General features: G+C 47.4%; 1 protein-coding gene, 1 long non-coding RNA gene and 1 pseudogene across 2 annotated transcripts; 1 reads left to right on the forward strand and 2 right to left on the reverse strand.

Moving 5' to 3' along the window:
• Positions 1–2,587, forward strand: part of LOC118472000 (ATP synthase subunit beta, chloroplastic-like) — a 2,946-nt pseudogene extending 359 nt beyond the window's left edge.
• Positions 2,271–4,340, reverse strand: LOC103626227 (homeobox-leucine zipper protein HOX23). The gene is made up of 2 exons (NM_001352895.1): positions 3,576–4,340; positions 2,271–3,186 (listed from the first exon to the last, which is right to left on the reverse strand). The coding sequence occupies exons 1-2, from the start codon at positions 4,194–4,196 to the stop codon at positions 2,761–2,763; spliced, it is 1,047 nt and encodes a 348-aa protein (NP_001339824.1). The 5' UTR covers positions 4,197–4,340; the 3' UTR covers positions 2,271–2,760.
• A 32,830-nt stretch (positions 4,341–37,170) lies between these two features.
• Positions 37,171–37,556, reverse strand: LOC103626228 (uncharacterized). The gene is made up of 3 exons (XR_552780.3): positions 37,487–37,556; positions 37,365–37,404; positions 37,171–37,288 (listed from the first exon to the last, which is right to left on the reverse strand). It is a non-coding gene; the product is annotated as an uncharacterized lncRNA (long non-coding RNA).
• Positions 37,557–72,089: the final 34,533 nt, after the last annotated feature.

Raw genomic sequence — 72,089 nt, forward strand, 5'->3', positions numbered from 1 at the left:
CTCTCGGACGAATTTTTAACGTTCTTGGGGAGCCTATTGACAATTTGGGTCCTGTGGATACTAGTGCAACATTTCCTGTTCATAGATCTGCGCCTGCCTTTATTGAGTTAGATACGAAATTATCTATCTTTGAAACAAGTATTAAGGTGGTCGATCTTTTAGCTCCCTATCAACGTGGAGGGAAAATCGGACTGTTTGGGGGGGGGGGGGGGGCAGGAGGAGGTAAAACAATACTCATCATGGAATTAATCAATAACATTGCTAAAGCTCATGGAGGCATATCCGTATTTGGCGTAGTAGGGGAACGAACTCGTGAAGGAAATGATCTTTATATGGAAATGAAGGAATCCAGAGTAATTAATGAAAAAAATATTGAGGAATCAAAGGTAGCTCTAGTCTATGGCCAAATGAATGAACCGCCGGGAGCTCGTATGAGAGTTGGTTTAACTGCCCTAACTATGGCAGAGGTAGAATATTTCCGAGATGTTAATAAGCAAGACACACTTTATTCATCGATAATATCTTTCATTTTGTTCAAGCAGGATCTGAAGTATCCGCTTTATTAGGCAGAATGCCCTCCGCAGTGGGTTATCAACCTACCCTTAGTACAGAAATGAGTTCTTTGCAAGAAAGAATTACTTCTACCAAAAAGGGATCTATAACTTCGATCCAAAGAGTTTATGTACCTGTAGACGATTTGACCGACCCTGCTCCTGCCACAACATTTGCACATTTGGACGCTACTACCGTACTTTTCAGAGGATTAGCTTCCAAGGTTATTTATCCCGCAGTAGATCCTTTAGATTCAACCTCAACTACATTATAGCCTCGGATTGTTGGCAACGAACATTATGAAACTGCGTAAAGAGTTAAGAAAACTTTACAACGTTACAAAGAACTTCAGGACATTATCGTAATTCTTGGATTAGATGAATTATCGGAGGAGGATCGTTTAACTGTAGCAAGAGCACGAAAAATCGAGTTGTTCCTATTTCTTTTGTTATTACACAACATAGCTAGATGACACTAACCGCCGTCCAGCCGTGACATGCATGAAAAAAAAAAGTTCAGTTCAGTCAGTATGATCGACTGCAGCGGCCAGACAAGAGAACAACTGTTCCAGGCATGGCAATGCATGTGTTCCTGCTGGGCATCAGCATTCGCCTCTACCACTGCTTAGCAAGCCAACAACAATGCACGGACAACGTTTCGCAAACAGACTAGTAAATCCAGCAAAACTCGATTAATTGCTCCATTTTTCTTCTCTGTATGTGTGTGTCTGCTGACTGACTATTCTACCCGCCCGGAGAACCAATTAAAATACTCTTCTGTCTCAAAATATAGTTCTTTCTAATTATTTTTTTCCTATCATGTAAACTATATTTATAGGCTACTTAATGAATGTAGGTTTAGTCTAAAACGAAATACATTTTGGGACGGAGGAAGTATATGGTATATCTAGTTTCAGTCAACTGCCTTGTTTCATGTCAAGATATTATTTAAGAAGCGATTATATTTATATTAATAATAATGATCTCTGCATGTGTAAAACTCGATTAACAATATATCCAGTAAAACTCGATTAATTGCTCCATTTTTCTTCTCTGCATGTGTGTCTGCTGACTGACTATTCTACCCGCCCGGAGAACCAATTAAAATACTCCCCGTCTGACTTTTTTCCATACACATTCCAATAAATAATAGTAAATATAGACACAATATAAACTATATTCATAAGCTAATTAATGAATGTAGGTTTAGTCTAAAACGAATTGTATTTTAGGATGGAGGAATTATATGCATGGTATACCTAGTTTCAGTCAACTGCCTTGTTTCATGTCAAGATATTATTTAAGAAGCGATTATATTTATTTAATAATAATGATCTGAAATGGCCATGCTGCACAGCTTGCACGACAGTCTGATCTGTCTGTCTGTCTGTCCAAGCTGTCTGTTTCGTAGACTTGAAGCTGAGACCCACATGCCAAACACCAACCGCACACCACAGTACTACGGCTACCCCATGCACGAAGCCCCCATCCACATCACCGATCCATCCCCCATATTGCAAAAAAGAAAAAGAAAACGAACAACTTGATATGTTTTAATGTTCATTTCGTTCATAGTAGATCGATCCATACGAGTAAAAGAAAAGCAGAAAAATAAGAGGTAGAATTTGCAAGGTTCAAGTGCGGACGAAATAACCTGGCACTCACATGGTACCATAACCATATTATATAGTATAATCCTATACACAACAATATCACCACTGCCTCACAAATGTAATCACCTATATATAATATACTTCATTCGTTCTTTTTTATTTGTCGTGTTTTAGTTCAAAACTGAACTAGAACGACAAATATTCGAGAACGAAGATAGTTAAACAGATGTCCAAGAAGAAGGCAAGAAGGATGGAGATAATAGAAAAAGACAGAGAGAGACTTACTGCTCAACTCCTCAATCTACCTTGACTGACATATCCATCATCTCCGTACGTCCTGATTGGATCGTCTCACCACCTCACATATCCCAGCTGCTTCTTTGATCAACAACGCATCGGCAACGTACGTCGTCGGCGGCGATCTCGCGATCTGGCGCATAGCTTGATGCGATGCCAAGAGGAAATGACCGGCCGGAGAGGCATGTCGGTCGGTCGACGTGCTGTTGGATCCATGGAACAAAATCTGCGTCGCCCGATGCGAGGTCATAGCAGGCAGCGTAGTGCACCGTACGAGACGAATTGAAGGATTAATTTGTTCACTGGAAGGCGTGGTGGCCGTCGGCCCACGGCCAGAACGGAGGCTGCTCGTCGGCGGCGGCACCGCACAGCAGGCTTCCAAAGGTGCCGCCTCCGCCTCCGCCACCGCCCGCAGTAGCGGCGGCGCCGTGGCCGGGCTCCATCTTGGGCGCCGGGGACGGGTGGCCGCCGCTGTGCAGGAGCTGGAGCTGGTCGACGTCGTCGGCGCGGGCGCAGGCGTAGAACGGGATGCCGCGGTAGCTGTCCATGGCGGCGGGGCTCTCGTCGGCGGCCCGAGGCGGCCTGGAGATGTCGAGGTTGATCTCGGAGCTGTTCTCGTCGCTGCTGCGGTTGCTGCAGGACGCCTCCGTCTCCTTGACGTTGAGGTTGATGAGCTCCGACGCCGCCTCCTGCCTCCCTCCTCCGCCTCCCTTGAGCGCCATGATCTGCACGCGATGGACAGGATCGACGGGACCGGTGATTATTGGTAGATCGAGTGGTTAATCATGCTGCATGGCACCGGCACCGGCACGGCGGCACCACCACCACATCACAGACGATGAGACGAGAGAAAAGGAGAGAGGCCATGCATGCATGGGTGGCCGACAGCAGGCGCAGGCCGGCACCCATCCCGACATGCGCACTTTATGCAGAGTCGACGCCCATGGATGGATCCTATTCCTATCTACGATCCTCTAGCTTGCTATGCTATGGTATAACTTGAATTCTCCGATCCAGATGCATGGATTTTAGTTGTGGCCTGGGTCGTAGTCGTAGATCCTGATGCGCATGGCGATGGCATTGTTACTCGTTACTGCTACATCATAGTACACACCTCTGTCTGGAGCTTCTTGTTGTGGGAGAGGAGGGCGTCGTTCTCGGCGCGGGCGGCGTCCAGCTGGCGGCGCAGCGCGTCGTAGTCCTTCTCCAGCTGCTTGGTCTTCCACCGGGCGCGGCGGTTCTGGAACCAGATGGCCACCTGGCGGGGCTGCAGCCCCAGCGCGCGGGCCAGCTGCGCCTTGCGCTCCGGCTCCAGCTTGTTGGCCACCTCGAAGCTGCGCTCCAGCGTGCGCACCTGCTCCACGCTCAGCCGCCGCTTCCGCTCGCCGCACGCCGCCGCGGCGGACCCCTCCTCGTCGTCCGACGCGCCGCCGCCGCAGTCCTGCTGGTGCTGCTTGGGCTCCGCGTGCAGGTGGCCGCTGCCGTCGTCACACATGCCGTCAGGGTACATGCGCTTAATGCCGGTGGCCAGCATTGGAGGCGGCGGCGCGGTCATGGCGCCGCCGAAGTCGTGGAGGAAGGGGCTGACGAGCGCCGGGGGAGGGGGAGCCAGGAGGTGGTCGTGGCCCTCATGGTGCTGGTGCTGGTGGTGCGCCTGCTGCTCCTGCTGCATTTGGAGGAGGAAGTTGGCGGCGAAGAAGGAGGGGGCCATGCCATTGGTTGCCATTGGCTTCATCGCAGGAGCGAGAGGAACATGGGGAGGGAGTATATCGATCTTCCTTCCCACACCACAGATTGACACGGGGAAAGAGAGAGAGAGGGGATGGAGCTGCTAGAGGTTGGTTGGGACTTGGGAGCTAGCGAGAGTCTTGTGTGTGTGTGACAGAGAGGCAGAGCTGGAAGAAACTGAAAGAGTCCGGGAGCTGCTAATATAATGCAAATTAGCAACATTATATATATTTATTGAACAGATATTTTTGTGGAGTGGAAGAAAAGAACACTAGACACAGGGAGATGGAAAGGGAATTGGAGAGTGAAGGCCGTTCAAATTACAACCGGCTAATGTTACCGGAATCTGCTAAAGGAACCTTTGTACCAACCACGTACTACCACTGTTGTTGCATATATACTGTACCACGAACATTTCCAGCACTCAACGCTAGCTGCGCGCGTACAGAGAATTGAAACTGCCTACTGTGTGTGTCTATATATATATATATATATATATATATATATATATATATATATATATATATATATAATTGAGTTACTTCACAACGACAACACTACTTTGCATGGCAGCATTATTTATACATAAAGTCAAAAACAAGACTCAAACCATAAAAACCGGTTGTTTGACTATTGCAGATATAATTTATAGAGACAAAAATATTATAGAAGCAGCAGAAACTGATACAAATTAAAGTCAGACGAACAAACAAAACATACACATGCAAAGGCTGGCTTGTCGCAGTTTTCATGTCATGGTAATCCTTGCACTACCAAAATCCGGCTCTTTGTTGATTGCTCGACACTTTACCAAGTACCACTCAGCAAAGCATTCTTTGTCGAGTATCACTCTCGGCGAAATAAGACTCTCGGCAACGACATCGTTTACCGAGAGTGAGACACTCGACATAGATAGACTCTCGGCAAAGCCCCCTTTGCCGAGTGTCAAACTCTCGGCGAAACACGATGCTCGGCAAAGGGTCGTCAGCAGCCGTCTATAGCTGACGACCGTTAACTTTGCCGAGCGCCAGACTTTGGCACTCAGCAAAATAACTTCTTTGCCGAGTGTCTTCTTTGACACTCGACAAAAGTATAATTTTATTATTATTTTTCTTTTTCTCACTAAACTTTTTGTGGTGTGTTCCTACACTATGTAGACCTACATGTTCGATTTTGGCACAATTATAAAAGTGTTTGCTATAACTATTAGATTTTGTTCTTTTAATTGAATTTTCTCGGATAATTCAGATTTGAACTGCAAGTCGCTCGAAAGATGAAAAACCGTGAATGCAAAAATGATATTCATGTTACTTAGCACAAGTTACGACCTATTTCTGGAGCAGACCAGAAATTTCGAGCCCCATGCACACGAAACAAAACCGTTAACTTATCATCCAATTGTTTTAAAATACTGGTAAAGGGGTCCACTTGTGCTCCCCGTTGCCGAGAGCTAGTCCAGCTGGCACTCGGCAAAGGAACTGGCAAAGGCTTTGTCGGGGACCATAATTAGGGGTACCCTCAAGACGCCTAATTCTCAGCTGGTAACCCCCATCAGCATAAAGCTGCAGAGGCCTGATGGGTGCGATTAAGTCAGGGATCAGTCCATACGAGTGACTCGATCACGCTTCACCCGAGCCTAGCCTCGGACTCGGGCAGCCGACCTCGAGGGACTTCCGTCTCGCCCGAGGCCCCCCTTTTAACGGCGGACACATCTCCGGCTCGCCCGAGGCCTTGGCTTTGCTAAGAAGCAACCCTGACTAAATCGCCGCACCGACTGACCGAGTTGCAGGGGCATTTAACGCAAAGGTGGCCTGACACCTCTATCCTGACACGCGCCCCCCGGCAGAGCCGAAGTGACCGCCGTCACTCCACTGCTCCACTGACCGGTCTGACAGAAGGACAGCGCCGCCTGCGCCACTCCGACTGCAGTGCCACTCGACAGAGTGAGTCTGACAGGCAGTCAGGCCTCGCCAGGGGCGCCATAGGAAACTCCGCTCCGCCCGACCCTAGGGCTCGGACTCGGGCTAAGACCCGGAAGACGGCGAACTCCGCTCCGCCCGACCCCAGGGCTCGGACTCGGGCTAAGACCCGGAAGACGGCGAACTCCGCTCCGCCCGACCCCAGGGCTCGGACTCGGGCTAAGACCCGGAAGACGGCGAACTCCGCTCCGCCCGACCCCAGGGCTCGGACTCGGGCTAAGACCCGGAAGACGGCGAACTCCGCTCCGCCCGACCCCAGGGCTCGGACTCGGGCTCGACCCCGGAAGACGGCGAACTCCGCTCCGCCCGAACCCAGGGCTCGGACTCGGGCTAGGACCCGGAAGACGGCGAACTCTGCTCCGCCCGAACCCAGGGCTCGGACTCGGGCTAAGACCCGGAAGATGGCGAACTCCGCTCCGCCCGACCCCAGGGCTCGGACTCGGGCTCGGCCCCGGAAGATGACGAACTCCGCCTCGCCCGACCCCAGGGCTCGGACTCCGCCCTGGCCTCTGCCGAACGACTTCCGCCTCGCCCGACCCAGGGGCTCGGACTCGGCCTCGGCAACGGAAGACAGATTCGACCCCAGCTTCGGAGGAGCCCCCACGTCGCCCGGCCTCGGGCGCGGGCCCGCCACGTCAACAGGGAGCGCCATCACCACTCTACCCCGAGCCGACTCGGGCCACAGAGAACAAGACCGGTGTCCCATCTGACCAGCTCCGCCAGATAGGCAATGATGGCGCCTCCCAAGCTCTATGACGGCGGCGGCTCTCAGCTCTCTTACGGAAGCAGGTGGACGTCAGCAAGGACTCGACCGCTCCGACAGCTGTCCTTCCGCCAAGCTCCGTTGCTCCTCCGACAGCCACAACATCACGCCAGCAGGGTGCCAAGATCTCTCCGGCTGCCACATTGGCATGTACTTAGGGCGCTAGCTCTCCCTCCGCTAGACACGTAGCACTCTGCTACACCCCCCATTGTACACCTGGATCCTCTCCTTACGACTATAAAAGGAAGGACCAGGGCCTTCTTAGAGAAGGTTGGCCGCGCGGGACCGAGGACGGGACAGGCGCTCTCTTGGGGCCGCTCGCTTCCCTCACCCGCGTGGACGCTTGTAACCCCCCTACTGCAAGCGCACCCGACCTGGGCGCGGGACGAACACGAAGGCCGCGGGACTTCCACCTCTCTCACGCCCGTCTCCGGCCACCTCGCCTCTCCCCCCTTCGCGCTCGCCCACGCGCTCGACCCATCTGGGCTGGGGCACGCAGCACACTCACTCGTCGGCTTAGGGACCCCCCGGTCTCGAAACGCCGACAGTTGGCACGCCAGGTAGGGGCCTGCTGCGTGCTGACGAACAGCTTCCCGTCAAGCTCCAGATGGGCAGTCTCCAGCAACCTCTCCGGCCCGGGACGGTGCTCCGTTTCGGGAGTCTTGAGTTCATGTCCTTCGACGGCAGCTACGACATGATACTCCTTCCACCGCCGCGCGACAACGACAATGGCGGCCGACATCCCGCCCGCCGGCGGCGGAGTCGACGACATCTTCCCCGCGTGGTGGAAGAACAACATTCGAGCTCGCTCCGTCCTCTCCCCCGCCAACGGAGGAGGAGGCGGGGCAACCAAGGCCAAGCGGGAGGCCGCGCTTCGTCGGCCGTCGAGCGAATCGACGCCCCCGACGCCCCGACGGAAGGCACGCCGGGCGTCGACCTCGCGTTCGAGACGAAGGCAAGCGCCGTCCCCCCGCGACACGTTGATCCCGAGCAAGAAGACGACGCTAGCGCGCTCGCGGAAAGCTTGCAGGACGTCGCCCTCGTACCTAGGACGACGGTGCAACCAGTCCCCGATGTGACTACGTCGCTCCTCGTCGACCAAAAGGTACTGACTAACTCCCATCTTACGTCATTTCGACTCGGCCTCAACCCGCCTAGCAACCTTGCTTTGACGGGCGCTCTCATTGAGGCGAGTGCAACCCCACTGGGGTTTCGTATGCGGTCGCCTTGGGACCGGTTGACGGACGTCTCAACCTACGGGCCCTCTGGGTCCGAGGAAGATGACGATCCCAGCATCTGTTGGGATTTCTCCGGACTTGGCAACCCCAGTGCCATGCGGGACTTCATGACCGCATGTAACTACTGCCTCTCCGACTGTTCCGACGGAAGCCACAGCCTTGACGACGAGGGCTGCGGCCCAAGCCGCGAATGTTTCCACATCGAGCTAGGGGATCCCTCCGAAGGCAACCATCTCGGCATGCCGGAGGACGGTGATCTTCCTAGGCCGGCGCCTCGCGCCGACATCCCGCGGGAGCTAGCTGTGGTCCCCGTTCCGGCGGGGGGTCACGACCCACAACTTGAGCAAGTCCGCGAGGCGCAGGCCAGGCTCGACGAGGGAACAGGAGCGCTTGAGCCGATCCGTCGGGACGTCGGACGGGTATGGGCGGGCCAACCCCGGCCGGAGAAATACGTCACCTGCCCCAAGGTCTCCAGCACCGCGTCACCAACGATGTCAGGGTCAGGCCGCCGCCCGCATCCAGCGGGGTTGGTTAGAACCTGGCAGCCGCAGCGATGCTCCTCCGCGCGATGCCGGAGCCATCAACTATTGAGGGTCGGCGGATCCAGGGAGAGCTCAAGAATCTCCTGGAAGGCGCTGCGGCCCGACGGGCTGAGAGCACTGCCTCCCGAAGGCAGGGATACCCCTCAGAACCTCATGCCGCGACTTCCCGATTCATGCGGGAAGCCTCGGTCTACACCGGGCGCACGCGCAACACCGCGCCTGCGGCCCCGGGCCACCTCGGCAACGAGCACCATCGACGTGACCGTCGGGCCCACCTCGACGAAAGGGTGCGCCGAGGCTACCACCCCAGGCGTGGGGGGCGCTACGACAGCGGGGAGGATCGGAGTCCCTCGCCCGAACCACCCGGTCCGCAGGCCTTCAGTCGGGCCATCCGACGGGCGCCGTTCCCGACCCGGTTCCGACCCCCGACTACTATCACGAAGTACTCGGGGGAAACGAGACCGGAACTGTGGCTCGCGGACTACCGCCTGGCCTGCCAACTGGGTGGAACGGACGACGACAATCTCATCATCCGTAACCTCCCCCTGTTCCTCTCCGACACTGCTCGCGCCTGGTTGGAGCACCTGCCTCCGGGGCAGATCCCCAACTGGGACGACTTGGTCCAAGCCTTCGCCGGCAATTTCCAGGGCACATACGTGCGCCCCGGGAATTCCTGGGACCTTCGGAGCTGCCGGCAACAGCCGGGAGAGCCGCTCCGGGACTACATCCGGCGATTCTCGAAGCAGCGCACCGAGCTGCCCAACATCACCGACTCGGATGTCATCGGCGCGTTCCTTGCCGGCACCACCTGCCGCGACCTGGTGAGTAAGTTGGGTCGCAAGACCCCCACCAGGGCGAGCGAGCTGATGGACATCGCCACCAAGTTCGCCTCTGTCCAGGAGGCGGTCGAGGCTATCTTCCGAAAGGACAAGCAGCCCCAGGGCCGCCCATCGGAAGAGGCTCCCGAGGCGTCTACTCCGCGCGGCGCCAAGAAGAAGGGCAAGAAGAAGTCGCAATCGAAACGCGACGCCGCTGACGCGGACCTTGTCGCCGCCGCCGAGTACAAGAACCCTCGGAAGCCCCCCGGAGGTGCAAACCTCTTCGACAAGATGCTCAAGGAGCCGTGCCCCTACCATCAGGGGCCCGTCAAGCACACTCTCGAGGAGTGCGTCATGCTTCGGCGCCACTTCCACAGGGTCGGGCCACCCGCGGAGGGTGGCAGGGCCCACGACGACGATAAAAAAGAAGATCACCAAGCAGGAGAGTACCCCGAGGTCCGCGACTGCTTCATGATCTACGGTGGGCATGCGGCGAATGCCTCGGCTCGGCATCGCAAGCAAGAGCGCCGGGAGGTCTGCTCGGTGAAGGTGGCGGCGCCGGTCTACCTAGACTGGTCCGACAAGCCCATCACCTTCGACCAGGCTGACCACCCCGACCACGTGCCGAGCCCAGGGAAATACCCGCTCGTCGTCGACCCCGTCATCGGCGACGTCAGGCTCACCAAGGTCCTGATGGATGGGGGCAGCTGCCTCAACATCATCTACGCCGAGACCCTCAAGCTCCTGCGCGTCGGTCTGTCCTCCGTCCGAGCAGGCGCTGCGCCCTTCCACGGGATCATCCCTGGGAAGCGCGTCCAGCCCCTCGGACGACTCGACCTCCCCGTCTGCTTTGGAACGCCCTCCAACTTCCGAAGGGAGACCTTGACGTTCGAGGTGGTCGGGTTCCGAGGAACCTACCACGCGGTACTGGGAAGGCCATGCTACGCGAAGTTCATGGCCGTCCCCAACTACACCTACCTGAAGCTCAAGATGCCGGGCCCCAACGGGGTCATCACCGTCGGCCCCACGTACAAACACGCGTTCGAATGCGACGTGGAGTGCGTGGAGTACGCCGAGGCCCTCGCCGAGTCCGAGGCCCTCATCGCCGACCTGGAGAACCTCTCCAAAGAGGTGCCAGATGTGAAGCGTCATGCCGGCAACTTCGAGCCAGCGGAGACGGTTAAGGCCGTCCCACTCGACCCCGTGGCGACACCTCCAAGCAGATCCGGATCGGTTCCGGGCTCGACCCCAAATAGGAAGCAGTGCTCGTCAACTTTCTCCGCGCAAACGCCGACGTCTTTGCGTGGAGTCCCTCGGACATGCCCGGCATACCGAGGGATGTCGCCGAGCACTCGCTGGATATTCGGGCCGGAGCCCGACCCGTCAGGCAGCCTCTGCGCCGATTCGACGAGGAGAAGCGCAGAGTGATAGGCGAGGAGATCCACAAGCTAATGGCAGCAGGGTTCATCAAAGAGGTATTCCATCCCGAATGGCTTTCCAACCCTGTGCTTGTGAGGAAGAAAGGGGGGAGATGGCGGATGTGCGTAGACTACACTGGTCTCAACAAAGCATGTCCGAAGGTTCCCTACCCTCTGCCTCGCATCGATCAAATCGTGGATTCCACTGCTGGGTGCGAAACCCTGTCCTTCCTCGATGCCTACTCAGGGTATCACCAAATCCGGATGAAAGAGTCCGACCAGCTCGCGACTTCTTTCATCACGCCGTTCGGCATGTACTGCTATGTCACCATGCTGTTCGGTTTGAGGAATGCGGGCGCGACGTACCAGCGGTGCATGAACCATGTGTTCGGCGAACACATCGGTCGCACAGTCGAGGCCTACGTCGATGACATCGTAGTCAAGACAAGGAAGGCTTCCGACCACCTCTCCGACCTTGAAGTGACATTCCGATGTCTCAAGGCGAAAGGAGTCAAGCTCAATCCCGAGAAGTGTGTCTTCGGGGTGCCCCGAGGCATGCTCCTGGGGTTCATCGTCTCCGAACGAGGCATCGAAGCCAACCCGGAGAAGATCGCAGCCATCACCAGCATGGGACCCATCAAGGACTTAAAAGGCGTACAGAGGGTCATGGGATGTCTTGCGGCCCTGAGCCGCTTCATCTCACGCCTCGGTGAAAGAGGTCTGCCTCTGTACCGCCTCTTAAGGAAGGCCGAGTGTTTCGCTTGGACCCCTGAGGCCGAGGAAGCCCTCGGGAACCTGAAGGCGCTCCTTACAAAGGCGCCTGTCTTGGTGCCCCCAGCTGATGGAGAAGCCCTCTTGGTCTACGTCGCCGCTACCACTCAGGTGGTTAGCGCCGCGATTGTAGTCGAGAGGCAAGAAGAAGGGCATGCATTGCCCGTTCAGAGGCCAGTCTACTTCGTCAGCGAAGTACTATCCGAGACCAAGATCCGCTACCCACAAGTTCAGAAGCTGCTGTATGCTGTGATCCTGACAAGGCGGAAGTTACGACACTACTTCGAGTCTCATCCGGTAACTGTGGTGTCATCCTTCCCCCTGGGGGAGATCATCCAGTGCCGAGAGGCCTCGGGCAGGATCGCAAAGTGGGCGGTGGAAATCATGGGCGAAACAATCTCGTTCGCCCCTTGGAAGGCCATCAAGTCCCAGGTGTTGGCGGACTTCGTGACCGAATGGGTCGACACCCAGCTGCCGACAGCTCCGATCCAACCGGAGCTCTGGACCATGTTTTTCGACGGGTCGCTGATGAAGAAGGGAGCCGGCGCGGGCCTGCTCTTCATCTCGCCCCTCGGGAAGCACCTACGCTACGTGCTACGCCTCCATTTCCCGGCATCCAACAATGTGGCCGAGTACGAAGCTCTGGTCAACGGGTTGCTGATCGCCATCGAGCTAGGGGTCAGACGCCTCGACGCCCGCGGTGACTCGCAGCTCGTCATCGACCAAGTCATGAAGAACTCCCACTGCCGCGACCAGAAGATGGAGGCCTACTGCGATGAGGTTCGGCGCCTGGAAGACAAGTTCTTCGGGCTCGAGCTCAACCACATCGCTCGGCGCTACAACGAGACTGCAGACGAGCTGGCTAAAATAGCCTCGGGGCGAACGACGGTCCCCCCGGACGTCTTCTCCCGGGATCTGCATCAACCCTCCGTCAAGATCAACGACGCTCCCGAGCCCGAGGCACCCTCGGCACAGCCCGAGGCACCCTTGGCTCAGCCCGAGGTACCCTCGGCCCCCGAAGGCGAGGCGCTGCACGTCAAGGAAGAGCAGAGCGGGGCCACGCCTGATCGAAATTGGCAGGCCCCGTACCTGCGATATCTCCGCCAGGAAGAGCTACCCCTCGACCAAGCCGAGGCTCGGCGGGTAGCTCGACGCGCCAAGTCGTTCGTCTTGCTGGGCGATGAGGAGGAGCTCTACCACCGCAGCCCCTCGGGCGTCCTCCAGCGATGCATCTCCATCGCCGAAGGTCAGGAACTCCTGCAAGAAATACACTCGGGGGCTTGCGGCCATCATGCAGCACCCCGAGCCCTTGTCGGGAATGCTTTCCGGCAAGGCTTCTACTGGCCAACGGCGATGGCGGACGCCACTAGAATTGTTCGCACCTGCGAAGGGTGCCAATTCTATGCGAAGCAGACCCACCTGCCCGCTCAGGCTCTACAGACGATACCCATCACCTGGCCCTTTGTTGTATGGGGTCTGGACCTCGTCTGTCCCTTGCAGAAGGCGCCCGGGGGCTACACGCACCTGCTGGTCGCCATCGACAAATTCTCCAAGTGGATCGAGGTCCGACCCCTGAACAACATCAGGTCTGAGCAGGCGGTGGCGTTCTTCACCAACATCATCCATCGCTTCGGGGTCCCAAACTCCATCATCACCGACAACGGTACCCAGTTCACCGGCAAAAAATTCTTGGATTTTTGCGAAGACCACCACATCCGGGTGGATTGGGCTGCCGTGGCTCATCCCATGACGAATGGGCAAGTAGAGCGTGCCAACGGCATGATTCTACAGGGGCTCAAGCCCCGGATCTACAACGGCCTCAACAAGTTCGGCAAGCGATGGATGAAGGAACTCCCCTCGGTGGTCTGGAGCCTGAGGACAACGCCAAGCTGAGCCACGGATTTCACGCCGTTCTTCCTGGTCTATGGGGCCGAGGCCATCTTGCCCACTGACCTGGAGTACGGCTCCCCGAGGGCGAGGGCCTACAACGAACAAAGCAACCAAGCTAGCCGAGAAGACTCACTGGACCAGCTGGAAGAGGCTCGGGACAAGGCCTTACTACACTCGGCGCGGTACCAGCAGTCCCTGCGACGCTACCACGCCCGAGGGGTCCGGTCCCGAGACCTCCAGGTGGGCGATCTGGTACTTCGACTGCGGCAAGACGCCCGAGGGAGGCACAAGCTCACGCCCCCCTAGGAGGGGCCATTCGTCATCGCCAAAGTCCTGAAGCCCGGAACATACAAGCTGGCCAACAATCAAGGCGAGGTCTACGGCAACGCTTGGAACATCAAACAGCTACGTCGCTTCTACCCTTAAGATGTTTTCAAGTTGTTCATATACCTCGCACCCACGCAAAAGTTTAGTCATCAAGGAAGGGTCGGCCTCGCCTCGGCAAAGCCCAACCCTCCCTCGGGGGCTAAAAGGGGGGAGACCCCCTCTGCGTCGAATTTTTCCTCGAAAAAAGATCTCTTTTTAGCAGAATTTCTTTCGTGCTTTTTGACTACTTCGAAAAGCGGATCCTGGAAACGACGAAGTACACGTAAGCAGCCAAGGCTGACCGAGCCGAGGGACTCCTACGCCTCCAGGATACGGATACCTCACTCATCACCTTCTGCGATAAGTAACTCGCGTTCGGATAAAGTGACTCCGTGGACCGGACAAGTCTTTACGTTCGGAAGCTCTTCTACCGAAGCGGTCCTTCAAGCTTTCTCGACTAAATCGGAGACAGGGCCTCATGGACGGGTGAAAGTACGCGTAAGCGGCAAGGCCGACCGAGCCAAGGGACTCCTACGCCTCCGGGATACGGATACCTCACTCATCACCTTCCGCGAGAAGCAACTCTCGCCCGCACAAACATCCCTGTTATCGACGAAAAAGTCCAGATGCTCGGAATAAGAGGAAAAGAGACGCAGCTTTACAAGCGCGGCGAGGGTGTGTTTTCTGGCCTCAGCGGCCGCAGAAGGCGCACGCTACAAGACAAATCTGATCCTGCAGGCTCGGGTCTTCACGCTGAAGGGGGCCATAGCACCCTCGGCATCGACGACGTCTTCAGCAAGGTCCGACCCAGCCTCGGACGGCGACGCGATCCGAGGACTTCTCCGGGAATCCGGCCCGAGCAGGCGGCTCAGCCGGTTACCCCTGGGGCCTCGACCGACCATCTTCCAAGGGCGCCAGCCCGACCCGAGTCCTCGGCTGATCGACTCCGGCGTCGGCTCCGCTGACGGACGACCCGGCTAGGCTCTGGCCAACCAGGTTCCCATTTTCGAGCCAACTCCGCCTCTGTTCGTACTGATATCGCTACCCCCGGCCTCGACTCATCGAAGAGCGGCCGAGGGGTCTCTTTAACTAAGCTGGAGGAGCCTCAGACAACAAGGCCGATCGAGCCGAGGGATTCCTACGCCTCCGGGATACGGATACCTCACTCGTCACCTTGACACGGGGCGACTCATGCTTGGTGAAGCGATTCAGATAATCAACAGGCGAGACTTAGTGCTCGAAAATAAGGAAAAAACACGGCTCCGTGCCGAAATTACATACATGTTCAGGCCTCGACAGCCGCAATGAACAAAAACACTGGCAATCGAAATGCCATTACAAACGGAACTCCGGTTCCCCCTCCGCAGGTACGAACAACCCCACTCCGAGGGGGAAGGCCTGCGGAGCAACGGAAGGCCGACGAACGGCGCGCCGTCACCTGCTCCAGCAGCGGCGACGACGACGACTTCTGCTCCGGGGGGCCGAACAGCGGCAACGCTGACCTCAGGGTGGATGCCGCTGCCAGGAGGCCCCCGCCCGCGTCAAAACTCGTGAGGCAAGGACGGGCAGAAGGTCGTAGAGTTGGAGGTCAGCCCGTGGCCGGCCCCGGCTATCGCGCCGGCGGAAGAACCTCTTCCAGCTGCCGTGGCGGACGCCGGCGCCGCGAGCGGCTCCGAAGCCACTCGCGTCTGAAGACCGGGCGCGCTGCAGCTGCCAGCGCCACGGGCAACACCTGCTCCTCCCCCCATCACTGAGTGAAGGAGCGGGCCGTCGCCCGCGCAGGGGCCGACCCCAACTCGGCACTCTCCCCTCCCCATCCTTGGTGATGAAAATCCTTGAGGCTGAGGGAGGGGCAGAGGCCGCAGCCCGACTCGCTTTCCCCCACCATCAAGCCGGAGGTCGCCATCTCAGGCGACCGCCGGTGGAGGGGTGCGGCCGGGCTGCATGATGAAAATCCTTGAAGCCGAACGATGGCTGAAAGGTACCAACTCCCACGGAGTTGCGTTCCTCCAATGAGGAGGCGGGAAGACGGCGGATACCCCCCATCCGGGGGCTTGGAAGATGGAAAGACACGACGCATGAGGGAGGAAGAAGACATGGTTGCCTTCCGAAAGGGGTCGCCCTCCTTTTAAAGGCAACTCTCCCTACGTGCGCCCCCAAACGCCACGGGCTGAGTCTTCTCCAACACGCTCCAAGGCCCTCCCCTGCGACTCGGGGGCTGGGTCCCGCATGTCATGCAAACCGGCTCAGAGCAGAAGAAGCCAAACCACCGAGCGTGGTGCGCACAACCGCCCAGCGGTTACAAGCGACCCCCACTTTTGCCCAGACCAACGGGCGAAAGGGACGGGCAGCCATGCAAGCGGCATGCAACCGCGCTAGGTGGACGCGCTTCTCCGACTTCTGACACGCCAGCCTGGAGGCCCAGGCCCACGCGTCACGCAACCAGCGCGCCAGTTGCTGCATGCAAGCAACCGCGCCACCACTTGTGCCACCGTCGCGCCTCTTCGGTTGCGGAGCCTATGCCGCGACTCGAGGCGACCCAGCGCACGACCCAGCGGCGCCAGCCTGGCGCGACGGTCAATGCGGCCGAAAGTGGGCCGGCAGTAATGACGGTGGCAGGCGGACGGGAGCAGCAGTCACGTCGTCAGCCAGGCTCACGTCCCATCCAGGGACAGCAAGAGAGCCTCCTCCCACGGCGTGAAGACGGTGCGCCCGTGATCCGTTCCTCGAACGGCTCGCGCACGCGCAACGGCCGCCCCGCCAACCACTCGCCCCGTCGCATTAACTCCGCGGCGGGACAGGCGGCGCTTCTGGCAGGAGAAGCGGACGACGCTTCGCCTTCGCCGTAATAACCGCGCCAAAAAAGGTACGCCACGTCGTTCGATTTCGTATCCTTTTCCCTTTTTTCCTCTTTCTCTATCTCTTGCAATAGGGACCGGGAAAGGGGGATACCCCGAAAAGGATCCTTCCCTGTGAAGGAACCGGGCTCCGAGCCCCCCCTACTGATCAGAGGTTCGAAGGCTGGCCCTCCGAAGGGTTCAACAGTCGCCTCAGATCGCGTGGGCCCGACACCCACTACTGGTCAGGGGTTCGAAGGCCGGCCCCCCGAAGGGCTCCATGGCCGCCTCAGGCTACTCGGGCTCCGCGCCCATTACTGATCAGAGGTTCGAAGGCTGGCCCCCGAAGGGTTCACAGTCGCCTCAGACGCCGAGCGAGGGATGACCAGGGGTACGTTCGATACATAACCAAGGCTCGGGCTGCGCTCCCGAGGTACCCTAGGACATTTCCGGGACCAGCGGGAGCGATCTTGTAACGGAATCCCATCGGAGGGAGGCATCGAGCCCTCGGACCCCGTCGCCAGGGGACCGGGTCCGGCAGATCACCCGCAGGTACTTTTGGGCGTGCCTCTGGGCCCCTAGCCGACCCCCAACGAACGGGGCACGGACGTCCACTCGGATTACCCGCTTGCAGCTCACCAGAGACACCATGTTCGGTGCCCATCGAGGGTAACATGGCGCACTCCCCCCCTCCTCCTTGCGGAAAGGCGACGTAGGGGCGTATGCAAAAAGTCGAGTCTGTCCCTGATCGTCCTCTCGCCCTGTGCGGAGGCTCGGGGGCTGCTCTCGCAGACCCGGCTCCGGCCGAACCATTGACAGCGTCAACATACCAGCCCGAGAACTTGGGTCCCGACCGTGCACCCGGGCTACGGCCAGTTCGCATGAGGGAACGACCAGACCAGCCGAAGCGTTACGCAAGGCATTAAGACCTCGAAGGAGTGAAACCACTCCTCCGAGGCCTCGGGGGCTACACCCGGCGGGTGCGCTCGCGCGCACCCACCGGAATAAAATGCAACCGAGGAAGGCTGGTCCCCTTGCAAAAAAGTGCGACGAAAGCCTCCAAGCGAGTGCTAACACTCCCTTCGAGGCTCGGGGGCTACTGTCGGGGACCATAATTAGGGGTACCCTCAAGACGCCTAATTCTCAGCTGGTAACCCCCATCAGCATAAAGCTGCAGAGGCCTGATGGGTGCGATTAAGTCAGGGATCAGTCCATACGAGTGACTCGATTACGCTTCACCCGAGCCTAGCCTCGGACTCGGGCAGCCGACCTCGAGGGACTTCCGTCTCGCCCGAGGCCCCCCTTTTAACGGCGGACACATCTCCGGCTCGCCCGAGGCCTTGGCTTTGCTAAGAAGCAACCCTGACTAAATCGCCGCACCGACTGACCGAGTTGCAGGGGCATTTAACGCAAAGGTGGCCTGACACCTCTATCCTGACACGCGCCCCCCGGCAGAGCCGAAGTGACCGCCGTCACTCCACTGCTCCACTGACCAGTCTGACAGAAGGACAGCGCCGCCTGCGCCACTCCGACTGCAGTGCCACTCGACAGAGTGAGTCTGACAGGCAGTCAGGCCTCGCCAGGGGCGCCATAGGGAACTCCGCTCCGCCCGACCCCAGGGCTCGGACTCGGGCTAAGACCCGGAAGACGGCGAACTCCGCTCCGCCCGACCCCAGGGCTCGCACTCGGGCTAAGACCCGGAAGACGGCGAACTCCGCTCCGCCCGACCCCAGGGCTCGGACTCGGGCTAAGACCCGGAAGACGGCGAACTCCGCTCCGCCCGACCCCAGGGCTCGGACTCGGGCTAAGACCCGGAAGACGGCGAACTCCGCTCCGCCCGACCCCAGGGCTCGGACTCGGGCTCGGCCCCGGAAGACGGCGAACTCCGCTCCGCCCGAACCCAGGGCTCGGACTCGGGCTAGGACCCGGAAGACGGCGAACTCCGCTCCGCCCGAACCCAGGGCTCGGACTCGGGCTAAGACCCGGAAGACAGCGAACTCCGCTCCGCCCGACCCCAGGGCTCGGACTCGGGCTCAGCCCCGGAAGACGACGAACTCCGCCTCGCCCGACCCCAGGGCTCGGACTCCGCCCTGGCCTCTGCCGAACGACTTCCGCCTCGCCCGACCCAGGGGCTCGGACTCGGCCTCGGCAACGGAAGACAGATTCGACCCCAGCTTCGGAGGAGCCCCCACGTCGCCCGGCCTCGGGCGCGGGCCCGCCACGTCAACAGGGAGCGCCATCACCACTCTACCCCGAGCCGACTCGGGCCGCAGAGAACAAGACCGGTGTCCCATCTGACCAGCTCCGCCAGATAGGCAATGATGGCGCCTCCCAAGCTCTATGACGGCGGCGGCTCTCAGCTCTCTTACGGAAGCAGGTGGACGTCAGCAAGGACTCGACCGCTCCGACAGCTGTCCTTCCGCCAAGCTCCGTTGCTCCTCCGACAGCCACGACATCACGCCAGCAGGGTGCCAAGATCTCTCCGGCTGCCACATTGGCATATACTTAGGGAGCTAGCTCTCCCTCCGCTAGACACGTAGCACTCTGCTACACCCCCCATTGTACACCTGGATCCTCTCCTTACGACTATAAAAGGAAGGGCCAGGGCCTTCTTAGAGAAGGTTGGCCGCGCGGGACCGAGGACGGGACAGGCGCTCTCTTGGGGCCGCTCGCTTCCCTCACCCGCGTGGACGCTTGTAACCCCCCTACTGCAAGCGCACCCGACCTGGGCGCGGGACGAACACGAAGGCCGCGGGACTTCCACCTCTCTCACGCCCGTCTCCGGCCACCTCGCCTCTGCCCCCTTCGCGCTCGCCCACGCGCTCGACCCATCTGGGCTAGGGCACGCAGCACACTCACTCGTCGGCTTAGGGACCCCCGGTCTCGAAACGCCGACAGGCTTCATTGCCGAGGGCCTATACAGAAGACACTTGACAAAGAGAGAGATTTTGCCGAGTGTCACACTGGCACTCGGCAAAGTCTCCGTCAACGTCACTTGGCGCCGTGACAGCGACTTTTCTTTACCGAGTATCAGGTGACTCTCGGTAGAGTCTTTGCCGACTGCCCGACAAAGAGTACTCGGCAAAGAAACCATTGCCGATGTACAGTTCACGAGACTTTTTTGCCGAGTGTCATACTTGGCAAAAACTTCGCCGAGTGTTTTCCAGACGAGTGCTTCATACATTCGGCAAAGCAGCCGTGTCCGATGGTAGTGGTAGTGTTGTACTACCTAGTAGGAGAGTACTACTATTATACTATACTATAGTAGTTCGTTGGCCTCACATGCAACGCAAATTGGGCGATACGATCTCACAGGGCAGGTGCAGATGCATGCTACTCGTCGCATTTCCGGATATGTATAAACAATACTAGTACACTGGACAGCAGGTACAACATACTCCCTCCGGTTTCCTATTAGTTATCGTTTTGGATAAGGTTCAAGTCAAACTTATAAAATTTTGACTACAAATAACTATTTTGTTATTTAGTTTTGGAACCTAATATTTATATGCACCAATTTGTTATAAAAAATACTTTTATAAAAGTATAAATGTATTAAAAGTTCATTTGTATTTTAACAAAAAACATTGGTCAAAGTTATATTTTGGAGACCGTGCCGTTGTCCTAAACGATAACTAATAGGAAATCGGAGGGAGTATCTCATTTGTCTGACAGAGTTAAGTGCATCAGGATGTTCTAAAGTCAGACGATTCTTTTCGTTTTACCGTGCAAGAAAGCATCGGCGACGACCACGACGGCGGCGGCGTTGCAATCATAGGACGGATGATGGCGCTGTCACGGAAAAGCTCATACGTACTATATCCTTCTCCAATCCGCCTCGGGAACCCAATAACCTAACAGCGCCGCCAGATTCTTTTCTCGCTCCGCCTAGCTACTACTAGCGCAATGGAATGAGAGCCTGATGATAGATGAGCTTACTAAACTTTAGCCCCTATCACATCGAATGTTTGAACCTCCGTTCCGGGTATTAAATGTAGTCGGATTATAAAACTAATTTGTCAGCCGAAGATTAAAAGACGAGACGAATCTAGTCCAGTTGGTTGGGTCTATATTTCATACTCCTATTTGAAAGTCAAACGCTTGATGTGACCCGGGCTAAACTTTAGCAGGGGCAACCAAACACCCCCTAAAATATACGTACTCACTACAGGCGACCTTTCGCACTGGGAGCCCTAATCTGGATTATCGGAGATACTAGTAGATTAAACTAAAGGCGGCATGCATGATCGATGATCCTTCCAAAGGTGTGGCCCGGAGATTCTTGCTTGCATGTGTTCAGTTGGCTGCCGGCGCCTGCACTTGCCATATTCTCGTGTAGTATGCGGCATGCGGACCGGACGCATGCATGAGCGCTAGCTCGAAAGTTATTGGTGCCTGGCTGCCTGCCATGTGAGTGTGAGGCCGATGCTGGCTTCAGAGAACCTTCCTTCCATATTGTTGTTAATTTATTCCGGCTGCCATCACTTGGGAAGATGAACTATGTGTTTGGTTTGAGGTCAAAGTAGTAGGATGATGCGGGGTGACCTAGATCTGGGCATAAAACCCGAGCCCAAAGCCCTAAACCCGAAATACCCGAACCCATACCCGTTTAGCCCGAAGCCCGTTACCCGAACAGATCTAGCGGGTAACAAAACTGAATACCCGAACTAAGTTCGGGCCTAATCGGGTATTAACCCGCGGTACCCGAAGTACCCATTCTACCCGAAATACCTAGCACCGTCCAGGCACCAGGCCGACACAGCCCACAGGCCACGTCGCCACGGCCCAGTTAGCCAACTAAAAAACCTGGCAACCCTAGCTCTCTCTGTCCAACGGCTGCGGCTCTCTCCATATCCCTATCCAGCGGCGGCTGCGACTCTCTCCCTGTCTCCACTGTCCAGCGCAAGGAGCAAGCCAGGCAGCCAGCAAGGCACGGCGGCAAGCGAGAGCAGACAAACCACTGGGGTCTGCGGACCACCTGACCGGAAGGCAACCAGGCAAGGCACGACAGCAAGGATAATAGACAAACCACTACGGTCTACTTCTCAATGTGTTTTCAAATATGTTGCATTGTTTTTTTGCCCAGATAATAGATTTGAATTTATCCATGATCTTGTAGTCGTCTAGTACTCAAAACATTAGTAGTAGTAGGTACTTAGGTAGTACCAGTCTGGTGTGGGCTATGGCTCAGTCGCTTAGTGGCTGTGTCGCTGTGAAGTGTGGATATGTGATTCTAGTGTCTGGCTGGAAACTGTATATTTTTTAATATGTGATTCTAGTGTTCTTGTATGTGCTTTTATATATTTCGGGTAAATTGGGTATACCCGAACCCGAACCCGAAATTATGGGTACCCGAAATTACGGGTCGTGGGTTTTAACAGCTGTGATCGGGTATCAGTTTCTATTACCCGAATTTACCAAAACCCGAACTACCCGACCCGAACTAATCGGGTAACCCGAACGCCCAGTCCTAGGGTGACCCTCCACTTGATTTTTTGGATCATGTCGCCACCACAAAATTCTTCGGTGTTCACCTGGTCACTGCATGACTCTTATTTGAACACTACAGAAAATGTGGTCGTGCTCCTTGTATTCCTCCTCGTACGTCCAACTAAACACACCCTAACTTTATTGTGCGCATTCGGATCCACTAATTCCACCAAAATTGTATCATGTACGTACGCGTAACCTTCACAGCGATTTTTCATGACGAGGTTGGCCATTAATTACTACAGAAGTCGATCCAATGGTAGCACATTAGGGTGTGTTTGTTAGATGTATAAGGAGTGATGGAACGAGGCGACCACAGTTTATATAGTGTTTGGATGAGAGTCACGTGAGGGCGAGGTAATCACCGAAGTAATTTTTTGGTGGCGGCGTGATCCAAAAAATTAAGGGGACGATATCGCCGTCGTCTCATCCTACTTTGACCTCAAACCAAACAAATCTGAGTGAGGCTCTACCTATGAAGATCGGGTGATCACAGAGACGAAATCGAGTGCCCAACTTCATATACCAATAGTTGGAAGTAATGTTTTTATTACTTCATGTGGTGCGGTGTTATTCTTGTCGATGCGAACTGTCCATGCTTCTAGCTCCTTTTAGATGAATTTTGGTTCGGGTTTAGGGTCAACAACATTTAGTACTGGACTCATCTTCTTTGCGAGTGCCCAAGGCACTCAGCAAAAGCCCTTCTATATTTGGCAAAGGCTTTGCCAAATGTTGCACTTGACAAAACCCTCTTCATAAAAATATCAGCAAAGACCTTATGACAAAGATTTTGCTAAGTGCTAATCCGACACTTGGCAAAAAAAGTCATCGTGATGGTGGACGCCACGGTGATAGCAACTTTGTCGATTGCCATGGCCATTGCACTCGACAAACTTTGTGCCTTTGCCAAACGCCTTAGCCAAAGCACACGACAAACTTTGTGCCTTTCCCGAGTGCCTTGGCTGAGGCACTTGACAAAACTTGTGCCTTTGCCGAGTACCATGGCCAAGGCACTCGACAAAGCATGTTTCTAGGTGGCCATGTATAGTCACTTTGTCGAGTGTTATGGCTATTGCACTTGGCAAAGGCATATTTTGCCGAGTGCAACACTAAGCAAAGTGACCAGAAACAACCTTTTTATTGTTTTTTCATGAAACATTTTTATTGACGTTAATTAAGTCACACGCCAAAAAAGAAACAATTTTGTTGACATTAATTAGGTCACACACCAATAAAGATCTAGAACACTTGGTAGTGCTAGGGCGTGCCAAAATTAGCATATAGTCAACTTTTTTAGATTGGTCATCGCTTATAACATGTTCACATATGAACACTTCACCCAGTGACACGTTACCGAAGGAGACTTGATGGGATCATGATATGTTAGACATGCTGATGAGGTTTCTTGAGACCCAAAACAACACACTCCTAGGAAGAACTCTATCATGGCACACAGTAGTTATGGATGTCGTAGCTGACATGACCACTCTAGAGCGTCATCATCGTTCAACCATCATCCATCAATAACAATGAAGAACAAAACATTAATAGTACATGGAAAAGGTAGGGTAAAAAGTAGACTAGATTGATTTTTTATCTGTTGAATTGATATCTCAATCAGTCATGATTCTCTAATATAAATGAGGGAATGATCTTATCTCACCAGACAATTTATTTCATATGTAGATTACAAGTTTTTCATGAGACTGGATGAGTTTTCAAAGGAAAAACACGATTTAGGCCTTGTACTCCAAAATTGGTTCGGTTCCCAAAACTACCTAGGCTTCGTTTGTACATGGTCAAGTGATGTTATAACTGAAACTTAATTGGGTTGTTGTTTTTCCATAGCGTTGAAAAATTTGTCCAATTCAAACTAGATCTGCTCCTTTTTACTTTCGCTTCTTTTTTCAAACCATCTTCAATTATTTTTAAACTAGCGATGTATGTCCCCCATTTTTAAGCAAAGCTTATGAGAGTTAAAAACACATGATAACCATAACAACATCATCAAGTTCATCAGTTATTTTTCATATAGGAGTGATGTATACATCGTTTATGCTGTTCTAAGGACCATATGTGTATATTTCAGGCAGGTATCTTCCAACCAACTATAGGCATCTTGCTTGAATTTATTACAATGAGTGTGTTGAATCTTGCATTTTTGCGTCTTGGTCAAACTTGAAAAGGCACCATTTGGTTGGAAGTGCTTGGATTCCATATTGCTACTCTTGACTTTAGTTTATTTTACAAAAACTCTTGCCTCCAATTTTTGTATAGAGGGCAGAGCTAAATTATCAATGCGAATTGACTCATCAATTTCGTTATGCGGTACCTCTGTAGAAACAATTGTCATGGATTCGGAACCATAATAAGAATCATGTTTGTTTGTTGGAAGGTCAATGTGGACCTTCAATGACTATGAGCACTCAAAACACTTAGGGACACAGGCGATTTATCCTGATTGGGGACTAAGAATCCTAAGTAGAGGTGTCAATGGGAACACATTTCCCATCCCGTTAAACCATGGATAATTCCTCTATTAGGATTAGGGGGAGAGATTTTAATTCCTCTATGTAGCAAGCCATTCTAGCACTATAGTAGGTGAAGAAAGTGCTATCAAAGTGAGATGGCCTTGAGGTATCCATCCTTCCCTCTAAATAGCATCGACTCAACGTTGGTTAATCCAAAAGTTTCAATTTGAGCCACTAGCTCTGATACACTTGATGGGAATGATAACACCTAAGAGAGAGGTCAATTAGGCAATCTATTTTTCTCTGAAACTATGGCATCTGTTTTTTCCTAGTCAAAACCTATGCATAAGTAAACAATATTATGTGTAACTATGGTCTTGACTAAGTGTTGTATCTCTACCATAAGGAGATAAGCAACCTAGGTTCCAATCTTATCCACTAGACTATAACTAAGCTAGGCAGGTAAAGCACACAACTAAGTTAATGTAACATAAATATGTAAACTTAAGTGTGACAAAGATGCAAACTCTTGTTGATGCACCTGCAAATTTACCAAGGTAACGAGAAGTATGTAAGATTTTCCCTAATCCATGTTGGAGACCCACGTAAGGGTCAATCTCCTAGTCAGGTGACTCTGTGTATAACCCCTAGCCTTCTCCATACACAAGTGGTGCTTGGGTTGTGACCTCTCTAGATGTTCCCCCCGTCTCCACTATCGAGTTTCTGGCCAAACTGGTGTAGGCCTTGTTCCCTCCAGTACAAGATGATGGCACAACCCAAACATGATTGGTGTGATTTTGCAAGACTTATAGCCCCTCCATGTACAACTCAGTACAATGGTTCACAGAAGAACCAAGGGGCAGAGGTCAATATTTCTCACTTCCAGTACTAGGGAAAAACCTAGAGCAAGCGCTATATTAAGCAGTCTAACTAACCTAAGCACTTCACGAAGCAACTACTCGAATTGTTGAATGATTCTTTGAGTATTTGGTGTATAAAGCTATTGTGTATGAGTCTCAACTCACTTCTATGTTTCACGTCTCCCACACATCTCAAATTAAGTGTTAGGGTGGTATATATAGCCCCCAAGTCTAAAACTAGCTATTAGATGATACATAAATTCTACATACTCACCGGACATGTTTGGTGCTGTCACTAGACACGTCCGATGCGTATATGTCACCTAGCCATTAGAACTAGCCTTTACCGATCGTTTGAGTATGGGCATCTAGTGCTTTAATTGATGTTAGGCTGGATATGTCTGGTGCATTGTAGCCCTTTTCAGGTCACTGTGCAATCTCTGTAAGTACCTTATCCGTGGGGTATCAGTGGTACACAGAAATGTCCGCTGCCTTGTGAATCTCCCTGAACTATCTTGTACCTCGGCAACAAAGAATGTCGTGGCATTTGTTTTTGCTCCCAACAGGAAACTTCATAGAAGGAACTGTCTTGGTCGAAATAAGCTCTTAACTCAATTGATCGTCATAGTAGTCTTGATTGATTTCTCATCAACAGTGAGTACTTATGGCATTAGAATTCATACTTAGCCTTGCTATCAACCAACATGTGATTGATCGGTGTTCCATTGTTGTCGTGCCCATTGGCTCGCGGTGATTTGCACTCGAGATGTGAAATTTCACTGAGTTGTCCTCTCACCACCTTGTACGAAATAATAATCTGATGAATATGTGTGACTGCCCCTCCATATTTTTCGGACAAGACTTTCCACTAATGTATCACCTTTGTGTTTTTGGACATATCTAAAGATATAGGAGTAGCGGGGATTCACTAGAGTCATAAATTGCACAGAGCGGAGAAAACTGACCCTGACTAGTTTTAGAAGCTGGCCTGATGAGCCAGTTGCCATGTCGCGAACTTTGTCCATTTCAAATTAAATTTGCTCCATCGATCTTTATTTCTTCCATCATATTTTAAATGTCAACAATTGTTCAAGTTGAACAACATGTACATATACGAAAGTTCTTACCTGTTTGTTGTGATTCTTCTTGAGTTGGCTGGAGCAATTTCTTAGTGGTGTGGGAACATACCTGTGTAGATACTCTAGTTTTCTCCCCGTTTGTGATTTCGGAACATGGTACTGGACGTTGAGGCGGTGGCGTGCAGTGACGTACTGCAGGCGTAGAATTGGAGGGAACATTGAGCGGCTATCTATAGAGAGAATCACAAGTTTTTTTTGTTTATAAAAATAGCTTTTAGACTTCTCGATGGAGCTGAGGCATGAGGGTCGTTGGCCATGCTAGATTTTTTAGGGAAATCGAAAGCTACAGGAACGTAGGGCAGGATGGGAACAGGGGTACGATCTGGGTCCGGGTCCGGGCTGGGTCCCACCCCTCCCACCACCTCGTCTGGCTGCCTGCTAGAGTATGTAGCAAGATTCGGGTTGCATGCTAATCCTAGAGGAAACAAACCATGCATGTACGCATGTTTGGTTGTCTACAAACCTCGCAACTGAGTAATAAACGCCATAGTTATAGAGTATTTGGTTTGATGAATAAGTTAGACTATCATCTTCTCACTCCTTACTTTTTTGTTTAATTTGGATTAAGTTGATCGGTCACTACCTCATTTCTCTAACCTAAGGAATGGAATCATCCCACAAGATTTGAGCAATTGATCCATGATGCACCACATCATCTTGGATAGAGTGATTCCTCAAACCAAACACTTCCTTAATGTTTAACAAATATGGCCGCCTCAAAGGATTTGTAAGGCTATGACCAGCAGAGATCATATATATTACCGTGCAAAACATGATTTTGACACCAATATCCTAACATAAGTAGACGATAAATGCGAAAGAACAGATGTGAAATTTAAGGGGTGCTTCAATATACCGGGCTAAATTTTAGTCTCTCACATCGAATGTTTGAATACTAGTTAAAAGTATTAAATATAGTCTAATTATAGAACTAATTACATAGATGAGAACTAAACAATAAGACAAATATATTAAACCTAATTATTCTATGATTCATTCATATGTTGCTATAGTAAACATTTATCAATAGTGGATTAATTAGGTTTAATAAGTTTGTCTCTCCGTTTGCTCTTTAGTTACGTAGTTAGTTTTATAATTATACTATATTTATATACTTGTAATATGTATTAAGTATCCGATATGACATAGGAGAGATAAACCGCTAAACTTTGGTCTCTCAACCAAACACCGGCTTAGAATCTAGCCCCCACAATGGTCCCAAAACCACACCTACTAGCTCGCCCCTTTCCATATTTTCAAACTTGCAACCAATGGTGACATGAGGGCATGGAGTGTTAGAATTATAGGCATTTTCCGTATTATTTTAATTCCATAAATTAACATTATGATGATGACATATAATAAATAATTAACCATAGAAATCGTAATCTTAAATTGATCCATACCAATATGAATCAAGAGAACATAGAGCATGTGAATTATATAAATCATATAAATACGATAAACATGTAAACTGACTGAACAATTGAGAATAAACAGATAGAAACATAAACAGCATGACTATAAAATTAAAACAGACAGATCTATCATATTATAATAAGACAGAACAGATAAGATAAAATTATTCGTACATATGAAACAGCATAGATAAATATATGAAACATATATAATCTCCAGAACACAAAACAGTAAGTAAATAAACTGATCATACCCTCCCATGCGCTCTGATGATCCAGATCCTTGGCCAACTTCCTTTGTCATGTTGGAGATGTTTTGGGCAGTCGCGTAGACGCTCTCCAAAAACCTAATTGCCGATCCCCCGTGCAAGGTCTCGAACGGCACCGGCTTCGGAGGCACCTGCCCTCTCGCTTCTCTGTGCGCGCAGAGTCACGAGATGGAAATACCCTCACTCGGCGGCTGGACTGTGAGTCTGAAAGTGTTTTCTTTCGTGTACCGAGTGACAGGGGTGCTCCTCTATTTAACCTCTCGCAGAGGGAAGCTGAAGGAGAAAGGTCGTCGAGTCACGCCAAGAGTCGGTCAGCTCTCGCCGAGTTATGCCATGAGTCGGCCAGCACTTGCCGAGTCATGCCATGAGTCGGTCAGCTGAAGGAGAAGGGTCACTCGGCTGGCTGACGAAGAGACATGGTCACTCGGCTGACGAAGAGATAGGCAACTGAAAGGTTAACGCGGTTAGTGAGTGCTAAAAATTAACACAACCACACCATGCCCGCTCGCCTGCCTACCTGCCTCGCCACGCCACGCCACGCCCGGCCCGGCCGGCGGCGGCGTCGGCGCGCGCGCGTGTGGCACGCCCTTGTCCATTTCTTGACTTCTCAAGTTAAGTGGAATAAATCCCACCATATAAGTCAAGCCAAAAGACCCTTGGACTTCCAATGTGGTACTATTGGTATTCTCCACCATTACACACCTTAGAGTTTATTCAATAAATGGGCCAAGCCCATAAAAGATCCAACAATCCCCACCAAACTCTAGGGTTTGTAATGATGAAGTATCAGAATCACACTCCTTTGATATACCAATGTTTCGATGGAGACTGTGAAGTTGAACATCCATCTAGAATAAGAGTTTCACTCATTCACAACTGAACAATGGACTATGCCTTTAATTGACAGTTTTGTGCGAAATAAGATTCACTCAAATCCTTTGCTGATACTAGGCTGCAAAAGGGTATTCCCGCTGTTTAGAAGCATATAAGTCACACTTCAGTGCCTTTCATGAGTATTTAGGGATTACCCAGGTCCCATAGACTGTGACCAGCAGTCTGACTCATATAGGTGTATTCCTCAAAAAATGTTCTGTAGGACAACATCTCACCTTTGTAAGACTCTTGGAATACATTAAGGTAAAAACCATCCTGCCTTACAGATAGGAAAGATGTGCATCAGAAATGAGTTAAGGAAGGGATCTTTCCTCACAATCTACTCCTAGCTTGTTTCTCCACTCTACTTCACGGGATCTTCGATCACATAGAGCAGGTTACCACTAGAGTAGGTCTCACATGGGTCTCATACCCATTTCCCTCGATGCACTTTCTATCACATTGCGTGATAGACCCTTAGTGAATTGATCTGCCAGATTATTCGATGTGTGGACATAATCCACAGTTATAACTCCGGAGTTTTTCAACTTTCTGACAGATTTCAATCTCCTCTTAACATGCCTTGTAGACTTCATGTTATTCCTAGAACTGTTAACCTTTGTAATCACCGTTTGGTTGTCACAGTTCATGGAAATAGCCGGTATCGGTTTTTCAACTACCGGTAAGTCCAATAGGAAATCACGAAGCCACTCGGCCTCAGCCCCAGCAGTGTCTAATGCTGCGAGTTCTGCTTCCATTGTAGACTTCGTTAAGATAGTCTGCTTGCAAGACTTCCAGGAAACAGCGCCACCTCCAAACAGAAACACATATCCGCTTGTGGCATAAAGCTCATCAGCATCAGAAATCTAGTTGGCATCACAATAGCCTTCCAGCACTTTTGGGTTTCCGGTATAATGAATACCGTATGTCATAGTACCTTTCAAATACCGCAACACTCTCTCAAGAGCACGCCAGTGATCATCTCCTAGTTTCGACACAAACCGACTTAGCTTACTCACAGCATAAGAGATGTCTGGCCTTGTTGCACTTGCAAGGTACATGAGCGAGCCAATGATCTGGGAGTATGTCAATTGATCCCTTGCTATTCTCCGATTCTTTCTTAATAGCACACTGGGGTCATAAGGTGTTGGAGCAGGATCACAGTCACTAAAACCAAAGCGACTCAATACCTTTTCCACATAATGGGATTGTAACAAAGTTACCCCACCATCAGCTTCTCTAACAAGCTTGATGTTTAGAATGACATCAGCTTCTCCCAAATCTTTCATTTCGAAATTGCTCGATAGAAGATTTTTAACTTCCTCAATCACATTGAGATTTGATCCAAAGATCAAGATGTCATCAACATAAAGACACAGCATAACAGACTCACCCCCACCATACCGATAGTATACACACGTGTCAGATTCATTTACAACAAAGCTAGCTGCTGTAAGAGTATTATCAAACTTTTCATGCCATTGCTTAGGTGCTTGTTTTAGGCCATACAATGATTTTATCAACCTGCACACCTTGTTCTCTTGACCATCCGCAATGAACCCTTCTGGTTGATCCATATAGATCTCCTCATCCAACTCTCCATTTAGGAAAGCTGTCTTAACATCCATCTGATGAATGATAAGACCATAAGAGGCTGCCACGACTATTAATGTGCGAATCGTAGTCAATCGAGCCACTGGTGAGTAGGTATCAAAGAAATCTTCACCCTCTTTTTGGGTATATCCTTTGGCCACAAGCCTTGCCTTGTACCTCTCAATTGTACCATCAGGCCTAAGCTTTTTCTTGAAGATCCATTTGCAACCTATAGGTTGACAACCATAAGGACGGTCAACGACCTCCCAAGTTCCATTAGACATAATAGATTCCATCTCACTCCTTACTGCTTCCTTCCATAAGTCAGCATCAGGAGAGGAATATGCCTCACTAATGGTAGTTGGTGTGTCTTCCACAAGGTACACTATAAAGTCATTACCAAAGGATTTTGCAACCCTCTGTCTCTTGCTCTTTCGAGTGACCATAGTGTCATCCTCCTGAGGGATGTGCACGTGAGAATCCTCAGCATGATCTATAGGAATCGACAGTTCGTGTTCATGGGGAATTATAGTCTCATGACTTGTATCACTAGGTGTATTCTTCATGGGAAACTCATTCTCAAAAAATGTTGCGTCTCTTGATTCCATGATAGTATCAGCATACATATCATGCACATCAGATTTTATAATTAAGAACCTATACCCAGTGCTGTGAAAAGAGTACCCAAGGAATATACAGTCAACAGTTTTAGGCCCAAGTTTACGCTTTTTGTTGATTGGCACATTCACTTTAGCCAAGCAACCCCAAGTGCGTAAATACGTGAGATTTACTATTCTCTTTTCCCATTCCTCAAATGGAGTGATCTCTTTGTTCTTTGTTGGAACTCTATTCAGGACATGACATGATGTCAAAATCGCCTCACCCCACCATGCCTTGGATAATCCCGCTGTATTCAACATGGCATTCACCAAATCTGTTAGAGTGCGGTTTTTCCTTTCAGCAATCCCATTGGATTGTGGTGAGAATGGCGGTGTCCTCTCATGAATAATACCATGTTCCATGCGGAACTCATCGAACACATTAGAGAAATATTCTCCACCTCGACCAGACCTTAAACGTTTTATTTTCCTCTCAAGTTGGTTCTCAACTTCAGCTTTATAGGCCTTAAAATAATTGAACGCTTCATCTTTTGTTTTTAAGAGATACACATAGCAAAATCTAGTGGAGTCATCTATAAAAGTGAGAAAGTATCTTTTACCTCCTTTGGTCAAAACTCCATTCATCTCGCACAGATCAGAATGAACAAGTTCTAGAGGTGCCAAACTCCTCGCCTCAGCAGCCTTGTGAGGCTTGCGGGGTTGTTTTGATTCAACACACACATGGCACTTAGACTTTTTGACCAAGTTAAATTTAGGAATTAAATTTATATTTGCTAACCGCATAAGACAACCAAAGCTTGCATGACAAAAACGTGAATGCCATAAATCTGACTCATCAGAAAAATTAACAGAATTCACCAGTTTATTACACACATCATGCAGTGATAAGCGGAACAAGCCTCCGGAGTCATATCCTTTACCAACAAAAGTACCATGTTTCGACACAACACATTTATTAGACTCAAGAACAACTTTATATCCATCTCGACATAGCATCGAAGCACTAACGAGATTCTTCTTGATAGAGGGCACATGCTGCACGCTCTTCAATGGCACCGTCTTTCCCGAAGTAAACTTCAGAATGACCGTACCAACACCAAGAACATGAGCATGCGACCCATTTCCCATTAACAAGGCGTCAGACCTCCCGACCTGATAGGAAGTGAACATAGAGGCATCAGCACACACATGAATGTTTGCACCACTGTCCATCCACCACTCAGGTGAATTACAGACTGAAAGAACAAATGGTAAAGAATTACCATACCCAGATGTTCCATCTCCAGTTTCAGTGGTTACAACATTAGCTGATTTCTTGTCTTGAGTGAACTTGCGATCAGGGCACTCTCTTGCCCAATGTTGATCACTGCCACAGACAAAGCATCCTCCCTTTCCCTTGTTATTGTTGTTCTTCTTTTTAAACTGTGCTGTATGAACAGGTTTATTTGCATTCTCTTGTTTGTTCTAGTTTTTCTTCTTGTTAAACTTGCGGAAGTTTCTCTTCTGCACCACATTAGCAGTAGAGGTCTCAACACCTTTTCCACTGTCCTTTGTTCTAGCCCTTTCCTCAACATCAAGAGTACCAATGAGCTCTTCCACATTGAACTCTTGTCTCTTATGTTTGAGAGAGGTAGCAAAGTCCTTCCAAGAAGGTGGTAACTTGGCGATTATACCGCCAGCCACAAACTTGTCAGGTAAAGGACAAGGAAAAAGTTCGAGTTCCTTAGCTAGTGCCTGAAACTCATGAGCCTGTTCCACTACAGATCGGTTCTCAACCATCTTGTAGTCATACAGCTGCTCCATGAGATACAGCTCGCTACCAGCGTCAGTTACTCCAAACTTTCCGACAAGTGCATCCCACAGCTCTTTCCCTATGGGAAGGATGATATAGCTTTTCTGGAATTTTGTATCTAGTGCGCTAATTACTGCTCCTCGAAAGAGGTTGTCTTCAGCCTTAAACTTAGCCTCATCCTCAGGAGGTAAGTTGACAGGCTTGCCCTCAGCGGCATGAAAACAAGACATTGCAGTAAGCCACAATTCCATCTTAGCTTTCCATATCAAGAAGTTTTTACCATCGAAAGGATCAGGCTTTAGCACAACAGCAAATCCTCTGACAGAAAAATGCCTAACATTAGGTTTTTGGATTGTTATAATTATAGGCATTTTCCGTATTATTTTAATTCCATAAATTAACATTATGATGATGACATATAATAAATAATTAACCATAGAAATCGTGATCTTAAATTGATCCATACCAATATGAATCAAGAGAACATAGAGCATGTGAATTATATAAATCATATAAATACGATAAACATGTAAACTGACTGAACAATTGAGAATAAACAGATAGAAACATAAACAACATGACTGTAAAATTAAAACAGACAGATCTATCATATTATAATAAGACAGAACAGATAAGATAAAATCATTCGTACATATGAAACAGCATAGATGAATATATGAAACATATATAATCTCCAGAACACAAAACAGTAAGTAAATAAACTGATCATACCCTCCCATGCGCTCTGATGATCCAGATCCTTGGCCAGCTTCCTTTGTCATGTTGGAGATGTTTTGGGCAGTCGCGTAGACGCTCCCCAAAAACCTAATTGCCGATCCCCCGTGCAAGGTCTCGAACGGCACCGGCTTCGGAGGCACCTGCCCTCTCGCTTCTCTGTGCGCGCAGAGTCACGAGATAGAAATACCCTCACTCGGCGGCTGGACTGTGAGTCTGAAAGTGTTTTCTTTCGTGTACCGAGTGACAGGGGTGCTCCTCTATTTAACCTCTCGCAGAGGGAAGCTGAAGGAGAAAGGTCGCCGAGTCACGCCAAGAGTCGGTCAGCTCTCGCCGAGTTATGCCATGAGTCGGGCAGCACTTGCCGAGTCATGCCATGAGTCGGTCAGCTGAAGGAGAAGGGTCACTCGGCTGGCTGACGAAGAGACAGGGTCACTCGGCTGACGAAGAGATAGGCAACTGAAAGGTTAACACGGTTAGTGAGTGCTAAAAATTAACACAACCACACCACGCCCGCTCGCCTGCCTGCCTGCCTGCCTCGCCACGGCACGCCACGCCACGCCCGGCCCGGCCGGTGGCGGCGGCGGCGCGCGCGCGCGTGTGGCATGCCCTTGTCCATTTCTTGACTTCTCAAATTAAGTGGAATAAATCCCACCATATAAGTCAAGCCAAAAGACCCTTGGACTTCCAATGTGGTACTATTGGTATTCTCCACCATTACAAACCTTAGAGTTTATTCAATAAATGGGCCAAGCCCATAAAAGATCCAACAATCCCCACCAAACTCTAGGGTTTGTAATGATGAAGTATCAGAATCACACTCCTTTGATATACCAGTGTTTCGATGGAGACTGTGAAGTTGAACATCCATCTAGAATAAGAGTTTCACTCATTCACAACTGAACAATGGACTATGCCTTGAATTGACAGCTTTGTGCGAAATAAGATTCACTCAAATCCTTTGCTGATACTAGGCTGCAAAAGGGTATTCCCGCTGTTTAGAAGCATATAAGTCACACTTCAGTGCCTTTCATGAGTATTTAGGGATTACCCAGGTCCCATAGATTGTGACCAGCAGTCTGACTCATACAGGTGTATTCCCATGCGCTCCCATGCGCTCTGATGATCCAGATCCTTGGCCAGCTTCCTTTGTCATGTTGGAGATGTTTTGGGCAGTCGCGTAGACGCTCCCCAAAAACCTAATTGCCGATCCCCCGTGCAAGGTCTCGAACGGCACCGGCTTCGGAGGCACCTGTCCTCTCGCTTCTCTATACGCGCAGAGTCACGAGATGGAAATACCCTCACTCGGCGGCTGGACTGTGAGTCTGAATGTGTTTTCTTTCGTGTACCGAGTGACAGGGGTGCTCCTCTATTTAACCTCTCGCAGAGGGAAGCTGAAGGAGAAAGGTCGCCGAGTCACGCCAAGAGTCGGTCAGCTCTCGCCGAGTCATGCCATGAGTCGGTCAGCTGAAGGAGAAGGGTCACTCGGCTGGCTGAAGAAGGGACAGGGTCACTAGGCTGACGAAGAGATAGGCAACTAAAAGGTTAACGCGGTTAGTGAGTGCTAAAAATTAACACAACCACACCACGCCCGCTCGCGGAGATAGGCAACTGAAAGGTTAACGCGGTTAGTGAGTGCTAAAAATTAACCACACACGCCCGCCCGGCCGGCGGCGGCGGCGCGCGCGCGTGTGGCACGCCCTTGTCCATTTCTTGACTTCTCAAGTTAAGTGAAATAAATCCCACCATATAAGTAAAGCCAAAAGACCCTTGGACTTCCAATGTGATACTATTGGTATTCTCCACCATTACACACCTTAGAGTTTATTCAATAAATGGGCCAAGCCTATAAAAGATCCAACATGGAGTCCTGCAAAACCGACCATATATATGGACAACACAAACCTAGTTGCATGCATATATGCCAAGATAACTGGGGCCATGCAAATTTAAACCGCCGTTCGTTTTATTTATTTTCCTCTACATTAATCCCTATTGCCCATGCATTTGTGTGCTGAACCTTTTCAAGTACTTTTACTTGAATATAGAAGAATAGTGGGCAAGGGTTAAACCAGCGGCGGATTCAAGAGAGGGGCTGCCGAGACTAGAGCTTAGACTGTGGGCTAAAAATTATAGGAGTAGATCCTCATACTATACCAAATGTTTTTCTTCCCAATCCACCATACACCATCCACGTTTATATTTGACACACATGCATCACAACACGTCAGTACCAGCCACGTTCATGTATGTGTTCTAACCCTAGTCTACTGATGTCTGACGCCAACGCTCCCGTCAATCGTCGACACGTCGATGCCTGTCTAGTGGGTGCCCTCCATCTCCTCTATGGTGCGGTCGGTCATGCCCACACCCGCCCTGGGGCTCTAGACTGGCAGGTGGCAGTGCCTAGTCGGCCAGATTGCCCACTGCATAGTACTAGCCGCTCACTACACGACGGTTCACTTACAGCGACCTACTGTTGGTTGCTAAAGCGGCTTTCAGCGACCTACGGTTGGTCGCTAAAAACTTTTAACGACCCATAAGGATGGTCGCTGTAGGTGCCGTCGCTAAAGGCTTTAGCGAGCGAAATCTTTTTAGCGACCGACCGTCTGTTGCTAATATTGTATATTTAGCGACTAACCGCAGGTTGCTGTACTACAGATTTAGCAACCAACCGTAAGTCGTCATACTATATATTTAGCAACCAACAGAAAGTCGCCCTTGTTACAGTTGTTATTAATAATAATACACATTTAATTAAGCACCACAAATCACAGATTTTTATACACAAATCATAAAGACATACACAGTTAATCAGTATATCACAGTCATAGATCCATCACATAAACACAAAAGCACCACAATTATATGTTCACAAAAGCATCACAATTATAATATCATTCACAATTAGATCATTTACAGATAGCTAGATCATTCACAAAAGCTCCAGAGATGATCAGTCACAAAAGCACCACAGCGACATCACTCCAGCTTGAAGCAGTTCAAAAGCCCACAACTACATCACTAATGTTTCATATCACCCCAGCTATTGTTCAAAAGCCCACAACTACATCACTCTAGCTCCTCCAGAGCTGATCAGTCACAAAAGCACCAAAGCTACACTAATGCTTCAAGCAGTTCAAAAGCCTTCAGACAACCACTCTAGCTTCTTGTATCCTCCTGTTTTAAGGTACAAGCTTTCTTTGTCCAGAACACCCTAGAAAAAAGTACATCAAATTAGTATATTGATGCTACATTTGCAAATAAAAATACAGTTTTGATGCCTTATCTACCTCCACTAGACGGTGTTGCAGCCTTATGCACCAACTTCAGCTGGTGCAATCAAGGTTAATCATCATTAAGTTGATGGCTCATATAAATCTAAATATAAACAAGATAAGATATAGAATATTACTTTCTTGTACGGCCATGCAACTAACATCATGTAAGCATCAGCCATAGTTTCCACATTGGCACAAGGGCGAGGCAAAACTGTATGTCGTTTTAGCACACAAGTTACAATAACTTCACAATATTGCCTTCCAAGGATCTGGCCTCCAACTGTGGTGCTTGGTTTAGTTGAAACAATTGTCCCTTTAGCCACAGGCAAATTAGATCTCAACATAGCATATAATATGACATCTTTTCCAACCTGGTGCAAATGATTAAGAATAATTTACTTCAATGTATTTGAAGGTTTATGAAAATAAAGGTTAGAAAATGTATGAAATGAATGAGAGCATTACAAGATCATCATGTTTAGAGTGTGAAGCTTCAGCAAAGTGCCTTGTAGATCTTGGTGAGTTTGCACCTTGCATCTGATGAAATATTTGATCATCCTCATCATCTAATTCCTCATCTTCAGAAGCACAATATTCTTCATTGTCTTCCTCATCCTCAGCAGCAAACTTGTTCCTCATCACCTTAAGAAACACAATTTCATATCATAGTACAAGGAATCTAGAAAATTAGGATAAAGCAGCATGAATGAAAATATTGAATACCTTATGTTCAAATGAAGTAGAGCCGCTATGTGACATGAGCTCTTCATTGCCTGGTCTGGTTGAGCCCTTTGCTCAATTTGAGTCTGTAGCTCAAGTACACGCTCTTCTAAAGCAGCCTTCTCACTTTGAACCTTTATACGAGCAAGAATCTCCATTTGTAGTCTTGTTGCAGTATAAGACTTCAACTCTGGAGTGCCAATACCTTGAGGAGTAGGGCCTAAACCCAAAACACGAACATATCCTTTTGGCTCTTTCGCTCCACAAACAACAGAGAATGCATCACCCTCTTGAATTGACCGGTCCTTTAACTCTGGATATACTCCAAGAGCATCGTTAAGTTGGTCCTATAGAGAATTAAAGATGATTCACATCATAAAAGGTAATTCAGATAGAAATGTATATTGTACTAAAAATTAACAACAAAGCCTTACAATTATTGGTTTTGCCTGTTCTGTAGGAACACCATTTTTTCTTGTATGGGTTTGGATAAAGTTTTCATCTCTTCGTGGAGGACGTCCTAGTTTCACAGCCTGCAAACATACTTTGTTATTTGGTGTCCACATTTTAGTAAACAATGAATGATTATCAAGTGAGTAACAATGCAGTATGACTTCTATCTCCATATTCACAAAGGGAAAAAATGTAACTTGTAAGTTCATTGAAAACAACAAGGAAAACAACAATCTATTTTTGAGGACTACAACCTCAAAAATGTATCAATCTATTTTGTGTCTAAAATGTAACACAGCAGCAGCACAACAGCACAGCAGCACACCAGCACAAGCAGCATAGCAGCACAGCAGCACAGCAACACAAGCAACACATGTAGCAATCTATTTTCTGTCTAAAATGTATCACTGTTGCCCATGCTTTCAGACTGGACAATAGAGCTTATATCGAATGTGGAGCAGCAGGATGTAATCATGAATAGAGATAGTAAAATACAAAGAACATTACCAAATCATATTCTGAACATGCATAGCTCACACTGCCGGCTGTATGATGCATCTTTAGCTTTTGTCGATTTATTTTAGCTTTTTCTGAGCGATCCTAAAAATAGAATAAAAAATATGTGTTACGGGATTGAAGTATGGTTGCTTTATTAGAACTAAAGTGTAGAGCTTACCCGAAATTCAGAAGACATCCAATAGTTGTACATAGAGTGCCAATCATCATCATTAACCCTCTTATCAGGACATTCTGGGATTTCTTTTATAGACAATTCAGGATTGAAGTATCGTTGCTTTATGGATGCTTTAAATTGCTTCCACTTCTTTCCAGATGTGCGCATCACCCAGTTTAAGGCAGCATCATCTACATCATAATATATCTTTATATCCTCCCACAACTCATACTTCTTGTTTATATCAACAAGCCTCCAGTCCGTGGTAGCAATAGACAATTTCTTTCTAACTTGACACCCAATAGCACTTGAAAGTTGTCTAGCACTTTTACCAATAGGCTGACCTCGATCATTGAGTAAAATTTTGATTTTTGGCATTTCAGGTGACCTTGAGAATATTCCCTCCATCTTCAAGAACATTATGTCGTATATCAGCGGCATATCCATCAGGAAACTTGACCCCTTTTAATACTTGACAAAACAATTTCTTCTCAACAGAGCTCATTGAGTAGGGTGCAGGAGGCAAATAAAATTGATTATCTTCTAGTTCAATAGGATGAAGGTCGCTTCTAATACCTAAAGCTTGAAGATCCAAGCGAGCATTCAGATTATCCTTAGATTTTCCAGCAATGTCCAACAAAGTATTAATTATATTTTCACACACATTCTTCTCTATGTGCATGACATCAAAATTATATCAAATTTTCAAGTCATTCCAATATGGAAGAGTGAACCAAACAGGTCTCCTTTTCAAAAAGACTAATGGTTTCCCATCCTTGCGTTTCTGATTCCTTATTGGCTTACCTGATGGCTTCTTGCCATAAATTGTTTTCAAATTTTTTGTACAATCCAAAATTTCCTCTCCTGAAAGAGGAGTAGGTGCTGGCCTCAACTCACTTTCACCAAATGAATCAACATCAGACCTAAATGGGTGGTTTGGATGAACCTACGATGTCCCATGTAGCAAGACTTGCTACCATTTCCAAGTTTGAGAGAACAAATCAATGAGTGGCAATCAGGACATGCTGCTTCACCAGAGGTGACAAATCCGGATACACTGCCTAGACCAGGGAAATCAGTGATGGTCCAAATTATTGCAGCACGCAACTGAAAGTATTCACCCTTTGAGGCATCATAGGTCTTCACACCATTAACAAACATATCAAGCAGATCATAGACAAGGGGCTGAAAATAAACGTCCATATCACTACCCGCAGAAGATTGTCCAGGAATTAAGACAGACAAGATAAAATTTGAATCCTTCATGCACATCGATGGTGGAAAGTTGAGTGGAATCAATATGCCAGGCCAAATACTGTAACTAACATTCATTGTCCTATATGGATTGAAACCATCTGTAGCAAATGCTAGGCGGATATTACGACTATCCATAGCAAATTCTGGATACTTTTGATCAATATCTTTCCACAAGGGTGAATCGGCGGGATGCCTAAGCAAACCATCTTTTACTCTGTGTTCATCATGCCACCTTGTGAGACTTGCAAATTTAGAAGAAACAAACAATCTTTGGAGTCTTTTTTTAATAGGGAAATAACGAAGCACCTTCCTAGGAACTTTGTACTCACGTTTCCCATCTAGACTCTTCCATCTAGACTCTTCTTTTCCGATTTCCAACGTGAGACACTACATACCGAGCATGAATCAAGTTTTTGATGCTCCTTCCAAAATAGAATGCAATCATTTTCACATGCTTGAATTGTAGTGTACCCGACTCCTACAGATTTGACCACTTTCTTTGCTTCATGAAAGTTTCTAGGAAGTGCCGAACCCTTAGGTAGTGCATCAACAAGTAAATCTACCAACAAATCAAAACTTCTATCTGTCCATCCTCCAAGAAGTTTGATGTGAAGCAAACGAACTAGGAAATGTAGCTTTGAGTAGTTTTGACAACCCGTATATAATTCTTGACTATTGTCTTCTGCTAGCTTACGAATGGCTACTGTGTCTTCATTAGGTTCGTCAAAAGACCCATCATCCTCCATATCCACTCCATCATCTAAACCACAAGCTAAATCCTTTAACAACTCAGATATTGCATCATCTTCTATAGGATGCTCGCTAAACTCATCATCATTGTTACCATGATTCACAAAAGAGGACGAAGCTTCTCCATGTAAGGTCCATGTTGTGTACCCTTTTAGAAAACCATCACATATCAAGTGTTCTCGCACTTCACCGGCCTCTCTCCAAAATGAGTTAACACACTTCTTGCAAGGGCATAGTATCTTGTTTCCTATTGCTGAATGTCTAAATGCAAAAGCTAGAAAACCATTCACCCCTTGTTTATAAACCTTTGTCTCCCTACATACAGTTCCTATGTTACATATCAATATAACTATAGAAAAACATAAGAGTTGCTATGAAAAGTTGCTTTGTACCTAACCTCACTTGTGATCCATGATTTATCCATACTCTTTATGTAGGATTTATCCATACCTAGGTGTGCCTGATGCGTTCTGCAAGAGCTAGCAAAGCAATGAGGGTAGCACTTATGTACCATTAACCTGCCCTTCTACTAGCTGATCGATCGACCCTCTCACACAGTCGTGATTAGGGATGACAATCGGGCAGGTACAACCTCAAATAATAATTTTAGCATCAAACAATAATGTGCCTGGTGTGGGCAGCAAACAAACAAAAGCAACGCGTCTAGTGTGGGCAGCAAACAAACAAAAGGTCTCCACTCTCCATGAGATTAAGAGCAAATAATGGCAAAAGCACTAACCTAGACTGGACCGCTGGACGCTGGCCGTAGAACTGTAGAAGCAGTGTGTTGTGTGCCTAGCGGCCTGGCGGACGACAGCAAGTCAGCAGCAGCAACTGCCTGGTCCCTGGGCGGACGACCGGACGTGGACCACGGAAGCACCGAGGGAGAGGCGGGGCGGGGCGGGGAGGCGCGCTCAGGTCGGAGACTCGGAGGCACCGAGGGAGAGGCGGGGCGGGGCAGCGCGCCCAGGGCGGGCGGCACGCTCAGCACTGGAGCCTGGCGGCTAGGGTTAGGAGGTGTAGCATCCCAAAAATTCAAATCCTGAAATTTTCTCAAACTCACCCTAAATTCAAAATGAATTTCAAGTTTCATTTGAAAATGTTTGTTTGCGAGTTGATATCAACAAATAAAATATAGTGGTCTATATTATCTCTAAAATCCTCCTCAAAATACCCTACAAATATTTCCTCAGTGATCCCCCTCAAATTGTTTACAGAAATACTGCCCAGATATTTCCCTAGTGATCCTCTTCAAGTTCTTTCCAGAAATACTGCCCAAATATTCCACCGATATATCTCCAGATATTTTCCTCCTGAGAAATACCTTCAGAATCATTTTTCAAGTCCCTATAAATATTTTCTTCATAACTTTCCTCATGCTCATACGTATACGTATGCCTCCAGTGTCATACGGTGAGCTCTACAAGCAAATCTCACTTATACAAGACAAATACATGCTAATCTCCCACTAATCCTCTCATCCTCCCACTAATCCTCTCATCCCTCCCCCTAATCCCCCCACCATGGCTATAAATAGAGGGGCAAGGGCCTCCTCTCATCCCACCCCAAGCCATTTCATGGCAACTCTCTCCCCCCCCCACACACACCCACTCCATGTTCCACACAAGCACACACTAGCACAAGGATCGTTCGATCGTTCTTCGATCGTTCGTCCCCCTGTTCTTAGTTTGTTCGTTCGTTCGTCCGATCGTTCGATCGTTCGTCCGATCGTTCATGGTTCGTTCGTCCGTTCGTTCGATCGTTCGATCATTCGTCCGTTCGTTCTTCCAGATAATCTTTGTCCTGCCGTTATGCTGCCGAAATTCCGATCGTTCGTTCGTTCGATCATTCGATCGTTCATCGTTCGTTCATAGTCCCTATTCATCGTCGTTCATAGTCCCTATTCATCGTTCTTCTAGATAATCTTTGTCCTGTCGTTATGCTGCCGAAATTCCGATCGTTCATTCGTACGATCATTCGATCGTTCGTCCGTTCGTTCGTCCAAATAATCTTTTCCTGCCGTTATGCTGCCGAAATTCCGATCGTTCGTTCGTCCGATCATTCGATCGTTCGTCCGTTCGTTCATAGTTCCTATTCATCGTTCATCGTTCGTTCATACGAACTATTCACTATCACTATTCACCATTACTATCCACCATTACTATTCACTATTACTATTCATCGTTACTATTCACATACACTATTCATCATCGTTACTATTTATCATTACTATTCATCATCGTTACTATTCATCGATGATATCTATAATTTCTTTTCCATCGCCACTATTCATCGTTACTGATCATCGTTACTATTCATCGGTCATCTAGTCATCCCAAATTTCAACTACTCGTACATCATGTTGTCCAGTCCACCTAAGACCAGCCAGACCCATATTCCAGTCATACGAACTCCGGTGACTGTGATTTTCCTTCTAGTGGGAACTTCCCATCTGGTCACCCATCCCAGGTTTCTCCAAGTTGAGCACGCTTAACTTTGAGATTCCTTCGAACCAGGCTCCCAAACTCAGATTCCAATAAATCTCATTTCTAAATTCTTATCAAACTATTCCCTACCCAACCATGTCATCCCTTAAGCATGGTCCATATTCCAGAAAAGTCCCAAAATACTCTTGTCCCATATTCTGCCTATAACTCTCCTGTTCATACTAAGTCAGACGATTCATTCGTCACTATTCTCACCAACAGTGAACTTCACTGTGCTACACCACATACACCCAGCTATAAATACACCCAGCTACCCTCTCCCTCTCCACACACACTCAACACCCTCAGCCAAGGCAAACACCCCACCCACTCAGTTACTCTGCTCTGCCGGCTACACACATAGTGTCGCTTCGCCTCCAGTCCACCCTCCTGGTAAGCACCTCCGCTCCACCACCAGTAATATCACAACACCACATGACACAGATTCTACTCAAGACTCTACCCATCCATATATCGCTATTCTGACCACTATACTAAATATTTGTTGGTATACTTGCTGGTTTGTATGTTTGCTTGTTCATGTTGCATAGTTATCGGAGCGTTCGTGCCGTCTCGTGGAGGCCAGATCTGCAAGTCTACACTAGGCGGTGGAGCCAGAAGCCAGTTTCGTGAGCTCCCCTTCCCCCTTCGCCGAATAAGCACGGCAAGCTCACTGGATCCCTTTGATGCATAAATTACCTATGTTTTTCAACCACAACCCTCAGCCTGTTATTTTATGCATGATATGATTTTGAGACAAGTTATTATGGCCACCCAGCCGCTTGCCGCAATCAACCCCTGATATATATGTTCCAAATGATTTGAGAAAAGGTGTGAGTTTTCAAAAGAAAATGCTTTTCAAAATGTGTATGATGAAGGGTTTTTACCCTTATCACCTTGTGAGTGGGATAATCAGGGACTCCCTGGTTTAGGGGAGGGTCTAAGGTGATGGCTCAGCTGGTTTAGGCGTGAGCAGAAGGATTGTCCCCTCATATATGGACCGGTTTGTCATCTTCACTACCTGTACTCTTTAATAGTGCAACCACTCGAGACTGTGTGGGCAGTCACTCAATCTGAACTCGTACGGTCCAACCCTAGGGTTATGAAGGCTGGGGAGCACCAGGAGGATAAGGAGGGGGAATGTTTTGTCTGATTTGGACATGGCGGTGGCCTGACTCCTTCCGGTATAACCGCTAAGGTTAGGACGTGCGAGGAAAGAAAAAGATTCGGATTCGGATCTCATCGGCCATGAGATCGCAGAGCCGGACTAGTGGGTAAAGTGTACACCTCTGCGCAGAGTTTGAAAACCTATTCGAATAGTCTGTGTCCACAGGAATGGACGAGTCTGGTGTGGTATGGCAATTAGTGTTTTGTTTCAAAAAAAGGTGCGTTTGAGAAAAGTGGTTTTTATAAGGATCGGCGGTTGAGCCGTGAGCTATGGTGGACGGGAAGTCCAGTAGCTGTTTTTGAAAATGAAAACCAGTGGGAAACTGCTGAGATACCTGGATGGTTTAGTCCAGGGGATTTTGCTCTAATATTGAAAAACTTCCTGCTCCTTTTGGAGAGGATGCGCTTTGCAAAATACAAAATGTTTTTCAAAACAACCCTGCATAAAATATTGCTGTTTCTGCAAATATCCTGAGCTCTACATATTCCATGCATTATATCTGATTTCCCCATTCCACGGGTGAAGGTGGGCTGCTGAGTACGTTTGTACTCACCCTTGCTTATTTATTTTTTTCAGAAAAAGGAGATCGGGTAAGAGTTACGACTGTTCCCAACCTTGCCTGTGGCTGTTGGACCGCTGAATTGCTTCGCTGCGTATATCGGGCTGCTTCAGCCCCACTCTGATGATAAGTCCCGAGTTGTGGACCAACTCTTAAAGTTGTTCGCCACCTTTGTAGGTTTGTCTCGTTTAAGCAGATTTGGTATCATCTGATGTATAAATGTGTTTACTAGCCTCCTGGTACTAGTAATTGTATCACATTTGAGTCCCAGAGGATTCGGGACGCTTCAGGAGGCACCGAGGAGTCTCTGGATTTGCTGCTCGTAGAATGCCGGATAGAAGAGGCTGGGCACTGGGAGCCTGAGTCCTGGGACGCTGGGTCACGGACTCTAATCCCTGACGACATCTATAGCGACCAACCATACGTTGTTAAATTTCTATACTTTTAGCGACCAACCGACCGTCGCTACAAAAGGATTTAGCGACTGACCGTCGGTCCCTAACCTTTAGCAACCAACAATTGGTACCTAATAAGGGTCGCTAAAGATCAACCGTCGTGTAGTGGCTTACTGCCAGGCCACCAACACTATGATTGGCTGACTAAAGGCTACAACTGCCCTCTTCTCTTAGATTTCTCTATAAAGATCATCGAGTTTCAAGACCGAAAGAAGAAACAAAATAGTTGATGTGTAGATGCATAATAGCGTACTATGCTATATTGAACGGAATATATTCGCAGACATTAAAGACGAAAAGATTTTAAAATATTTTCAAGACATAAAACTCAGAAGATAAATTTGTCTCGCAACCGCAACTCATAATATATATTAAGTATTGTATTTATAGATTTCATACCTAATTATTTGGTCAACATGTTTTTTTGAAGATTGACTTTGTCATATTAAACATCAATTATATCATTTTGTTCAGGCTAAAAAATTGTAACCTTATCTTAGGGACTGTTTGGAAGCACTTAGTTTTTTAATAAACTAATTTATAGAAACTGTGGTGGTTCCAAATAAGTCAGTTTATGCTTCAGTTTCAAGAAACTAGATTCTCAGTTTCTAAGAAACCAAAGAAGCTGGCCTTCCCTAGCTAAAATCAGTTTTTGCCCGATAAATTACATATTGACTTGACTTGGTTTGGTGGAAATTATAGTGATTACTACCGCTCCTAGGCCTATGCATGTGACCCCCTCTATACCAACTTTGCCCAATTTTAATGTTTAGTTATTATTTAAATTTTGAATTAAAAAAATATGGGTTTCCATACCCATTTATTACATAAACCATTTTCTAGAAACTAGGATAGAAATCAAATTTTAGAAATTGTGATGATTCTAAACATACCCTTAGTAGCCCCACCTTTTATCCATTCTTGGATCCGCACTTGGCTAAACCATAGTAGTATTTATATTTTTGAATCTTATTGAAAGAGGAATGGACTTAAACTATTTTCCCTAATTGATTTTGGTGCTAGATAACCATCACAACCATTCAGACTAACTAGTTTTCCTAGTCTTTGATTCATAGGTTCATAAGTTCAATGGATTCATTTTTTAAGTGAGAAACAGCTCAAAACCAACCAAAAAGGGGTATAACTTAGAATAGATGAGCTATCACTAGCTCGACACTTTGGATAAGTTCTAAACACCCCTAGTAATCTATTTGACTTATTTAGGAGTGTTGGAAAGCTCAGACTCAATGAAACACACTTTTTAGCTAGTTTAAGCTAAAACAAGAATATGAGTTATCGAGAGTGAAATGTCCAAGATCCATGACTTAGACTAGTTGGATTGTCACAACATATATTTGTCTAAGTCATGTGAACATCCACATGACCAATCAAATTCATTTGAAGAAGAATGGGGCAAGTTTGCAAAATCTGGGTTGTTGTTAGGCATTAGACCAGTCTGGTGGTGCACCGGACCATCTATGCAGAGAAGGCTGAGACTCAACTTTTACCAGCTGGCGCGTCGAACCGGTCCGGTGGCTATCTGGACTGGTTATGCTGAGAGGATGTAAGAAGACACTTCGGAGGCTGGCCATCCAGACCGATCCGGTGGTACAGCGGACCGTCAGGGTCCAATGACTACTTTCAGATCTGAACGACCAAATCTGACGTGGCAGGGTTTGTTGTGCTATTGGACCAGTTATTGTTCCAACCACCCATTAGAATAGCTACCTAGTGTAGCAATCTAATAGGGGCCAGTGGTGCACCGAACCGATATTGTTGGAGGTTTCGTGTGCCACCAGACTGTGCAATTTTCTCTACTCATCTCCAATGGCTATTTGGGTGGTTGGGGCTATAAAAACCGCCAACCAGCACATTGAAGACGTAAGAGCTCCACCTAACATCCATTCAACAAGTGCAACAACTCCCACGCATTTGAACCTCCAAGTGCCAAATCAAAGCGATCCGAGCTTGAGTGAATTAGTGTCTTGCGAGATTGATCTTGATTTGAGTTGTTGACAAGTTCTTGTGCTCTTGTTCTCGAGTTCATTCTTGTTCCCAACCTTATTCTCAAGTTGTAAAGCTAAGCAAGAGACTCTGTTTCTTTGTGTGGAGGTCTTTGCTGGACTTGGTGTCCTCAGTAAAAAGAAGAAAACTCGATTGCTCTCAGTGACTATTTGAGAGAGGGAAAGGATTGAAAGAGTCCCGTCCTACATGGACTCCTCAACGAGGAGTAGGTTCTTTAGAACCAAACCTCAAGAAACAAATCGCCTGTGTTCTTTGCATTCGATATATCCTCATTTGCGATTTGATTCTTCCCCTCCCATCTATCATGTTCTCTTTCTTGTGCAATTGATTCTATATCAATTTGAGTTACTCCCAATGTAACTCTGCAATCGATTGAACAACTCTAGCAAAAAGAACACCTCACCCTTACTTCGATTATTTCTATTCTCGTTCTAACGCCTAACCAGGGTTGAAGTTTGTGTCAAAAGTTGTAAATTTTAGGTTTTGCCTATTTACCCTCCCTAGGCGACTTTCAATTTGTATTGGAACCTAACACTTTATTAGAGTCTAACAACTCGAGGTGATGTCGAGAGAAGTTGCCAAGAACGGGAAGATGCCCTTGGGAGGAAAGCCCGAACCGTCTGGATCGAAGCCTGAAGAAAAGGTGGCATCGGGAGAGATCAAAGTGCCATCCACACGGGGAGCATGAGGAGAAGAACAAGGAGAAAGATGAATCCGAAGGCTCCTCCAAGACACACAATAAGAATGATGGCAAGAAAAAGAAAAGGATGAAGAAGGTGGTGTACTATGATACCGACTCTTCGTCACCTTCGACATCTAGTGTCGAATTGACATCCTCCAAGCGCTAAGAGCACAAAAAGAGTTACCAAATTCTTTTTTTGTTATCCTCAAATTCCTAAATGTACTCAATTATTTTTTATCCCATTAGGCAAACCACCACAATTTGATGCTGAGGATTATTCATGGTGGAGTGATAAGATGAAGAATCACCTAACCTCACTCCACCCAAGTATTTGGGATATTGTTGAGTTTAGAATGCAGGTTCCAGAGGTTGAAGACGAGGACTATAATTCGAACAAGGCTGCCCAAATCAAGCACTTCAACTCGGAAGCAACTACAACACTTCTTGCTTCTTTGTGCAGGGAAGAGTACTGAAAGGGAAATAGGCTTAAACCTTTTCCTAAATGATTTTGGTGGTTGAATTGCCCAACACAAATAATTGGACTAACTAGTTTACTCTAGATTATAAGTTTTACAGGTGCCAAAGGTTCAACGCAAACCAATAAAAAGTCCAAGAAAGGGTTCAAATAAAAAGAGCAAAAGACAACCCAAAGGCAGCCCTGGTCTGGCACACCGGACTGTCCGGTGTGCCACCGGACTGTGTCCGGTGCACTAGGGAGCTCAACTCCAAACTTGCCACCTTCGGGAATTCGGGGAGGCCGCTCCGCTATAATTCACCAGACTGTCCGGTGTGCCAAGCGGAGCAACGGCTACAAGCGCCAACGATCGTCTGCAACGCTACAGTGAACAGTGTCGACTGCGCGCGCAGAGTCGGAGCAGGCGTCCGATGGCGCACCGGACAGTGAACAGGACCTGTCCGGTGGCCCCGTTGTCAGAAGCTCCAACGGTCGGAACCCAACGGCCTGGTGACGTGGCTGGCGCACCGGACTGTACGGTGTGCCATACGACAGAGGCCCTCACCAACGGTCATTTTGGTGGTTGGGGCTATAAATACCCCCCAACCACCACACTTCAATGCATCAAAGTTTTCAGCCATCAAACCTCATACAAGAGCTCTAGACTTCATTCCTAGACACAAACAAAGAGATAAAATCCACTCCCAAGTCCGTAATCACTCCAAATAAATTAGTGACTAGAGAGAGACTTTTGTGTTCTTTTGAGCTCTTGCGCTTGGATCACTTTTCTTCTTCCCATTTCTTGTTCACAAGATCATTGTAATCAAAGCAAGAGACACCAATTGTGTGGTGGTCCTTGTGGGGACTTAGTGTCCCGTTTGATTGAGAAGAGAAACTCACTCGGTCTAGGTGACCGTTTGAGAGAGGGAAAGGGTTGAAATAGACCCGGTCTTTGTGACCACCTCAACGGGGAGTAGGTTTGCAAGAACTGAACCTCGGTAAAACAAATCACCGTGTTCATCCGCTTTATTTATTTGTTGATTTGTTTTCCCTCTCTTTCGAACTCGAATTTAATTCTAACGCTAACCCTGGCTTGTAGTGTGTGCTTAAGTTTGTAAATTTCAGATTCCGCCTATTCACCCCCCTCTAGGCGACTTTCAATTGGTATCAGAGCCCGGTACTTTATTAAGAGCCTAACCGCTCGAAGTAATGTTGGGAGCTCATGCCAAGAAGGAGATGGTGACTGGCGAGAAGCCCGCCGCAAGCCACGGGAAGGCTCCATTGGGAGAGTCCAGCAACAAGAAGAGGGAGGAATCACCTCCCTGCGTCAAGTCGCACCGGAGTGGCAACAAGAAGAAGAAGATGAAAAAGGTGGTCTACTATGAGATCGACTCTTCATCGCCATCCACCTCCGGCTCCGACGCGCCGTCCGTTACTTCTAAGCGCCATGAGCGCAAGAAGTTTAGTAAGATCCCCTTACGCTATCCTCACATTTCCAAACATACTCCATTACTTTCCGTTCCATTAGGAAAACCACCGGCTTTTAACGGTGAAGATTATTCTAGGTGGAGTGAAATGATGAAATATCACCTAACCTCACTCCACACAAGCATATGGGACAATGTTGAATTTGGAGCACAGGTACCATCCGTGGGGGATAAAGATTGTTGGGGGTATGCTTCGTAGCCGAAGATCCTAAAGAAAGAGAACACCTTCGGCAGACCCTCTCAGGAGCAAGCGCCGAAGCTATTATTTAGAGAGCTTCGACACAATGATAGATCTTATGACGAAGGGCCGAACAATTTAAAGATGGATTGACTTAAAGAACCATGATGTTTGCGTCATTATTGTAGTCAATTGTAAGGGACTTAAATGTAATTTTACGCAGGTTGCACCCTGTGCCTATAAATAGGTGAACAGTACCCTGGCACTGTTCACGCGATCCTGTAACCACTAGCACATTACTCTTGAATTATTGTTCTCCGCCAAGGCGAAGGTATAAATGTGCCTAAATATTATGTTTTAATACTTATATATTCATATAGAAAAATATGTAAATATATTTTATACTTTATATTTTTCTCATTGTTTGTTGTTTTACAAGTATGATCATGAAGGTGAAATCTTCATGATATTTTACTCATGACCTTCGTTCGAAGCTCATTAAATCCTTGGGGAGATAATGCTTCAGCGGACGAAGGGCATTTATACTTAACATCTTTGTGTTGCCTTGTTCTTAATTCATAGCATTTAAGAACAAGTCCCCAACATTGGCGCCCACCTCCGGTGAACTCACTTCCACTTTTTGAGCTGATGGCTTCGTTTAAAGCTGGAGTTGCCTTGGCTCCAAAGCTCATACTCCCGATAACAGGCGGGTCAAGCTCAGAGCCAGCCAACAAGAAGCAGAAGAAGGAGGCACAGAGAAGGGTACAACATGTCGGGGTGCAAGGACCCTTCATCAAGTCAAGATGGTCCCACATCCCAATTACCTTCTCCCAAGAGGATCTTCAGCTCAAGGATTACCCTCACAATGATGCTATGGTTATTTCTTGTGTTATCAAAGGATTTCTGGTCCATAATGTTCTGGTTGACACAGGCAGTGCATCGGATATTATAATTGCTAAGGCCTTCAGACAGATGCAAGAGCCCGAAGATAAGATCCATGACGCCACACATCCTCTTTGTGGCTTCGGAGGAAGGCAGATTGTAGCACTTGGCAAAATCACGATGCCAGTAACCTTCGGATTTATCAACAATACAAGGACTGAACAAGTTGTGTTTGATATTGTTGACATGGAGTACCCTTACAACGCAATCATTGGTCGTGTGTCACACCCGGTTTTAGAAGGCAAACCGAATGCGAACCATGTACGTGCCAGGATCAGTTATTCACGTACACAGCAGTTACATAATATGGACATCATCACACAGTGCTCAAAATAGTATTAAAAAGGGAAATAGTCGATTACATCATACGTCTGATACGTCCATATAGGTCTTACAATAAATCAAAGTGCAGAAAAGAAACGTAGATAACCGCGGCCTTCACAGGCAGCCGACTGGGGGTTGCCGCTAACCCACACCTAGAACTCGTCGTAATCTTCGAACTCCTGGAAGTCTCCTTCCACAGCTTCATCTTCGCCTGAGCAGTGGTTGCAATGCTGACAACCTGGGGATGGGGGGGGGGTTTGGTGTGTAGAGCAAGGGTGAGTACACATCAACATACTCAGCAAGTATCCTGTTTGGCTGTAGTGGACTAGCTTTATGTGGGGATAAGTCAAGCAGTTGCTTTTAGTTGGTCAGATTATTACTTACTAGTAGAAAGCCAAGTTTTAGCATTAACCCAAGTTATTAACCCAAACGTACTCCTTTCCAAACGGAAAGAGTACCACTTACCAGCACCATAATCATAATCAAAACCATCAATCTCATATCCACCTGTACCAAAGCATCTCTGATCAAGTATCACTAATCACTGGAGCTCCCTTGGCCGCTCATAACCGTGAGCACGGCTGATATATCAGTTTTCAAACACTCTGCAGAGGTTGTGCACTTTACCCACAAGCCGTGATTCCCATTCTGCCCGGAGAGAGCTACTCCCCATTGACCACTACCTAGGTGGCCTAGCAGGGCATCACTACGTAGCCTTTACAAAGATTCCCCGGGGCTGTAGCCACCCGTTAGGTTTCCTAAATGCACCGCACTCCTCCCCAAGGGGGCGAACCCAAACTTGGCAGAGCGAGCCGCATACACCGAGCCCCATTGACGGCACGACGGCTAAGTGAACTACACCCCGGATCCTCTAATTATTCAGCTAAGGGCACCCCATTCCACCCTCATGGTTGCACTGTTTTCCCGGGCGGTCATCCATAGAACAGGTCCTTACGGAGAGGCACTCGAGAAACCGCTCGAGTCCCCTTAAATGCCACAAGTATAATCATAAATAAGAACGGGAAAACAGCGTATCATAGATAACCACATCATGTTCATTGATTAAAGTTGAGCAATAGCATCAAACTAAGCAGTAATAATCCAACCCAGATAGGTAAACAAGGACATGGATAACAAAAGCTAGTCAATCCTTAGGCATAAATGTGTAAGCGGGAGGTGAATTAAATAATGAATAGGACAGAGATAGGTCAAAGGACACTTGCCTCCACCAAACGACTGCTGCTCAGGGGCTTCTCCTGCGGGTTCCTCGGGCTCTTCGACCGGATCGTTCTCTATGCGAGCGCAAACATACATACATCCATCCACATATTTAATACAAAAGAACAGTACACCATACAAGGGAACAAATAAAGCGAATATGCATCAAGTATGACATTTGACATTGCATTTGTTATGGTTAGAAAGAAACGGGAAAAGGGTCTCGCAGGGGGGTTAAATCTTATGCACTAACGATCAATCACAATTGGTTCTTAACAAAAGAATTCTGTTATATGCACTAATGGAAACCTATTCATTTTAAGTTGATCAACATCGCACGAGATAAACAATTAACTACATGAATCAATTAGTATAACGGAATTTTAAATTAAACTTCCTATTTCAATGGCATGAACAATGATTAGCCTACCTAAAATAAAATAGCTATGATCACAGAAAGTAAATAAAATAAAATAAAAAAAACAGAGGGGGGGGGGGGCGGTTGAACCGGCCCTGCGCAGGGGGCGCGGCCAAGGGCCAGGCGGGCGGGCCAGGCGCGGCCAGCGGCCGGCCGGGGCGCGGCTGGGGCGGCCTGGGGGCTGGCCGGGGCGCGGCTGGGGCGGCCTGGGGGCGCCAGGGCGCGGCTGGGGCGGCCTGGGGGCGCCAGGGCGCGGCCGAGCGGCCGGGGCGCGGCCGAGGGCCGGCCGGGTGGCTGGGCTGCCAGGGAGAGAGGAGGGGGGGAGAGGGGAGAGGGAGGGAGGAGGGAGAAGGGGGGCTCACCGGCGTTGGGGAGCGACGGCGAGGGGCGGCCGGCAGGGGGCGGCGGCGGCTTAGGGCAGGGGCGGGTAGGGCGGCGGCTAGGGAGAGAATGAGAGAGGGAAAATGAGAGGGAGAGGGAGAGGGTTTAGGGAAAAAGGGGAGGTGGGGGGGCGGTTGGGCCTTTTTGGGCCCAAGAGGGGGCGCCAGGGGCGGCTGGGCCGGCCGGGGTCGGCCCACGGCGCGGGAGAGAGAGAAAAAGAGGAGAGAGAAAGAGAGAGAAAAAGAAAGAAAAGATCTTCTCCTCTTTTTCGAAATCCGATCTTTCTACATGAATGCATTTGCGCTTTCAAAGCAATCAAAAGAAGTGCAAGGTTTGGCATGGTGCATCAAACAACATAAAGTACTTAGGGTTTTTCATTACACGGGAATTCCAAACCGAATCCCGCTAAAACTTTGGAAAAGGTCAAGGTTTAGCGAGGGAAAAAAAGAAAAAGAAAAGGTAACGCCCGAATTTTGGCGAGTAAAGAAAAGAAAAAATTCAACTGCAAAATTCGGGGCGTTACATCGTGGTACTCTCAATGCTTTTGAAGCAATTCTTCATCCAGCATATCTTTGCATGAAGATACCTTCGGATCAAGGGCCTATTGCTATTCATGGAAGTCAGGAAGCTGCCAGAAAGGCCGAAGGAAACTGGACAGATTCAAAAGCAATCCATAACATAGATGGAGCCGAAGCTTGTGAACAATACAAGTACAGAAGGGAGAAAGCTGCCTCGGCTGATCAGCCGAAGCCCATGCTCTTATGTGACGATATAACAGAGCAGAAGGTGCTATTGGGATCTCAATTGTCTGAGGAGCAGGAGAAAACCCTGATAAGGTTTCTGTTTAACAACAAAGATGTCTTTGCATGGTCAGCTAATGATCTCTGTGGTGTCAACAGGGATGTTATTGAACACTCGCTCAATGTTGATCCATCCTTCAGACCCAGAAAGCAGAGGCTTCGGAAGATGTCTGATGACAAGGCCGAAGGTGCTCGGAATGAAGTGAAAAGACTCCTCAGCGCTGGAGTCATCAGAGAAGTAAAATACCCAGAATGGCTAGCTAACACTATTATGGTAAAGAAAGCCAATGGTAAATGGAGAATGTGCATTGATTTTACTGATCTCAACAAGGCTTGTCCGAAGGATGAATTTCCATTACCAAGAATAGATTCTCTGGTAGACGCAGCAGCTTCGTCAGAGCTCATGAGTTTACTTGATTGTTATTCAGGCTACCATCAAATCTGGATGAAGAAAGAAGACGAGCCAAAAACCAGTTTCATCACCCCCAGTGGTACATATTGTTACCTTTGGTGCCTGAGGGGCTCAAGAATGCTGGAGGAAGCTTCAGCAGAATGACAGCAAAGGTCCTTCATTCTTAGATTGGCAGAAACGTGCTAACATATGTTGATGATATCATAGTAAAAAGCACAAAGCAAGAAAATCACATTGCTGATCTGCAGGAGACATTCGCTAATTTTAGGAAAGCTGGTCTGAAGCTGAATCCGGAAAATGTGTCTTCGGGGTAAAAAAGGGGAAATTCCTTGGTTGTTTGGTTTCAACAAAAGGGATTGAAGCTAATCCAAATAAAATCGAAGCTATCCTTCGGATGGAGCCGCCAAGCACAAAGAAAGGGGCTCAACGGATGATAGGAAGACTGGCATCTTTGAATCGATTTATATCCAGATCGGCAGAGAGAAATTTACCATTCTTTGAAGTGCTGAAGTCAGCCAAAGTTTTTCAATGGGGATCAGCTCAGCAAAAAGCCTTCGAAGAACTGAAACAGTATTTGATAGATTTAACAACTCTAACTCCACCAGCGCTAGGGGCTCCTCTGCTGCTGTATGTGGCAGCTTCGCACTCAGCAGTAAGTGCGGCGCTTGTTCAGGAGAAGATGGAAGGGCAATTGAAAAAGCAGGCTCCAGTATACTTTGTTTCCGAAGTTCTCAGTTTATCAAAGAAAAACTATACATAATTGGAAAAGGTGTTGTATGTTGTTTTAATGGCCTCTAGGAAGCTTCGACATTATTTTCAAGCATACCATATAATTGTTCTTTCATCACAGCCTTTGAAGGATATTATGAGAAACAGAGAAGCTACTGGAAGGATTGGAAAGTGGGCTGCGGAACTTAATGAGTTCTGCATTGATTATGTGCATAGATCTTCGATTCATTCCCAGGCGCTAGTAGATTTCATCGCTGACTAGACGCCAGGGGCTCAGGAGGAAGAAGCAAGTAAAGATGCCGAAGTTTGGACAGTATTTTGCGATGGTTCCTGGGGAACCTTCGGGGTAGGTGCAGCTGCCGTTTTAATTGCACCTTCCAAAGTCAGAACATGCTACGTAGTGAAACTTGATTTTAGTTGTACAAATAATATTGCTGAATACGAAGCCTTGCTTTTGGGTCTTCGAAAGTTGAAGGCAATGGGGATAAGAAGGGCGGTTCTCAAAACTGATTCCCAAGTTATTTCTGGCCATGTTGACAAAAGTTGTAAAGCAAGAGATCCAAAGCTTGAGAAATATTTGGATACAGTTCGAAGACTTGAAGCTTCCTTTGAAGGGTTTTCTGTCAAGAATATTCCACGAGGAGAAAATGAATACGCTGATCTACTAGCCAAGTCAGCGGCACAGGGGCTGCCATTACCTTCGGAAGTATTCCTTGAAACAATAAAAGCACCTTCGGTTGACCTTCTTGAAAGAGCAGTGCTCAATATATCTCCTGTTTATAGCGAAGATTGGAGAACTGAGATCATGTCTTTTCTTGTAACACCCTAAATCTAGCAAAAACAAACAACCCTATTTGGATTATTAAATTTTAGTAGAAAGAAAAAATATTTATGTTTTCAAATAATAAAATGGTAATATAAATAAATTAAATAATTTCGTGATTAGATAAAATTTTGTTAAGTATTTGATGCATTCATGCTGAGACATACATTTTGTTTGATGTATCCATTTTTTTTAGATTTAAGTTGCTGTAAAGATCTCATTTTATAAAATACGAATGATCTATTAAAATTAGTGTTTTTGGAACATTGTTTTTGATAGGTTAATATTTTTTTTATTGTGACAACTTTATTTTATCGATTTTCTTTTCATGGAGCCCAATCTATTTAAATAATAGACTTTGTCTAAAAATAATCATTCTATAAATTGAATATCTTTTTTGTAAAATATTTTTGGGATTTACTATTATTGTTTTCGAAATATTTAAATATATCATTATTTATACATATAATTAATTAAAGAAATAAAAGAAAAGCAAATAAAAAAAACTCACGCTCTCCACTCACGCTCGCTCAGCCTATGACTGCAACTTGCATAAGCCCCATGTTCACTCTCTTCTATCTCACGTTAGTCTCTTCGAAGTGGCGAGGCCCATGTGTCAGGATGCTATTCTATCTCCCTCACGACTCTCTCCCAAACGCCAGCAGCACCCAGACACGCGCACACCACGCCCAGGAGACCAAGCAGGCGACCCCGACCGGCGTCCGGACCCCTGCGCGCCCTGCGCGAGCCGAGCGCCAGCAGAGCCGACCCCGAGCACGCGCGCGACGCCCTGCCTCCTGCACTGACCGACCCCGCGCGAAGCCCGAGTGCGCCGTCCGTTTCTTCTGCGTTAAGGAACTTCACTGCGACGTTTCTTTCTTCCCCCTTCTCTCCCCCATTTACTCTCTCATTGAAGCTCCATAAACGCCATTGATGGTCGATTGAAGTCCCGGCCGCCTCTTCCTCTCCCCCTTCTATAAAAGTCATGCCAACGGAGCATTCCTTCCCCTGCCCGAGCTCGCCAGCCCCTCGCCCCTGTTCATTTGCACGGCGTCGCACCCTGCTTGCTGCTCCCCGCCTGAGGCTGCTGCACAGTCGCTCGCCATTTTCGCCGTCGTCTGGGCTCCTCCGTGCCCTTCTGCCATTGGCAAGTACGCCCCGTAGTTTCCTATCGCGCCGCAGTTGATTTCTCGCTCCGACTTGGCTCTGCCTCGTGCCCCGATGCCGCTACCGAAATTCCTTGCTGTTGTGCTGCCGCAACTGCTTCTCTGCTTGCCACCGTCTGACACCGCCGTCTGTCACCGCGCTCGCCGGTGATCTCGACGCCGCCCGTCGACCTCCTACTTTCACAACCGACGGTCGTCCGTGCCACTGCTCCCTCGCCGGCCCCTTCTGCTTGTTGGCATCCCTGCGCAGGAACAAAGACGAGGTAGAAGAAGCTGAATCCGTGCTACGATTAATTCTATTTAGCTGTTTGCAATAGTCTTTGTTGTTTAGATGTAAAAGATTATTTCTAGCTCAAATTAAATGTGGATTTGAATTATTAACTTTATAATCATGTGATAAGCATATAGAAATATCTTTTTGCATCCATTACTGTGTGGCTGCAAATTTAAAATGCTTATAATCGATTCACTTGTGGGTTTTCTAAATTAGCAAGAGAAAAGAGTAGATCACCTTTTTAGTAACAAAAACATTTAAATAAATAATTACATGATTATCTTTGCATCAAGCGTGATTTAGACATTAATGAGAGTCTTATATATTTTCGTGCAATATAGATATTTTTCTATTCACGGTAAGAAAGAATAGAATTTTATAATAATGTCAAAATGACTTAATTAGGCGCTCATACTTTCATAATAAAGAAAATGATAGTTTATATTGTTTTTTGACTAATGAAATAGATAATTTGTTTCTAATTTAAAATGGCTTAGTTAGCTTTCTAGGCATGAATAATCTGATCATCAGATCGAGTCCATATTATTTACACCACTTAATTTTTCCTAAAGAATAAAATAATGTAATTAGTATTCATGTGTTTCTATAATTAAAATGTTAGTGTATATATTAAATTTGAATATAGCTTTATTAAAAATAATATAGGCCATGTGTTTTATTAATAAAAATAAAGATAATTAATTGTTTCATTATATTTCCACATAAAACATGTTTAGGCTTATATATTAGCTTCTCATCAATTAATGTTTAATAATGTGTTTAATAACTCATTAACCTTAGATATATAACATATATCTTTTCTTAAAAAGTTAAAAAGGTTTAATATTGTTATAACGTGTTTTATCATCTTATAAACCCTTTATCTTAGACGTATCGCGTATGACGTTTTATAAAAGAATAATTTGGTGAACCTAATATTTGTATATTTTAATTAAGAAATTTTAAGCTCATGTCTTGTTTTATAAAGTATAGACCACACATTTTTGAAAAGAATACCCTTTTATTATAACCATTGCTTGCGACGTTTTTGAAAAACAAACGCTCTTTTCGTTAGGCTCTCTTTTAGCTTTACGTATGGTGAATGTTGTATGTTATTGAGTGGTGTTTGTTCTTTTTGTTTGTTTGTGTGATATTCAGTGGTTGATCTAGTAGTTAAGAATCAAGATCTATTCAGATCCGTGGAAGAGTCTCAAGTTTTCAATAAGCAAGGCAAGTGGACTTCTCCCTCTGCATACTCTGTTTGATCCCAACAATACATTTAATAAAGTTTATTCTTCGATGAATATATGCATAATTTGATGGGTTACCTATTTAGATACCCCTAACCTTTCAAACCTTACTCCTTGTTTAACCTGGGATTATGATCTAAACAAGTAGCTATGCTATTGCTACAACTTTAAATTTATGCAGTCACTCCTGTTTATGGTATTAATGTTCCAAATGGTAAGATTACTTTATTGTTGTTAACCCGATGGTTAAACAAGATTATTGCATATTAATTGGAACATGGAGTGACCACCCGAGAAAACAGTGCTACCATGAGAACTATCATGGCTCTGGTCTTGGCTAAATAACTAGGGAAGTCATATGTTGGGTGTTGGTCGTGGTCGACCAGGAACGGGGGCACCTGGCAAGCGCTTATAGTACCGGCTCAGGCAGATTGGATACGGGCATAGTTCCCAAAGCTTTACCCTGTAGTGTGGACTATAAGTTGGTTACGGTAGGTGTACCTTATGCAGTTGACCATTTCCAACATTTGCGTAATGAGGACTCTAGGGAGAAGCCTCGTAGTGAGACCCTGGCCATTCACCTCGGAAGTGAATACAGGTCTAGCTAACCCGGACTAGAAGGGAATCGCGACTCATGGGTAAAGATGTGCCACCTCTGCAGAGTGTAAAACTGATATATCAGCTGTGCTCACGGTTATGAGCAGCCTGGACTCCTCACATGATAATTGAACTTGAAGATGAAAATAAATCGAGATCCGATGATCTGCCAATGGTTTGCTTAAGTGGTTTCACTTAAGTGTTTTTGATATACTCTTGTACCTTTGTTTAATGGGAATACTTGGGATTCACACTTATTAGTAAGACAGGTGTTGTTAATAAAATGTTGACCAACTAAAATGCTTACTGCTCAACCTTAGCCTCACCTTGTTAAACCTGCATTAGTTTTTCCCCCACTTGCTAAGCCCCGACCATAAGTGAGCTCACCCTTGCTTAATTTTGATCAGAAGTTGCAGATGAAGATATGATGCTGAACTCCATGGATGCTAGTCTAGTGATACCCCCGGTCATCTTCCTGTGGATGGATGTCCATGTTCGCTATACTTTGATGAATAAAGGTTAAGACATTATGTCTGTTCGAAGTGTAATATGTTAATATAATCGTTATTTACGCTCTTATGCATTGTTCTTTTGATATATTACACTTGTGACGTCAACATATGTGTGGAAATAGATCCTGGCACACATATGCTATGCACCCGGCTCTGCCCCTTTGGAAACGGGTGTGACAGAAGTGGTATCAGAGGCAATGTGACCGTAGGTCGCTAGATTAGTTAGAAATGGAAAGCCCAGTCAGTCATTCAAAACTTGACTTAATTGTCTCCATAAAAACTTACTTTATATCAAAACTCGTCTCTTTTATTTTCAACTCTTCTTGTCTGATTCTTCATCTATCAGAAGATTCTAATGAGAAGCATTGCAAGATGATCAAGCTAGGATTGCGGAACTTGAAGCGAAGAAAACCTTTTGAAGCTATCGACGATGCCTTATTCTTTGTCTTATCCCCACTCCGCAAGAAGTTTTTGTTATAGATCTCTTGGATCTATTACCATTCTTCTTGGTTAGGTTGATAGGATAATTTTATAGTGCTAAGTTTTCGACTAGATCGGTAAAGACGACGTTATATTGTGGTAGTTTTCTAACTCATAATATTGCTATATAACCCTTGATTTCTTCTACTCTTGTTTTCTTGCCAATGTATTGCCACCCTTGCGCAATATGTACCTTGATATATCAAACCTTTGTCTCTCTACTTCTCTCCCTGATAATGCTTTCTCCTTAACTCCCTTCATATCCTTGGTTGTATCATTTATCCTCACTTTAATAGTTCATGGTTATCTTATTTCACTATTGGCCACCGACAAATATGTCTTGTCTAACTCCTTGATAATTCTTACCCAACTCCTTGATGTTATAATATCTTTCTTATTCCAAACCTCGTCTCACCTTTTGTTTTGGTTGAATGAGTAGAATTGGATTGTGTTGTGCTGGTATGCTTGAATTCATTGTCCTTTGTGTTCATGTTTGATTTGCTTCTTTGAAATGATTGTTGGTGTATTGTGTGACTTTTGTCCACAATGACATCAATTAGCTAGGTAAAACCTTAGATAGATGGGTTTTTTTTCTCTGCTCTCTATAATCTGTCTTTGCTCAACCCTTTCGTCCCTTCCATTCTTCCATACCCATACAGATGTCAGACCTTGGAATGTCAACTACAAGTGATGTCACTCAGTGCAAAGAATGCAGTGTGTTTGAAAGGGAAATGTGCCCTTGGGCCATTTCTAAGTATTTTGGTGATTGAGTGCCAACGCAAGTGCTTAAATGAGAATCTATGCCCATGAATGGACAAAGTGCAAATCAAGAGCAAAGGTATGTTTCTAAGTCTTAGTACATTGGTTTTGTGTACTAATATACTTGTCTAAGTATCAGAAACAGAATGAAGAAGAAAAGAGAAGAGTTGGCTGTGTACAGCCAAGAGGCTGTTTCGGTCTAAGGCACCGGACTGTCCGGTGGTGCACCGGACAGTGTCCGGTGCGCCAGGCTGCCTCGGGCGAACTGGCCGCTCTCGGGAATTCGTCGACGACGTACGGCTAAAATTCACCGGACTGTCCGGTGTGCACCGGACTGTCCGGTGAGCCAACGGTCGGCCGCGCGATCTGCGCGGGACACGTGGCCGAGCCAACGGTCGGAAGGGGGCACCGGACTGTCCGGTGTGCACCGGACATGTCCGGTGCGCCAACGGCTCCCGCATCTGCAACGGTCGGCTGCGCCATTTTAGGAAGGAGATCGGGCACCGGACAGTGTCCGGTGTGCACCGGACTGTCCGGTGCGCCCGATGACAGAAGGCAAGATCAGCCTTCCAGAACTGCTCTCAACGGCTCCTAGCTGCCTTGGGGCTATAAAAGGGACCCCTAGGCGCATGGAGGAGTACACCAAGCATTCCTACAACATTCCTAAGCACCAAGACATCGATTCCACGCATTTGGTTCATTGTGATAGCATCTAGAGCTCTTGTTGAGTTGTGAACTCATTGAGTTGTGTTGCGAGCTCTTGTTGCGACTTGTGTGCGTGCTGTTGCTCTGATTTTGAGTCTTGTGTGCGTTGCTAGTTCTCCCTTACTCCGTATTTCTTTGTGAATCTTAAGTGTAAGGGCGAGAGGCTCCAAGTTGTGGAGATTCCTCGCAAACGGGATATTGAAAGGCAAAGCAAAACACCGTGGTATTCAAGTTGGTCTTTGGACTGCTTGAGAGGGGTTGATTGCAACCCTCGTCCGTTGGGACGCCACAACGTGGAGTAGGCAAGCGTTGGTCTTGGCCGAACCACGGGATAAACCACTGTGTCATCTCTGTGTTTGATCTCTTGTGGTATTGTGTTTTGTTGAGACTCCTCTCTAGCCACTTGGCAATTATTGTGCTAACACTTAACAAGTTTTTGTGGCTATAAGTTTAAGTTTTCACAGGATCACCTATTCACCCCCCTCTAGGTGCTCTCAATTGGTATCAGAGCCGTTCTCTTCAAGAAAGGGACTAACCGCCCGAAGGGATGGATCCTAAAGGCAAGGGGATGGTGATCAACGACAAGGAAAAGGAGTCCTTCGTCAACGAGCCAAGGGATGACAAGTCCAACGACTCGGGCTCAGGCCACAGACGCAAAGATGGGAAGAAGAAGAAGACAAGACGCATCAAGGAGATCGTCTACTACGACAGCGATGAGTCTACTTCCTCCCAAAAGGACGACGACCACAACGAATACGAGAGAAAGAAACCGGTCAATTCAAACTTTTCTTTTGATTACTCTCGTATTCCTCAAAGTACTAATGCTCATTTATTATCTATTCCACTTGGTAAACCTCCTCATTTTGATGGAGAGGACTACGGATTTTGGAGTCACAAAATGCGTAGTCACTTGTTCTCTCTCCATCCTAGCATATGGGAGATTGTAGAAAGTGGAATGCACTTTGATAGTACGGATAGTCCCATGTTTATTAATGAACAGATTCATAAAAATGCACAAGCTACTACTGTGTTGCTAGCCTCTTTGTGCAGGGACGAGTACCATAAGGTGAGCGGCTTGGACAATGCCAAGCAGATCTGGGACACCCTCAAGATCTCTCATGAGGGGAACGATGTCACCTTACTCACCAAGATGGAGTTGGTGGAGGGCGAGCTTGGACGGTTCGCAATGATAAGGGGCGAGGAGCCAACTCAAACATACAACCGGCTCAAGACCCTTATCAACAAAATAAGGAGCTACGGAAGCACGCGATGGACGGATCACGACGTCGTCCGCCTAATGCTAAGGTCCTTTACTATTCTTGATCCTCATTTGGTGAACAATATTCGTGAAAATCCTAGGTACACCAAGATGTCGCCCGAAGAAGTACTTGGGAAATTCGTTAGCGGGCGAATGATGATCAAGGAGGCAAGATACGTGGACGACGCCTTGAATGGTCTGATCAACGAGCCGCAACCCCTTGCTCTCAAGGCAACGAGGAGCAAGGAGGCGCTACCGAGCAAGGTGGCGCAAGTTGAGGCGGCCGGGCTAAATAATGAGGAGATGGCCCTCATCATTAAGCGCTTCATGACGGCGCTTAAAGGAAGCAAGGGACAGCCAAGCAAGACCAAAGCCAAGGGGAAGCGCTCGTGCTTCAAATGCAGTAAGATTGGTCATTTTATTGCTAACTGTCCCGACAATGATAGTGACCAGGAACACGGGAGCAAGAGAGAAAAGAAGAAGCATTACAAGAAGGCCAAGGGCGAGGCACATATCGGAAAGGAGTGGGATTCGGATTGCTCCTCCTTCGACTCCGACAATGAAGGACTCGCCGCCACTGCCTTCAACAAGTCATCCCTCTTCCCAAACGAGCGTCACACATGCCTTATGGCAAGGGAGAAGAAGGTAAGTAATCAAAACAATGTCACTTATGATTCTTCTAGTGATGATGAGTCTAGTGATGAAGAAATAGATTACTCTAGTTTGTTCAAGGGAATGGATAGAACTAAAGTAGATAAGATTAATGAATTGATTGATGCCTTGAATGAAAAGGATAGACTCTTAGAAAAACAAGAGGATCTTTTATATGAAGAGCATGACAAATTTGTAGAGGCTCAAAAATCTTATGCTTTAGAAGTTAAAAGAAATGAAGTGCTTTCTAGTGAATTATCTTCTTGTCATGAAACCATTGCTACTTTAAAAGGTGTTAATAATGATTTAAATGCTAAACTAGAAGTGGCTAGTAAATCTAACTCTTGTGTAGAACATGTTATGGTTTGCACTAGGTGTAAAGATTTTAATGTTGATGCTTGTAGTGAACACCTAGTTTCAATTTCTAAATTGAATGATGAAGTGGCTAGTCTTAATGCCCAACTTAAAACTAGCAAAAGCGAATTTGATAAATTAAAATTTGCAAGGGATGCCTATACGATTGGTAGACATCCCTCAATTAAGGATGGACTTGGCTACAAAAGGGAAGCCAAGAACTTGACAAGCCATAAGGCTCCCATCTCCACCAAGGAGAAAGGGAAGGCCCCTATGGCTAGTAGTGTGCAAAAGAACCATGCCTTTATGTACCATGATAGAAGACAACCTAGAAATGCTTATAGTAGTTGTAATGCATATAATGCCTTTGATTCTCATGCCATGTTTGCTTCTAGCTCTTCTTATGTGCATGATAGAAATGTTGGTAGGAGAAATGCTGTTCATAATATGCCTAGGAGAAATGTTGTTAATGTTCCTAGGAAAGTAAATGAACCTTCTACAATATATCATGCTTTGAATGCTTCCTTTGCAATTTGTAGAAAGGATAGAAAGGTGATTGCTAGGAAATTAGGGGCAAAATGCAAGGGTGATAAAACTTGCATTTGGGTCCCTAAGACAATTGTGACTAACCTTGTAGGACCCAACAAGAGTTGGGTACCTAAGTCCCAAGCCTAAATTTGCCTTGCAGGTTTATGCATCCGGGGGTTCAAGCTGGATTATCGACAGCGGATGCACAAACCATATGACGGGGGAGAAGAAGATGTTCACCTCCTACGTCAAGAATAAGGATTCCCAAGATTCAATTATATTCGGTGATGGGAATCAAGGCAAGGTAAAAGGGCTAGGTAAAATTGCAATCTCCAATGAGCATTCTATCTCTAATGTGTTTTTAGTGGAGAGTCTTGGATATAATTTGCTATCTGTTAGTCAATTATGTCATATGGGATATAACTGTCTATTTACAAATGTAGATGTGTCTGTCTTTAGAAGAAGTGATGGTTCACTAGCTTTTAAGGGTGTATTAGACGGCAAGCTCTACTTAGTTGATTTTGCAAAAGAAGAGGCCGGTCTAGATGCATGCTTAATTGCTAAGACTAGCATGGGCTGGCTGTGGCATCGCCGCTTAGCACATGTGGGGATGAAGAACCTTCACAAGCTTCTAAAGGGAGAACACGTGATAGGTTTGACTAACGTACAATTCGAAAAAGATAGACCTTGTGCAGCTTGTCAAGCAGGTAAACAGGTGGGAGGAGCGCATCACAGCAAGAATGTGATGACCACTTCAAGACCCCTGGAGATGCTGCATATGGACCTCTTCGGACCCGTCGCCTATCTGAGCATAGGGGGAAGTAAGTATGGTCTAGTTATTGTTTATGACTTTTCCCGCTTCACTTGGGTGTTCTTTTTGCAGGATAAGTCTGAAACCCAAGGGACCCTCAAGCGCTTCCTAAGGAGAGCTCAAAATGAGTTTGAGCTCAAGGTGAAGAAGATAAGGAGCGACAACGGGTCCGAGTTCAAGAATCTTCAAGTGGAGGAGTTCCTTGAGGAGGAAGGGATCAAGCACGAGTTCTCCGCTCCCTACACACCACAGCAAAATGGTGTGGTAGAGAGGAAGAACAGGACGCTAATCGATATGGCGAGGACGATGCTTGGAGAATTCAAGACCCCCGAGTGTTTCTGGTCGGAAGCCGTGAACACGGCTTGCCACGCCATCAACAGGGTCTACCTTCATCGCCTCCTCAAGAAGACTTCGTATGAGCTACTAACCGGTAACAAACCCAATGTATCTTACTTTCGTGTATTTGGGAGCAAGTGCTACATTCTAGTGAAGAAGGGTAGAAATTCTAAATTTGCTCCCAAAGCTGTAGAAGGGTTTTTGTTAGGTTATGACTCAAATACAAAGGCGTATAGAGTCTTCAACAAATCATCGGGTTTGGTTGAAGTCTCTAGCGACGTTGTATTTGATGAGACTAATGGCTCTCCAAGAGAGCAAGTTGTTGATTGTGATGATGTAGATGAAGAAGATGTTCCGACGGCCGCTATACGAACCATGGCGATTGGAGTAGTGCGGCCACATGAACAAGATGAACGAGATCAACCTTCTTCCTCAACAACGATGCATCCCCCAACTCAAGACGATGAACAGGTTCATCAAAAGGAGGCGTGTGAACAAGGGGGAGCACAAGATGATCAAGTAATGGAGGAAGAAGCGCAACCGGCACCTCCAACCCAAGTTCGAGCGGTGATTCAAAGGGATCATCCCGTCGACCAAATTTTGGGTGACATTAGCAAGGGAGTAACTACTCGATCTCGATTAGTTAATTTTTGTGAGCATTACTCCTTTGTCTCTTCTATTGAGCCTTTCAGGGTAGAGGAGGCCTTGCTAGATCCGGATTGGGTATTGGCCATGCAGGAGGAACTCAACAACTTCAAGCGCAATGAAGTTTGGACACTGGTGCCTCGTCCCAAGCAAAATGTTGTGGGAACCAAGTGGGTGTTCCGCAACAAACAGGACGAGCACGGGGTGGTGACGAGGAACAAGGCTCGACTTGTGGCAAAAGGTTATGCCCAAGTCGCAGGTTTGGACTTTGAGGAGACGTTTGCTCCTGTGGCTAGGCTAGAATCAATTCGTATCTTGCTAGCATATGCCGCTCACCATTCTTTCAGGTTGTACCAAATGGATGTGAAGAGCGCTTTCCTCAACGGGCCAATCAAGGAGGAGGTGTACGTGGAGCAACCCCCTGGCTTCGAGGATGAACGGTACCCCGACCACGTGTGTAAGCTCTCTATGGACTTAAGCAAGCCCCAAGAGCATGGTATGAATGCCTTAGAGACTTTCTAATTGTTAATGCTTTCAAGGTTGGGAAAGCCGATCCAACTCTGTTCACTAAGACATGTGATGGTGATTTGTTTGTGTGCCAAATTTATGTCGATGACATAATATTTGGTTCTACTAACCAAAAGTCTTGTGAAGAGTTTAGCAGGGTAATGACTCAGAAATTCGAGATGTCGATGATGGGCGAGTTGAACTACTTCCTTGGGTTCCAAGTGAAGCAACTCAAGGACGGCACCTTCATCTCCCAAACGAAGTACACGCAAGATCTGCTAAAGCGGTTTGGGATGAAGGACGCCAAGCCCGCAAAGACTCCGATGGGGACCGACGGACACACCGACCTCAACAAAGGAGGTAAGTCCGTTGATCAAAAAGCATACCGGTCAATGATAGGTTCTTTGCTTTACTTATGTGCTAGTAGACCGGATATTATGCTTAGCGTATGCATGTGTGCTAGATTTCAATCCGATCCTAAGGAGTGTCACTTAGTGGCGATGAAGCGAATTCTTAGATATTTGATTGCTACGCCTTGCTTCGGGCTCTGGTATCCAAAGGGGTCTACCTTTGACTTGGTTGGATACTCAGATTCCGACTATGCTGGATGTAAGGTCGATAGGAAGAGTACATCGGGGACGTGCCAATTCTTAGGAAGGTCCCTGGTGTCATGGAACTTTAAGAAACAAACTTCCGTTGCCCTATCCACCGCTGAGGCCGAGTACGTTGCCGCAGGACAGTGTTGCGCGCAACTGCTTTGGATGAGCAAACCCTCCGGGACTTTGGCTACAATCTGAGCAAAGTCCCACTCCTATGTGATAATGAGAGTGCTATCCGCATGACGGAGAATCCTGTTGAGCACAGCCGCACAAAGCACATAGACATCCGGCATCACTTTTTGAGAGACCACCAGCAAAAGGGAGATATCGAAGTGTTTCATGTTAGCACCGAGAACCAGCTAGCCGATATCTTTACCAAGCCTCTCGATGAGAAGACCTTTTGCAGGTTGCGTAGTGAGCTAAATGTCTTAGATTCGCGGAACCTGGATTGATTTATAGCATACATGTGTTTATGCCTTTGATCATGTTCCTTTCTGCATTTTGTTGCTAATTGTGGTGGTCAAGTTGTACAAACACTCCCTGGACCTCACAAGTCCATTGCAAAGTGATGCACATGTTTAGGGGGAGATGTGTTACAACTTGACCCTTGGAGACTAACCATTTGTTTAAGTTTGATTGCTTTAGTCTCAAAGAAGGTTTGAAAGAAAGGTGGACTTGGACCGTGAAAGACTTCCACTGCACTCCGATGAAAAGAGTAACTTCTCCAAGTACATCTTTTAACTCTTATTGCCTATTTGCTCTTAATTGAAGATTTTGGTGAGGCAATGGGGTTAAAGGGCCAAGATTAATCCCGTTTTGGTGCTTGATGCCAAAGGGGGAGAAAATAAAGGCCAAAGCAATAAATGGATCAGCTACCACTTGAGAAACTTTGAAAACAGTAGGATAGAGCTTTTGGTTTGTCAAAACTCTTGCATTGTCTCTTTTGTCAAAAGTTGGTCTCTTGTGGGGAGAAGTGTTGTTTATGGGAAAAAGGGGGAGTTCCTGGAATCTTGAATCAATTTTCTATGGAAAACCTCTCTTTATGTCTCTACAAGTGGATTTGACTTAGAGACAGGATTTTGAGTTTGATTTGCAAAAACAAACCAAGTGGTGGCAAAGGATGATCCATATATGCCAAATTGAATCAAAATGAATTTGAGTTTTTATTTGAAGTGATATTGCACTTGTTCTAGTTGCTTTATGTTGTGTTGGCATAAATCACCAAAAAGGGGGAGATTGAAAGGGAAATGTGCCCTTGGGCCATTTCTAAGTATTTTGGTGATTGAGTGCCAACACAAGTGCTTAAATGAGAATCTATGCCCATGAATGGACAAAGTGCAAATCAAGAGCAAAGGTATGTTTCTAAGTCTTAGTACATTGGTTTTGTGTACTAATATACTTGTCTAAGTATCAGAAACAGAATGAAGAAGAAAAGAGAAGAGTTGGCTGTGTACAGCCAAGAGGATGTTTCGGTCTAAGGCACCGGACTGTCCGGTGGTGCACCGGACAGTGTCCGGTGGTGCACCGGACAGTGTCCGGTGGTGCACCGGACAGTGTCCGGTGCGCCAGGCTGCCTCGGGCGAACTGGCCGCTCTCGGGAATTCGTCGACGGCGTACGGCTAAAATTCACCGGACTGTCCGGTGTGCACCGGACTGTCCGGTGAGCCAACGGTCGGCCGGGCCAACGGTCGGCCGCGCGATCTGCGCGGGACACGTGGCCGAGCCAACGGTCGGAAGGGGGCACCGGACTGTCCGGTGTGCACCGGACTGTCCGGTGTGCACCGGACATGTCCGGTGCGCCAACGGCTCCCGCATCTGCAACGGTCGGCTGCGCCATTTTAGGAAGGAGATCGGGCACCGGACAGTGTCCGGTGTGCACCGGACTGTCCGGTGCGCCCGATGACAGAAGGCAAGATCAGCCTTCCAGAACTGCTCTCAACGGCTCCTAGCTGCCTTGGGGCTATAAAAGGGACCCCTAGGCGCATGGAGGAGTACACCAAGCATTCCTACAACATTCCTAAGCACCAAGACATCGATTCCACGCATTTGGTTCATTGTGATAGCATCTAGAGCTCTTGTTGAGTTGTGAACTCATTGAGTTGTGTTGCGAGCTCTTGTTGCGACTTGTGTGCGTGCTGTTGCTCTGATTTTGAGTCTTGTGTGCGTTGCTAGTTCTCCCTTACTCCGTATTTCTTTGTGAATCTTAAGTGTAAGGGCGAGAGGCTCCAAGTTGTGGAGATTCCTCGCAAACGGGATATTGAAAGGCAAAGCAAAACACCGTGGTATTCAAGTTGGTCTTTGGACTGCTTGAGAGGGGTTGATTGCAACCCTCGTCCGTTGGGACGCCACAACGTGGAGTAGGCAAGCGTTGGTCTTGGCCGAACCACGGGATAAACCACTGTGTCATCTCTGTGTTTGATCTCTTGTGGTATTGTGTTTTGTTGAGACTCCTCTCTAGCCACTTGGCAATTATTGTGCTAACACTTAACAAGTTTTTGTGGCTATAAGTTTAAGTTTTCACAGGATCACCTATTCACCCCCCCTCTAGGTGCTCTCAGTGTTGGCAAGTCAAAACAACACTATAAATAAAACAGCTGATGAACAGACATTCAAGACACAAAAGGATGCACAACCAAACCAACAGACAAGTGAACTTGGAACATGTTGTTGTTCTGAGTACTATGGAATTCCTTGTCGCCAGATCAGTACAAACAAAAGTGAAACTACAAAACAGAAGAACCGAATTTTATTTTCTGGCATAAACAAACAGATGTCTCCCCAAGAACAACTAATAGCAGATTCTCTCATACCTAATGCACTTTCAGTTGATGAATTGCAAAGTATTCCAGAAAGGAAACATCACAAGGATGCCCAGCCCCAAGAAGAAATACATGAGTGTTACATTGATGGATGGACTATTACTTGCACACAGTTTCAGCCTCATCGTCGCATCAGGTCCAAGAAACAAAAACGGAAACATGGAAAAAGTCAAGAAATAACTTCAAGAAAAGCTTGCTATCAATGTGGACGTGAAGGTCATTACTTCCGTAACAGTCCTGAGAAGAGTTCACTACAGATCACCTCCGAGATGAAGCTATCTCAGTCTTCAGACATGGAATATGAACAAAAATGCACAGAAACTTCTACTAACAACGTAAAGACAACTCCACCATGTAACTTATCAAGTCGTGCTTGCTTTGGCTGTGGTGATACCGACCATCTTGTTAATAGTTGTCCTAAGAAAGATGTGGAGATCAATAAGGTCCAAAAGAAAAGACAACACCCTCAAACCCATGCATCAACAAAGAATAAACAACGGAAAGAGACCACGGGAAGGATAAGTTATGCAGTGATAGGAACTATTCCATATGATAATGCAGTGATTTTTGGAACACTAGTCATTCACACAACCATCGCCACCGTATTGTATGATCCTCGTACAACACATTCTTTTATCAGTGCCCAGTTTGCAACAAAGTATGGTATCTTTAAGTGTCCCTTAAGATCAAGAAAGACCATCAGTACACCCGAAAGGAAAATGTTAGTAAACTACATATGTCCAAATGTAAGTGTTAAAATCAACGGGATAGATTTTCCAGCTGATCTCCTAGTGATAGAATCAATGGGAAAGGATGTGATTCTTGGAAAGAATTGGTTACAAAGAACTAAGGCCGTAATCCAACACACTGAGAGAACCATGTGTTTGGAAACCCCATCTGGAGAAAGAATAGTAGTTGAAGACAACCGACCTCCAGCTCTGAAGTTTGGTACATCTGACAAGGAAGAATAATATGTCATTTAGCTAGAAGAAGGAGTATGTCTCACAAAGAAAAAAAATGTCAAAGTGTTTCCCCTTTCAAGATTTGTAATTGTGCTAAGTGATATATGAATCTCTCGCACCTATTGTGTTT

The sequence above is a fragment of the Zea mays genome, chromosome 5 (assembly GCF_902167145.1).
Source record: "Zea mays cultivar B73 chromosome 5, Zm-B73-REFERENCE-NAM-5.0, whole genome shotgun sequence".
In the NCBI taxonomy this organism is placed as follows: domain Eukaryota; kingdom Viridiplantae; phylum Streptophyta; class Magnoliopsida; order Poales; family Poaceae; genus Zea; species Zea mays.

What these genes read in the sequence shown, in the direction of transcription:
- LOC103626227 (NM_001352895.1), bottom strand. Translation starts at nt 4,196, where the DNA reads ATGAAGCCAATGGCAACCAATGGCATGGCCCCCTCCTTCTTCGCCGCC. An exon ending in ACAAGAAGCTCCAGACAGAG is followed by an intron (nt 3,187 to 3,575) that starts GTGTGTACTATG and finishes CATCGCGTGCAG; the next exon opens with ATCATGGCGCTCAAGGGAGG.